Here is a 55,807-nt window from a genome sequence, read left to right on the forward strand (position 1 = left end):
CTCCAGTAGAAAAATACTTTTGGACAGTGGTTCTCTTGTCTACATAATAAATGGTTATCGCTGTTTGTGTTAAAGTTTGAGAACCTTCAGGTGAGGGTAATTTAAGGGTTGACTTCTCTTTGTTTTTATTACATTAGTTACACTACTAGGAAGATTAGCTCTTCTATTCTTGATTGGTTTTTATTTAAAAATTGGTCGTGAACTGGAGTGATAGTCCAGCAGTTGGGCGCTTGCCTTGAACGTGTCTGATCCGGGACCAACCTGAGTTCTATCCCCTGCATCCCATATTGTCCCCTGAGCCTGCCAGGAATGATTTCTGAGTGCAGAGCCAGGAGTGACCCCTGAAAGCCACCAGGTGTGGCCCAACAGACTAAAAAGAAAAAAAAAAAAAAAGAAGAACCAAACAAAACTTGATTCCTGAACAGCACAGGAATCTCTGCTTCACCCTCCTTCATGAGTCAGGAAAGTTTCCTGTGTGCTTATTGTATTGTCTTGCTTCTCACTGACGACTCAGCTCTGTGGAGCATAGAAACAGATGTAGTCACACCTCACAACACTGGCACATGGTAGATGAAAAACGAAGAATGGAACAAATTAAAGAATTTCTAACAATGTTTTGTAAAATGTGGGCGGTGAGCCCTTGGTGGATTGTGAAATAATTCTAATGGTTATATATTGAGTTTTCAATGGAGAAAGAATAGAATTTAATAAAGATTGTACAATTTTTTGTTTGTTTCTGGTTCATACCCCGTGGCGCTAAGAGGTTACTCCTGGTTTGCACTCATAAATCGATGCTGGCAGGCTCAGGGGACCATATGGGATGCCCAGGATTGAACCTGGGTCAGCCACATACAAAGCAAATGTCCTACCCATAATGCTGTTGCTCCAGCCCTTGATACAGTTAAATATGTGTAATAAGTTGCAGTAGAAGGAAAGCCACTGGCCTATATATAATAAACATGTTTTCCAATATGAGAAAAAGCAACTATATTTTGGAAGGGGAAAAATATGAACCCTTTCGTGAATGAAGAAAAATCCTGTCCTGACCAGTTTGTACATTTTCAGATTACAAAATCTTAAATTTAAGAAAACCTACTTTGGGGTCGGTGTAATAGCATAGTGGTAGGGCGTTTGCCTTTCATGTGGCTGACCCAGGACAGATCTGGGTTTGATCCCCAGCATCCCATATTGTCCCCCAAGCCAGGAGTGATTTCTGAGCACATAGCCAGGAGTAGCCCCTGAGCATTACCGGGAGTGGCCCCAAAACAAAAACACAAAAAAACTACTTAGAGAGGTTAATGTTTGGGGGGTAAGGGGGGGAGGCAAGTAAACTGATAAGTGCTGGTAACTGTGAAAACAGAGGTCATTCATTGCAGGATTCCCCCCATGCAAAGCATTCACTCCAACCCTTTGAGTCATCTCCCTGCCCTATATTTTCAGGTTTCTGTAAAGTAGTTTATAATTCATTCAGGTCTCAAGAAAGAGTACAGTGGTTAAGGCCTCTGCCTCAACCAATGTAGCTAATCCTAGTTTAGTCTCTAGCACTGTCTCTAGGTATGGTCCCCTGAGCACTGCCAGGAGTAATCCCTGAACAGAGCCCAGGGGAAGCCCTGAGTCAAACCACAGGATGTGGCCCAGAAACCAAAAGAATCCAAAACTCTCAATTACTACTAGAGGTGATTGCTTCTTAGTTCTGCTTCCCCTGCAAGTCTAGTTTATTTCTTCCTGTCTTGTAGAACTAATTAATCGGTTCTCTGAGCCAATAAGGTGCTGCCATTTCGTTTCCATGGTGATAAAAGAAACAAACCTTCACTGACCATTTCCCAAGACTTAAAGTTGATGTCCTAAGTCAAGAGAATCTGGATGGGAACGTGATTTGCTCTAGTCCGGCCTTCCATTTGCAGTATTCGAAGATTGAAATTGAATCATCTTCACCAGGGAAATCTGAGCTTATTCCAGTAGCCATTGTTGAAAGTCTGAACTGAATTCACAGAAAGTTTATCATGACAACAGCATATACTGTGAATTTATGCTTTGACATTTTAGGTACAGTTTTGATTTCCAGAACTTGAGAATCTGGTCTGATTTTGTGTTGATATTTTTCTCTAATATTGTAATTCTTTAAGGTATTTAAAGCAAGTTGAAGCAAACAACCAAGGAAAAACAAATATATGGGCAAGGTAAGTTTTATCATAACTCTTGAATTTTAATACAGATCCACAGCCTTTCTGAAGGCTCAAACTTGTTTTTTGTTTTGTTTTGTTTTGTTTTGTTTTTTTACTTTTTGGTTTTTGGGCCATATCTGGTGGTACTCGGGGGTTACTCATTCCTGGTTCTGCACTCAGAAATCGCTTCTGGCAGGCTCTGGGGACCATATGTGATACAAGGGATCTAACCTGGGTCTGTCCTAAGTTGGCCACATGCAAGGCAACCACCCTACCACTGTGCTATCACTTCAGCCCTCAACTTGTTTCCTGACACAATATCACCCATGGACACATTCAGTTTAGCAGCTCTTGGGTAAAATAGTCAAGAAAAAATATAGGGAAAGAGAAAAATAGAATCCTTAGAACAAGCTGGATGCAGTAATTTCCCAAGCTAGTATGAGGATATATCTATTAGCCATTTAGTTATATGAAAAGAGTGAGTGATGTCAGGTATGTCCTTGTCTTGTAAAAAAAAAAACCATTAAGGGTTAATATGCAGATAAAAATTTATAGACCAATCCAAAAAGTTAAAATGAGCAAACAATAGTCTTCCCACTTGGAAGGCAACAGGACTGACATTGGAGGCTGGTATTGAACTGGTACAAAGAGTGACTCAAGTATCGAAGCAAGGCTGGATTGACCAGAAAAGGGGCCCCTCTGCCACCCTTGATGCCCTGAACTACTCACCTGACACCCCCAAACATTCTCTTTGATTCAGTCCGAGTGGTGCCTGCTTAGTGAGGGTGAGGTCCTGTTCTCTATTCAGCCATGTAATTTTCATGGAACTGCATTGTTCAGTCGCTTTTTCATCATCATTGTCATTGTATTGGTGTTCTGTATCCTCCTTTGGAGTTTGGGATTAAGAGACCTTTCTTTATTTGGGTGTTGTGTTTGGGGGCAACACTACTTTGCTCAGAGCTTATTCCTGGCCTGCACTCAGATATCACTCCTAGGGGTTCAAGGAATAGAACTTAAGTTGGCCATATGAAAAACAAGTGCCCAATCTGCTGTAGTAATACTTTTACTTTTTTAAGTTTATTTAAAGAACATGTATAACATAGTTGATATAGTTGATTGTAAGACATTAGGCTGACCATTCTGTTTACTTCATTTCTTTCTGAACATTAGGTGGCTTCAGAACACATTGGCATCCAATTGGTGTGTTCTTATGGAATGACAGGATCCCTTTTACTTTTTTTTTTAATATAATTTTTATTTTGATCATAGTGGTTTACATATTGTTGACAATAATATTTTAGGTACATATTTACACAAAATCAGGGGGGATTCCCATCACCAAATTGTCCTCCCTACACCTCCGTTTTTGTCCTACCTCCCATTTCCTCTTCCCTCATCTCCAGGGTGGCTAGAATATTTGGTCCCCTCTGTATCTAATCTACTACTTAGTAGTCTTGCACCTGTTTGGTCTTGATGCCTCCCTTATTTCCCCCTCTATCTGGAGGCAGGACTAGCTAGTCCACGTTGCGTGGTTTTGCCTGAAAAAGTGAAAATAAATAAACTGGGGTAAGAGTCTAATGCCCCAAAAATGGGCGGAATCCTTCTAGAGGCTCTCATCCTCAATTTGGGAGATGAAGGAGAAAAAGAATGTGAAACTCTCCACCAGTACCAAAAGAAGTGTCAAATATCCAGTGAGGACTCTGGCTATATCATTAAGCACCACAAAAAACAAAGAACAAAACAAAACAAACAAAAAACAAACAAACAAACAAAAAACACGCCATCGTCCTGTAATAAGAAACATGGCATAGCACATAACGTAAGAAAAGAAAGGAAGAGAAAAAAAATAAGTATAATTGGGGACAACAATTTCAATAATCACACCCAAACAGAGAAATCGACCAAAATAGATAGGTAAATAAAAATAATAACAATAATAAATGAAGGTGAATTATATATATATATAAAATAACCAAGTTTTTGTGCTTTTTGTATTTTTGTTTTTTCCCTCCTGCCCTGGCACAGTAAATATTGGGGTCATTCGAAAAGGAATTCACTTGGCCTAAGAAATATGGGATTTCTCCATCCTTGGAGTCTACTGTCATGGGATCAATCCTAGACTTTGCTCAGGATCATTTACTCTCCCGGTGGTGTATTTGTGGTGTGTGGAAGACTTCTGATCTGTCCAGGGTGATACAATCAGAGCTCTGTGTTTAGAGGTCTCAGTATCTGCGCAGATCCTGAGGTGGGACTTTTGATGAAGTCAATCTTTGTGGTTCTAGAGGTTCTGTTACCTCAGTGTCATTTTAATTCATCTTCTGTGGTTGGTGATCTTGGTCTTTGCACTGAACCTAGGATGGCACCTAGGATAGTGTCTTTCTTTGTGCTTCCAGAAGCCCCATTCCGTTACAATTGTCTCTGCCGGGCCTTTGGGACTGGGGATCATGATTATTGTGCAGGTCATAGTTCAAACCCTAAACTAGGGCTTTTTTATTGGTCCCAAGATGTATGCAGTCTGGTCGTGGTTCTAACAGCCAGTCAACTGTAAATCTCGATCTTGGCTTTTGGGCTTACCAAAGGGTGCCAAGTCTTCTGGATTTGTCTTGTCTTTAGCTGGTAAGGTAGGCTAATCTGCTCTAAGGTCAAGTTGTTCGCATTTTCCTCGTTGTCAGGATATCATGTTAGAGCTGGCCTTTGTTGTTGATCCCGCAGTATTAAGGCTGTCTCGGATGGAATTTGTTTCCTGCAGCTGTTGTGAAGAGCTGTGCCGTTTCTGTGTCTGGGATCCAGGGTTCAAGGCTGGATGAATGGTATCTAATCACCTGAGGTCTAAGTTGATTCCACATGACATATTTTCAATGTAGGAGATATCCCTGTATTGTAAATAACTGTGAGTTCCTATCTCTAGTAGATAAGAGCTCTTTGTTTTTATATGTAAGATTTCCCCTTTATTTAGTGTGCCTTTGCAGGGGGAAATGGTGCTACATTATATTGTCGGTGTATTTGGGGGTGGACAGAGGGGATAACAAAAACAGGTCACATACCCAAAAACAATAGAAAAAAAAAAAAAGGAACTCAAAATGTATGTGCTCACAAATGTATATGTAGGACCGACATTTAAAAAAATGAATAAATAAATTAAAAAAGAAGGAGAAGAGAAAAGAAAAAAAAAGATATAAAATGAGTTAGCAAAGTTTAGAGGACCAAAGTGGTGCTAAAGACTACCTTACATTTGGGGGAGAGCAGGTAAAGAGGTGGTGTATTACAGGTCTTATGCCTATGTTGGAAGTACAGTTTTTCACATTGTCTTTTGGGTTTTTCTTGTGGTGTGTGGGTTCCCAGGTATCTTCCTATCACTCCCCCTGACCTTCTTCAGGTTGGTAAAAATTTGCGGCAGGGAGGTCTTGGAAGAGTTCTTGCATTGGGGATATTTTTGGCCCTAGGTCCAGTTTCAAGAAACAGTCCACGTTAGGGGGAGTTGGTAGGGGGGGCCTTGCAGCATGAGTCCGCAGGGGAGTTGGCTGTCTTGTCTTGCAGGAGACGAGGTGTGGGTTCGACTGGGTGTCCCCTTGCCTGGGTGCTGGGTACTGGTTCATTGGGTAGGAGGTCGATCTTGATGCCTAATAGATTAGGGACTGAGGGTGAAGAGTTTTAATATGGTGGGAGATCTGGATGGGATTGAGGGATGAAGGGATAGTTGGATTTCTGGAGGGGAGAAAGGGGAAGGAATATGGAAGGGGTGTGAAGGGAGAGAAAGGAGAAAATACCTTAGATAGGATGGGAGAAGAGAAAGGCTAGAGAACCCAGTAGAAATCGACAGATTCTTGGAAAAACACCCTCTTCCAAGATTGGAAAAGGAAGATCTAGAAAGCCTAAACAGACCAATCACCGCAGAGGAAATTGAAGATGTAATTAAAAAAACTTCCTAAAAACAAAAGCCCAGGCCCAGATGGATTTACAGGTGAATTCTATCAAACATTTCAAGAAGAGTTACTACCACTTTTCCATAGGCTCTTCCAAACCATAGAAAAAACAGGAATCCTCCCCAACTCCTTTTATGAGGCTAATATCACACTCATTCACAAAGAAGGCAAAGACACTACCAAAAAAGAAAACTACAGACCAATCTCACTAATGAACATAGATGCAAAGATACTCAATAAAATCTTAGCAAACCGAATCCAGCACTTTATCAAAAAGATCATACATCACGATCAAGTGGGATTCATACCAGGGATGCAAGGTTGGTTCAACATACGCAAATCAATCAACATTATACATCACATCAACAACATGAAAGACAAAAACCACATGATCATATCAATCGATGCAGAGAAGGCGTTTGACAAAATCCAACATCCTTTCATGTTAAAGACACTCAGCAAAATAGGGTTAGAAGGAACTTTCCTCAAGATAGTTACAGCTATTTATGAAAAGCCTACAGCCAACATTATACTTAATGGCGAGAAACTAGAAGCATTCCCATTAAGGTCAGGAACTAGGCAAGGCTGTCCACTCTCTCCACTCTTATTCAATATAACCTTAGAAGTCCTAGCAATAGCAATCCGACAAGAGAAGGGAATCAAAGGAATTCAAATTGGGAAAGAGGAACACAAGCTATCTCTATTTGCCGACGATATGATGATATACATCGAAAACCCTAAAGTGTCCACAGTAAAACTCCTAGAAACAATTACTTTTTAAGAGCAAAAGAAGATCACCAAGGCATTGTTTACAATAGGGAGAAAAGAAACAAAATAAATGTTCATTAATATAAATCTGGTTAAAAATAGTTCACATTCACAAAACAAAAATTTAGAGTCATTGTAGAGGAAAACATCTGACACTTGTTTTAAAGGGTTGCTTTAAGTATCTTTTCACATACAGATTTGCTCTAATATAAGCTAGATTGAGAAAGTAGCCTAAGTATATAGGAGTGAGATTAGCTGTTACTTGTAGTTGGGAACTAGGTCATTTCACTAGCCTCTTGATCTGTGTACTTTTGAAAGTTCTCCACAGTAAGTGGATATATATATATATGTGTATATATACATATGTATATACATATGTGTGTGTGTATTTTGACCACACCCTGCAGGGCTGGGGTTACTCCTGGCTTTGCACTCAGAAATCACTCTTGGCAGGCTTGGGACCATATGGGATACCTGGAGAAATCAATTCCAATTCTTTTCTGGACCGGAATTATAAGAATGATGAAATATCAATACCTTTGAGTAATAAAAGAAGTGTATGGGGGCCAGGAAGGTAGCGCTAGATATAAGGTGTCTGCCTTGCAAGCGCTAGCATAGGACAGACTGCGGTTTGATCCCCCATCGTCCCATATGGTCCCTCCAAGCCAGGGGCAATTTCTGAGCACATAGCCAGGATTAACCCCTGAGCATTAAACGGGTGTGCCCCCCCAAAAAAAGAAAATACTAAAAAAAAAAAAAGAAGTACCTTTTGGGCCCGGAGAGATAGCACAGCAGCCTTTGCCTTGCAAGCAGCCGATCCAGGACCAAAGGTGATTGGTTCGAATCCCAGTGTCCCATATGGTCCCCCGTGCCTGCCAGGAGCTATTTCTGAGCAGACAGCCAGGAGTAACCCCTGAGCATCGCCGGGTGTGACCCAAAAATAAAAAAAAATAAAAAAAAAAGTGTATGGTTTATTGTAGAAAAATACACACATGGACATTTTTCAATGCATAGAAAATTATACATATATATTTCTTTAGACTACAGAGAATTCTAGAGACATTACTAAAATATTTTCAATAATCATGTCCAAGCTTTAACTTTTGGGATAAGTTTTTACTTCCTGAGGCATTTTTTATGTATGTCGTGGTTTTCCTTACAAACATCCTATTTTAAATTCACACACACACACATACACACACACACACACACACACACACACAACTCCTGTGTTCCCCCAAATTGAGAAATAAGACCCCAAAACCAAAATAAGATAAAATAAAAAAGAAAGAAGTCGGGGCCGGGCGGTGGCGCTAGAGGTAAGGTGCCTGCCTTGCCTGCGCTAGCCTAGGACGGACCCCGGTTCGATCCCCCGGCGTCCCATATGGTCCCCCAAGCCAGGAGCAACTTCTGAGTGCATAGCCAGGAGTAACCCCTGAGCGTTACCAGGTGTGGCCCAAAAACCAAAAAACGAAATAAGTCTTCTATGTACAAAAAGCCCCTGTAGTGCTAGTAATATCTCTAAACTTAGTTCCCATTTTGGAAAGCTGTCACACATCAGGAAACATGCCAAAAGAACTCTTGGCCTTGTTTCACGCACTACAGTGAAGTATGAAATCTCATGTCCCTATTTTGCAGATTAAGAAACTGGGACTCAGAGAAGGAAAAGTTTCTCGAGTCCCAACCCTTATAAATAGAAAATCCTCTAGCAAGCCCAACCTCTAAAACACCAACATGCAAAGGAAAAAAAATAGTTAAAAGTGCTGTAGAAAAAGAAATTTATAACTCTGACATTCTGGCCTAATTTTCATTTTTGATACACTCTTGTGTAACTCTAGCCCATTTCAGTATGTGCTTTAATCTAATTATATCAAGCACACACTCATCCATTTTGAGCTTTGCTCACCACCACTTCTTCATTTCTCCACAGGCTTTAAAGAGGTCGCTTAAAACCTAAGGAGAATTTCGCTAGGTGTTTGTACCATAATTTGCACTTTTGGTTTTCGGTTATAACTTTGTTGGTAGGGGGCCTTGCACATAATGTTCAAAAGACCCCAGGACACCCCACTCCCAAAATTCTTGACCACATGTTCCTGTGAGGACCAAGAAAGTCAAGTTCCTCCCTCAGCCCTTTGAACTTTTGTGTTCTCATAAAGTTCTTTAACCCGGACATACCCACAATCCTCTTAGAAGGAAACTTATGATTTCCTCAGGCTACACAGAAATCCAGGCTGATTTCCACCTTCTGAAGATCCCCAGTTGAACCACAGTTCCTTTGGTTGGAGCAGGTAAGACAATTATCATTGTCAAATGACTGTATGTCATTTGTCAGGTGTCACGTCACATGACCATGGTTGGGAGAAGGAACACTTAGGCTATCACGCAATTCAACAGGTCCATCAAAGGCCCACTTGGATCATCAAATAAACTTCATGTTACAAGTCCCAAGTCTTTTGGAGTCACTGGTTTGGAAATTGGTTTGTTTGGTTCCTACCTTTTGCGATCACTGTTTTGTAGCTTCCTATGGTATAAATCAAAGAAGGATTTATTGTACCAGGCAAGTGTGACAGCATTTTAAAATATTGTCTTCTTTCTCATTATCTTTGTTCTTATAATTTAAATCACTTTTTTAATTCTAAATTCTTTTTTTTTATTTTTATTGTGGTTAAAGTGAATTACAGTTCTCTCACAGTAATATTTGAGGCACATAGTGACAATGAGTGAGGGGCATTCCCACCACCAGTGTTGACCTCCCTCCACCCCTGTTCCCAGCATGCATCTCAATCTTGAGTTAAGGGAGAAAAGGAGTTGTTTCTTCCAAAGACTCCTCTTTTTTACTCACATTGCTATTACACTCATCACACTTTTAGCACCAGTTGTGTAGAAGCCCCACCAAGCGATTTCTGAAAAGCACAGATAATAGGCCTTCAATTTAAGAAAATCATTACTATGTCCACTGTAATGCAGTATAGAATTAATTAAATTAATAAGAGTCCTGGATGGTTGTGGATGATGGTGGATGGATGGTGAGGCCTCTCTCGTCCAGCCAGGCTCCTGTACCCCTTCCAGATGGCGGGTTTGAGGGTTCAGGATAGCAGTGAAGAAATGATCCACAGCAGTCAGTAGAAGTCAGGAGTCATGGGCCCGGAGAGATAGCACAGAGGCGTTTGCCTTGCAAGCAGCCGATCCAGGACCAAAGGTGGTTGGTTCGAATCCCGGTGTCCCATATGGTCCCCCGTGCCTGCCAGGAGCTATTTCTGAGCAGACAGCCAGGAGTAACCCCTGAACACCGCTGGGTGTGACCCAAAAAAAAAAAAAAAAAAAGAAGTCAGGAGTCATGCAGCTTTATTAAAGGCCCTCACCACCATGTGTGGCTTCTAAGCTAAACAGCCTCTCTGCATCCAACCATCTTTCTTCTCCTCATCCTTCCTTTTCTTCCTGAGCCTCCTTCTCTCCATTCTCACGCTGAATCTCCCGCTGATCTCTCCTCACCCCTGAGGCAATTCTTTTATTAGCAACCACAGACCCCTCCCATCCAGGTGAGCTAGGAGGAAGTTGGGGAGGGGTAACATGTAATACCAAATACCATAGGTGAAGGTCATTCCACAAGATTCCCTTCATCCCACTTCAGGTGTCCATCCCTAGTCCAGACTTTCGCCTGGACTCCTGACCAATTTTGACAAGTCAAAAGATTCCATGATCTCCCGAGTTCAGGAAATTCACTTGAGTATCTCAAAGAAGTGAGGAAATCAGTCACATTTACCAGTATATTAAATAATACAACAAAGGGTACAGATGAACCACCAGGTGGAGACATAGAGCAACAAAATCTGAAGAGGTCCCAAGGACAGGAGTTTCCATGGTTCTTAGGTTAGGCTGTCATCTCTCCAGAAGGAACGTGTTCACCATCTTGGAAGGTCTCAGAGCCCCTCACTACTGTGATTTATGGAGGCCTTCGTGTGGGCATGATCAGTTATTGATTCATTTTTCCCCTCTCCCATTTCTGGAGAATGAAGAATCAGGCTGAAGATTCCAGGCATCTTATCACAGCTAGTTTTTCTAGTAACCAGGCCCCATCCAGCTGTTATTCAAGAGCCTCCCCAGAGTAGCTTGTTAGAATGAAGTGCTCCTATAGAGTTCTTAGCACCAAGAATTTCCAAGCATTTGAAGAGACAAAGATAATAATTTTCCCCTATGATCACTTATCTCACAATCCTGTACTCTTATTTTATTTATTTATTTTGGGGTTTTGGTCCACACCTAGTGGTGTTCAGGGTTACTCCTGGCTCTGTGCTCAGAAGTTGCTCTTGACAGGCTCAAGAGACCATATGGGATGCCAAGGATAAAACCTGGGTCTGTCCCAGGTCAGCGTGTGTAAGACAAATAGCCTACTGCAGTGCTATCACTCTGACCCTTGTACTCTATTTTTTTTTTCTTCTTTCCCTGGAAACAATTTCTACAGGTATCCATTCACTCCCACTTTTACTATCTATTCATGTTCTTTATTTTAGTTGTTTTATTCCCTCAATTTTTTTTAATTTTTTATTTATTTATTTATTTATTTATTTTGGTTTTTGGGTCACACCCAGCAGTTCTCAGGGGTTACTCCTGGCTGTCTGCTCAGAAATAGCTCCTGGCAGGCACGGGGGACCATAGGGGACACCGGGATTTGAACGAACCACCTTTGGTCCTGGATTGGCTGCTTGCAAGGCAAACACCACTGTGCTATCTCTCCGGGCCCTATTCCCTCAATTTTTTAAAATAATACATTTATTTAAGCACTATGATTATCTGTACTAAATAAATGGGTTCAATTTGCCATATTTATTTGATAGTTGTCTTTCATTAAGACCTGTTAATAGGGATTATTTTTTTTGGTTTTGTTTTTATGGAATCAAGAAAGAAGAGTTAGAACTTTATAATCCAGGTAATTGGCCAGGTATAAGAAACTGAAAGATTCACTTGCACTGTGGATTGAATAACAATTTCCAGAAGGTTCTTTGCAGTACCTAAAGCAGGGACTTCTCGGTTTCAGTAAAAGTATATGGTCTGATGAAAGAGCTAGGTCTTAAGGATCAAGTAAATGTATTTGTTCTCAATTCTGAAGTTTGCTGCCTCTATGAACTCCAAGGTCCAAAATGCTCATCTATAATTCGGAATAACAGTAACCAACCATTATACTTACTGTGTACTTAGTAGTGACTGCTCAAACATAGCAAGTTTTCAATGGAATTCGATCAAATTTACTGAATGGCAAAAGGTGAGGCATTAATCTACAGTCAAGAACAAGCAACAAATGAACCTCTTCAAGGACACCATCTGTGCTGTGTTCTTCTCTGTCTTTCCCTTTCATCAGGGACTTCCTAATGCAGAAGCCTCCAGTCTGCTGCCATGTATCCCAACCCGCTCATCTACTGTACCTGCTGTGACCCCTGGAATTTGGGACCTCGAAAACTAATCAAGACCACTCAACCACCAAGAAAAGTCTCCACAAAGAAATCCAGGTAAATGTAATCTGGGATGAAGTGGGGTGAGCTGGGGGTGGGGTTAGTTTTCAGTTTTTAGCCTTCTTTATCCCACGAGACTTCCAAAACAGTTAACTTGGCAGGACATTTCTCAAAGGGCTAGAAAGCTTAGGTGGGGACAGCTTCCCTGCTAGCCTGCTGGTCCCTTCTCTCCTGATCCTCTGCTAGGTGCTGAGTCATTATAGAGTGACTTTAGAGCCTAGAAACTTCAAGACATTGGACAGAGCCACAACTTTGGCCTGAACTTCCCCCAAACCACCCATATTTTAAATTCTAGTCATTACATTTTATATTCCAATTTGAGGGGGTCACCATAGTGAGTCTTAAGCTGGGAGTCTTAAAAGAGTTTCTGAATTTGCAACTGTCTCTTTTCTGTTCTTTTATTTTTCACTTTCAGGCTTGATCCTTTACCTCCACCATCCAAAGACAAAATTCATGTCCCATCAGTGGCCACATCTATTCCTACACAAAAGTAGGTATTTTGGTGGTGTTAGAGCAAGGAAAGTTAGAGATCTGCACGTCTTCTTCCTGGGCCTTTGAAGTCAGGCAAAGTCAGGCAAAAAAAAAAAATTATGAAAACTCATCGTTTTCATAAACCTCAGAAAATTTTAACCTTGCTCTGATTTCACCCAAGACTGAGAGGCATGATGCCTGTTGATGCTATGGCTACTCTTCTACCATGTCTCAAAGTCATGACATAGGAGCACTCAGCAGAGGAGCCCCCAAGGTCTATGCAACTCTCATGTGCCCAGCCCTTGCATCTTTGCAGAAACCTTGTAATCACTTGAAGGATTTGCCTGGAGAATATTTACTGATTACCTACTCTAGCTAGCAGTTTGCCACATTGGCTGCTTTTTCAGGTGCTGGGAAACAGCTACTACCTGAATCCCTGTTTTCCTTGAACTCACAGTACATATAGAGGGGTGGGAGATGGTTATAGAGGGTTTAAACATCCAAGCAAAGAAAGGGTAGGTCTGGTGAGGACTTGAGGGGATTCCTGATGGAAAGAGAGCAGGTGGGAACTTCACTTCTGATATCTGGGACAAGCACTCCTGGCAGAGAAAACAGCATTTTCAAGGTCAAAGCAATAGCACAGTGGGTAGGGAACTTTCCTTACTTGCAGCAAACCCAGGTTCAATCCCCAGCATCCCAAATGGTCCCCTGTAAAAGCATCACATATCATATTTCCATACCCCAGGTGAACTGGTCTGAAGCAGGGTCATCAAGCCAGGCATAAGGGAGAGAAGCATGCAATCAGATAGCTTCTTGTCTCGTGATCTCCCTTGGTTCCCACACTGAAACCTCTCTTTATTTCCCAGTTCAAATTCAACTGGGTGTGAAAGAGTCCAGTAAGTAGAGAGACACAAGTATATCAAACTAATCTAATCTAGGTGGATTTTTACATGTCAAAGATAAGGTGAAAAGGAAGGAGAAAGCTCAGGAATGCCTTCATTTTGGGAAAAATCAAGTAAATAAACAGATACAAGAAATCATATGATCTTTGTTTTGGGTAAAACAAGATGTAATCTAGCAGCCCCATCTCAACCCATGCACCACCAATAGTATTCCTAAACTCAGAACCAGGAATTATGCCTGAGCACCACCAGTTGTGGCCCAAATACCAAACAAACAAAACTAACACAAAAACACAATAAACAAAACAGCAGTTGAAAAATCCCTTAGAAGGAACTTGCTGAGCATTTGGGTCTTTCGCAGGACAGTAAAGAGGAAGTTTGAGGAGGAGGGGTGAGGGCTGAGCAGGAGAGAAGTAGGGAGATACATGTGGGTGCCCCATAGAGCCAGCCCCAGACTTGAGAATCCCTGTCCTCACCTTAGAGATGAGGAATATGTTATTTGTCCAAAGAAGCCTTCAGAGAAATCAAATATCTGGGGTTATTTGGGTGGATCTAGAGGACTCAGAAAGGCATGATATAGAGGTAAGGGTCAAAGTGGGGGTGGGGGGTATCAGAAGTGGGAGTTGGTATCAGAAGCCAAGGTTAAAATAAAGTAGCTGTTGGCTTTGAAAGGTGCTAGTGGAGACCCAGGCAGTTTCTAGAAATGGGAAAGGCAATAACTTCCTCAGGCCTCCAAGAAGAAATTGCTGTGCCCTCTGAAAGCCATTCTGGGTTTCCATATCTCTGACTGTGAGTAAGAACTAATATTTAAATTATAATGTAAATAAAATTAACATTTAAATTAAAAGTAAAACAATATTTAAATTAAATGTAAATTAAATCTCAACTATAGATGAGACACACCTTAGCTGGAATGGTCTCTGCTCGCTGGTGGTTTCTGAGCCTTCTTTTGTCTTGCAGAAAGAAACTTGGCTTTCTGAAAGAAGAGAGCTCCAATTTGCCTTGTGTGGTTGAAAATGGGAAGAACGAGGTAGGATCCCTGTATTGAGGCCCTGATACTGTAAGTGTAGACCTTGCTATACTCATTAGCCCTCCTGGACTCTGCAGTAACCCTGTGAGGAGACGCTGGGCTTACTGCTTCTAATGCTTGCTTGGAACGTGGCAATACCAAGTCTTCGATTCTGCTCACCCACAGCCTCTGAGAGCATCTAACTGTTATTCTCCACCTTGAGAAAGCAGGCAGAGGGGGCCAGAGCAATAGTACAGCAGTACTATTCATGCCGTGCATAAGACTGGCCTGGGACAGACCCTGTTCGATTTCTGTCATCCCATATGGTCCCGAGTCTGCCAGGAGCAATTTCTGAGTGGAGAGCTAGGAGTAACATCTGAGCATTGACAGTGGCCCAAAAATCAAAGAGGAAAGGAAGGAAGAAAGAGAAAGAAAGGCAAGCAAGCAAGCAGTGATCCTCAGTTCAGGCCAGGGAACAGCTCCCATCCTGATGGAAAATCTCTCCAGCAACACCTGGGGACCGTTAACTTTGGAGGGAGGGTCCATCAAGGCACCAAAGAGGCAAGTGGTGGGAATAAGCTAAAGATATGGGGTGAGAGGATGCAGAGAACTGAAAGTGGGCTAAGACAGACAGAGACAGGAGGCAGAGTGGTGAGAGGAGGCGGAAAACTTTTGGTCTCTGGAAGGAACTGCTTAAAGCAATGATTGATTGCTGTGGTTTCCCCTCAGGACTCAGCATTTGCCATACCATGTTGCTCTGTTTTACTATGATCTTTGAGGAGAAATGACCCTACTCTCCTAAGGATGAAGGTTCAGAGATGTTTGGTGACATTGTCAAGGGCCAAACTCAAACTCCAAGCCCTGAGTGTGGTCCAAAAAGGTGGTTGAAAGGTGGCGGAATAGAAGAGGCAGAAGCAGAGATATATTTTACCAACAGGAGTCTTTATTGTGGGGAGACATCTGCTGAGGTTGCCAGAGTTGCCCTCCACCAGCAGAACTGCAGCAGGATTACCTAGCTCACATCTGGCAGGCAAAAGTGCAGGAAGAGCTATATGCTGACACATTCTTAGTCAGCTGAAAGGTTCCCATCCCCTTTCCGATCAGGCCAGGTGGGTTTCTGTGCCCATCAGTCTTTATCAAGATGGTCTGGCTGACATCTGATGTTTTTTGTTTTGTTTTATTTTAGGGCCATACCCAATAATGCTCAGGTTCTGCTCTCAGAAATCACACCTGAGAGCTTCAGGGACCATATAGGATGCTAGATATTGAACACAGGTTGGCCCAGTGCAAGGAAATGCCCTACCCTCAGTGCCCCAACATCACTCAGGTGCCCCAATATCCTTTTTTCCCATGGAGTAGGTGCTTGTGACTTATGGTGGTGCTGACATCCTATGTCTTTCGGTCTAAGCAACCCTACTATGGGGTTAGAGATTGACTTATTTCCCCCAGCAAACCTCTCAGGGTTCCTGGGAAGGGTTTGTACATGCATATCTGGACATATCCACAAGATCATACTGGACCATAGGGGAGGGGGCCACAGGACAACTTGGCCCTGGAATCCCACATCAGCTTGGGTTCTAATTTAATTTTTGTGGGAATGATGGGCTTTGGGTGTGTGTGAAGGTGGGGAGATTTTTCCAGGCAGTGCCAAGGGCTCTCCAGGACATACTCAGTGATTCCTTGCCTGAAACTGAGGGTGTGATAGATACTCTAGTGCTGGGGAGTACCTGAGCCACCCTGGTGGAGCTTCAGGCCCTCCACCACAGTATCTGGAGGTGCTAGCTGGGGAGTTAGCCAGGCAAGGCTTGGCCCTTAGCATGTAGCTTGTCTCCCAGCCTTTAGTGCTTTTGTTTTTTGGGCTTGAGTAGATCAGCCAAGCTGACAGCATTACCTTGTCTTCCACCTGATACCCAGGAAATGATCTACGTGTCACCGGGCTACCGCCTCTTTCGGAACAGGGAGCAGATTTCCGTCACTTTAGGAGAAGAGCTGTTTGCTAGAAGGTTGCCATCAGACATCGTGTCGGGCCACAAGGCCAAATCGGAGCCCCCTGATAAGGCCAAGACTGAATCCAAAGTTTTAAACCTGATAAAAAAGACCAGGTAGCATCTTTTATGATGAGTGTATGAGGGGGAGGGACCTCTCAGTGGTGCTCAGGGATTACTCCTGGCTCAGCACTCAAAAACTTACTCCTGGCCAGCTCATGGAGTCATATGGGATGTTGGGAATCAAACCTGGGTCAGCTATGTGCAAGGGGAAAAGCCCTCCCTCACTGCCTCGATCCAGGTAACATCTTAAAACAAGTTTTCTGCTGTCCCCAGCTGTCTTTGATTGCTTTGAGGGTCACAAGGACAAGTCCCTGACTGCCACTCCCAGTCCACAGGCTTTAACTTTTTGTAAAAATGATAGTTTCTAAGTCAGGAATCTAAAATGCCCTCACAACATTTTCACCTGCTCACCTCACTATTCGGAAGTGCATTGGATGAAACACTCACATTTCAGCAGCTGTGAATTCCAGGGTTTGGAGGGTTTGGTTTGCTGTTTACTTTATTTTTTTTCCTCTTCTTGACCGCCTTCTACAGGAAGAGGGTGATTTGTACTCACAGACAGCACTCAACAGTTTCCACTTATCTTCCTAGGGAAAAATAAACACCCATGTGTCTAATAAAACAGCATACTCAGGGCCTATCTAATGCCCTGGTAATGTTGTAAGCATACCTCTTAATTCTTAAGACATTAATTTTAATTTTAATCTTTTAATTTTTAAGATAATATTAAAAAGAATATCTCTTAGATTGGTCACACTGTCCAAAAAAGATGAGTGTGTCCAACTGTTGAGCATTCTTTCCTTTTTCTCCTAAGGCCCAGATATCTCCTTTAGACCTTCCATCCCTCACTGTGGTACTGGAAAGCTCCTGTCTCAGGCTCCCCACTATACTCCACGCAATGAGAGCCAAATGCTTTTTCCTTCCTCCTGGGGCCCTTAGCCACAGCACAGGAACTATGATCTAGGCTGAAAGTCACCGTCTTCAGTTCCTTCTTCAGCCCTGATTGGATCCATTCCTTGTTCACAATTACTGTTGTCTTTGGCCCTGTTCTCCCACCTTCTCATTTCCTAATCCTCTGGATTTCTGCCTTCACTGTTGCAACTGTCATTACTGAATCAAGGCCAGACCCAATTAGAAGTTCAACAAATTCTGCTTTCTTGTCTGGTCAGCAGTTTTCAACCAGAGGGAGATAGATATTCTAAGGGGAGGCTAGGAGAAAATCACAGAATTGGGTATAATTATCACAAAATGAGGCAGATGAGTAGGACAGAGGGGTTACTTGAAGGAAAGAGGACCAGGAAAGGCTTATGGGCACAAATGGTGGAGGAATTACATTGAGGTCCTAAGCCAGGTCTCATTTCCTTCTGGCTTATTTATCTCCAATGGCCATGTCTAAGCCTCCACCATCCTATCCTCAATTTCCTTCTCGTACGATCCCCTTCTGCTCCTCCATCCCTCACCTATGATAAAGGTGCATGAACATGACCAGAACATGACTCAACTGTCAACAGGTGGGAACAAGTGTCGCTGCAGCCTAGCCTTGCTTGACGATCTCTGTGCATGACCTCAAGTCCTTTGTCCTTGTAGATCTGGCATCTCTGCCGACCTTCAAGAACAGATCTCAGAGCTGATGGCTTTAATAGAGCAGATGAACAGGGACCATCAAGCTGCTCAGAACTTGGTGAGTTGCGTCTGGGATTAGCCGATCTTTTCGGTTCACCTGCCAGGTAAGGGCCAAACAAGATGCTGAGCCCTTTTCTTAGTGGGAGTGATCTTATCTGAGCCACAACCCTGAAGATCTTCAGGCCAGCCCTGAAGATAGGACTGCTAGGTGACTCCCTAGCACTGTTTATTAATGCAAAAGATTTCCCTGACTCTCCCTTCTCTTGCAAAATCTCAACTCTCTGTCTTGGCCTAATTCAATTTCTCCAAGTTCTCTCTGTCTATGCATTCACCACCAAGGTCTTCACACCAGGGGGCGCCATCTTTATTAGGCTTTCAGAGGTTCAGAGGTTCCTGAGGTTCAAGGATCCTGTGGATTCAGTGCTTCTGTGGTCCTCAGGAGCTAGGAGAGTCTACCCCACCTTCAACAAGTGTGCTTGGGAGCCCGGACAGCAGTGACAAACTCAGAAACCCCCGCTCCCACTTATCCATTGTTCCAGATATTCACTCACATGACCAATACGCCAGCAGGCCTGTCCAAAGTCTTCTTTATTTCCGCTTCTGACTGGGGCAGAACCCTCCCATTTCCTGGTCCATGGTCTTACTTGGGAGGCTCAACAATTTGCATACCACCACTTAACTCTGTGGTGGCTTCTTGAACAAGCCTATTTTCACTCACAGAAGTCCAGCGATAGAGAGATGAGTCACGAAAGTATCTTGAATAGTGGTCTCCATACTGCTAACCTCTGGAAAAGCAAGGAGTGCTGGCTACCACTGTGGTGTTTGGTGGACAAGGACAAGCCCTAATACCTTGCCTGACATGCCCAAGATTTAGACGTTCTAGACTTTTCTATTACTTTTGAGATGTTGGCTGGAGGAAGTAGAACACTAAATTCATCCATTCTGCCAACGGAGCTTTATGAACTCAAGTCTCTCAGTGGGGGGCTCATGCTAGACCCTTTGGGCCTTTTCATGCCAAGTCCTTTACTCTGTAAATGATAGTGCAAGGAAATGATGTACCCAAGAGCCCAGGGGTTACAGACTTACAAAGAGAGTCACACCTAGGAGACTGGAGTCATTCTCCAAAATTTCCTTTAGTTTTGTTTTGGGGCCACACCTGAAGGTGCTCAGGGCTTACTCCTGCTCTGTGCTTCTGGATCACTCTGGGCGATGCTTGATTCCCCCCAAATCTACCAGTGAAAGTTGCCTTGGGAACTGAAGGTCACCCTATGAACCTGGCCAAGATTAGTTCCAGTATTCCTCAGGAGCGCAGCACAGGTGGAGATAGGGAGAGCTATGCATGGTGAGTAGGAAGCTCGGAAGCTTCAGGTTAGAGCAAGGGGAGTGGTGGGAGAGGAAGAGGATCTCTGTTTGGGTACTTAATGCCATTCTGTTTGCAGCTGCGCAAAGAAGCAGAGCTCCGCTGTGCCGAAATGGAGAAGAACTTTGAGAACATGAGCAGGTATGTTAAGGAGCACACGCCCTACACAAAGGAGAGCACCAGACTCTTGCATCCCTGTAGGATTTCTGCTCCACACGAGGTTCCTGGGATTTCAGGACCATCTGAAGCTGGCTGCAGGGGAGCTGGGAGTTGATTGATTATTTGTTCAATTTTCTTTTTGTTTTTGGGTCACACTCCACAGCGCTCAGGGGTTATTTCTGACTCTATGCTCAGAAATCGCCCCTGCCAGGATTCGAATCACTGTCTTTCTGCATGAAAGGCAGAAGCCTTACCTCCAGGCTATCTCTCTGGCCCCAGTTCAATTTTCAATCTTTCTCATCCTATAGTTGTGTTTCAGTTACAATCTCCCTTTCGGCTACTTTTTGACAATAGTCCTGTTTGATTGCCTTTGGGATATCTGGTGGCAGACAATTGTTCTCAGAATGGTGGGTGTAGTGAGAGATCCAGATGAGGAGCAAGAGGCTGACTGAAGAACAGAGATCCTTATCTTCACTCACTTCCTCTTTTTAGCCCCCACCAAAAAAGAAAAAAAAAAAACCCTGAGGAAAACAGGAAGGGCGGAGCCTGACAAAGACAAAACAAGGGGAAGTGATAGAGGGAGCTGTGCTGTTTGTGTGAGGAAATTGTAGGTTCCCTTCTGTGCCTCCTGCTAAGCACCCAGCACTAAAGTGGTGGGATCAAAAAAGCTCTTCATGGCCTCATAGTGTGGCTTTTGTTATAGGGATCATAGTCAGTGGCAGTCAGTACTGGAGGCAGTAATGGCAGCATATGGTGCAGGAAAGAAACCCAAGGCCTTGACCTTACAGGATGTGATCTACCACATCCTTAACCTCCAGAGACACTTTCTTAAAAATGACTTTGTAAAATGTTTTGGCTTTTTAATTTACTGATTGCCATATATATATATATATATATATATATATATATATATATATATATATATATATATATATATATTGTTTTTTGGGTCACACCTGGCAGGGCTCAGGGGTTACTTCTGGCTCTATGCTCAGAAATCGCTCCCGGCAGGCTCTGGGGACCATATTGGATGCCAGGATTCGAATCACTGCCCTTCTGCATGCAAGACAAACTAATTACCTCCATGCTAACTCTCCGGCCACTCATATAGGCTATTTTAAGAGAAGTTTGGGCTCTCAAGTAAAATGGTGTATATACATTTGATGACTGAAACACAGCTATGAACATTTTTTTTATAACCACAGTGTTTAAATAAAAAAATTACTGAAAAAGAAAAGCATAAAATAAAGCAAATTCATCACCTACTTGAACACACACACCCTACTAGTGCCGCTCTGGCCATTTACCCACCAAGATACATGTATTATGGTTGGTGACACATTAGCATCACCCCAAGTCTACCATGTTCCCAGTGTTTACTCCTGCTGTTTGTTGTACACTTTGAGGTGTAACACTCTATAATGAAATGTTGCATCCCTATGAAAGTATCGGAGAAGATGATCCTGAAAGTCCTCTGGCCTCTCGGTCTACTCATCTTCCTCCCCTTTGGTATTGATGAGAATCATTATTAAGCTGGTTTAGATTGGCTTTGCTTGCATTTCAGCCTTCCCTGTCTCTTTTCAGAGTTTGAAAGATTTATGATTTAATATTGGACTAAAAGGGCCAGAGTGATAACATAGTGGTAGGGCATTTGCCTTATATGCAGACTCAGGATAGACCCGGGTTTGATTCCCGGCATCCCATATGGTCCCCTTAGCCTGCCAGGAGTAACCCTGAGTGCTGCGTGGTGTGACACCGAAACCAAAATAAACAAATAATATTGAACTAAAGATTTCAGGGTCTTTGGACTTTAAGATTATTCTGGGCACAAATGCAGCTCATCATTTCCCAAGGGATTTTTGGCCATGACCATGCTGGTAGGACCCAGTCTATGGTCCCCATATTGGTTTTGGTGAAAATATACTCTTGTTGCCAGGAGACGGTAGTAGGAAGAGATGGCCCATTGCCTGCCCAGAAGTTTCTTTTGTGTAGAAAAGAAGGGGAATCATGAGTGGGAAGAGGCCAGCCCCTGACATCCACACTCATGACTGTGTGGCTTTCTCCCTGGGTCCTGCAGGCAGCTCCAAGAGACCCATGAGCAACAGCTTAGGGAGCTGGAGGACAATTACAAAGCAGCTTTGAGAGAGGAGAAATTGTCATCCCAAGAAAAAATAGGTAAGGACAAACCTGGAGCACCACCCTGGGCCATCAACTATGGGGAGGACAGTGGATGAGCTGTGACTAGGCTGTCAATGGAGCCAAAGCTCAGGGAGAGAAAGTGAGAAAGTAAGAGATGTAGGGAACCATAGAGCCAGACAGGGCTCAGGAGATTTGGTGTTGTGCACACAAAGGTCTGAGTTTGAACCCTAGCATCCAGAACTTCACATCCCAGCACTGCCCCATACATCCTGCAAGTGCCTCTCTTCCCACCTGCCAACCCTGGTGATACCTGTCATTTTGAAGTCTGAGCTGCTTGTGATGTCAGACCCTAGAAATGAACTTCCTGCCTGGTATGGTTGGAAATAGCCTTAGACTTCATGAGGTCTATTCAAGAGTCGACCACCACCACCGCCAAAAAGAATGGAATTGAGAAAGAGTTGCCATGTCTTCTGATATACTATCTATTCCTGGCAGATGGAAATGCCTGAATGAAATTATTAACATTGAGCATTTATCTCATTTTTATGCCAACCTTGAGAAAAGCAGGGGAAGTAGCGTCAGAGTTGAAGTGTGTGGCCCAGTCTCCACATGGAGAAGGAAGAAGTCTAGAACTTTTTTTGTTTTGCCTTATATTTTTATGGGAAAACTGAATAGTCACATGTCAAAACAAAAACAATGAAACTAGATCCACATCTCACACCATACACAAAATTAAGTCAATATGTATTCAAGATCTCAAGGTAAGATCAGAATCTATAAAATACATTGAGGAAAGCCCTCCAGGAATCAAACTTTCATGTCTTGAGGTGTCTTTAATTATTTGACTCCAATGGTTAAGGTAACAACAACAAAAAAAAAAAAAAAAAAAAAAAGCAAAAAAAAGGGGAGTGGGAGGGAAAAATAAACAGCAAAGAAAAAGTGAGGTAAAGTAAAAAAAAAATACAGGATGGGAGAAATAGGACAATGGGTAGGCCATTTACCTTGCATGTAGCTCACCCAGGTTCCATCTCACCAGAAGATTTTGTTCCCTGAGTCTACCAGAAGTGATCACTGAGCACAAAACCAGGAGTTAGCCCTGAGCACCACTAGGTGTGGCCCAGAAGCAAAAGAAGATGCCCAACTGAATGAGAGGAAACAGTCATATTTTTTGTTTGTTTTTGGGTCACACTCAGCAGTGCTCAGCTGTTACTCTTGGCTCTACACTCAGAAATCGCTCCTGGCAGGCTCGGGAAATCATGTGATGCTGGGATTCTAACCAATCTTCTGCATGCAAGGCAAACATCTTACCTCCATGCTAGCTCTCTGGCTCCCAGGAAACACTCATTTAATATATCAGCTATAGGCCTAATATTCAAGATATATTTTATAAAATACCCACAAATCTCAACAACAAAAAGACCAAACCAGAGCCGGAGAGATAGCATGGAGGCAAAGTGTTTGCCTTGCATGCAGAAGGACAGTGGTTCAAATCCCGGCATCCCATATGGTCCCCCGAGCCTGCCAGGAGTGATTTCTGAGTGTAGAGCCAGGAGTAACCCCTGAGCACCGCTGGGTTTGACCCAAAAACAAACAAACAAACAAAAAAAAACTAAACCCCCTTCAATCATGGGGAATGAAGATTAATAGATAGTTCCCTAAGGAGGATAAACAGTCGGCTGGTAAGTTTATAATAAGTGTCATCATCACTTATGATCAGGGAAAATGAAAATCAGAATGGCAATGAGATATCAATTACAACAATGAAAATAGTAGATATCCAAAGACTGGGATCAACCAGTGTTGGCAAAAAAAGGGTTTTAAAAAAAAATCCCTCATTCATTGTTGGAGAGAATGTCTGGTTCTATGGAAACTATATGAATATTCTTCTAAAGTAAAAATATGAAAAATGGTGTGGAGATATCAATAAGAATAGAGCTTCCATGGGATCCAGTATCTCCACTTCTTGATATCAATAGAAATAATAATTCAAAATGATATGTGCACACCTCTTCCCATGAAGTGCCTAGTACAATGTCCAGGATAAAGCATTCCTAGCATCTAATGACAGATGAATGAAAAAAGAGATTGCATTTTATATATAAAATAGGACAATATGCAGCTATATAAAATGGCTATACCCTGCATTTCACTGCTATGGGATGGAAGTGGTGGGTAACCATGTTAAGAAAAGCAAGTCCAGGAGAAGGACTGATACCAGATGGTTTTATTCATCGAGAATATATAGAGAAGCAAAGCAAGAGAATAGACAGCATAGAACAAAGACAAACTCTTGGCATTGCTTTGAAAAACTCAGATAATCAAGCATTTAGGGGGAAGACTGGATGTGGTGAAGAGGTAGATTCTAGGTGACACAGGAACACAGCGATAGAGGGCCTTAATGGAGCCATACTCTATTGCTTGTGTTACTCCTATGCTCAGGCATGACGCTTGGAGGAGATTGGGGAGAATGTTTGTGGTGCCAGGATTTGAACTAGGGTCAGTCACATGCAAGACTAGCAAATATCATAATTTATGAACTATCTCTCTGGTCCAAATCTTGGGCAATTTTGTGGTGGAGAAGGCACTGTAACTTTGAACATAAAACCATAAAGGTTGACACCTTTATAAACATATTAACTAAATTATAATAAATTAAGAAAGAGAGAGAGTGTTAGAGCAGTGTTTTTCAACCTTTTTGTGCAAAGGCACACTTTTTCATAAAAAAAAAATCATGAGGCACACCACCATTAGAAAATGTTAAAAAAACAAAGGGGGGGGGGGAGCCGGAGAGAGATAGCATGAAGGTAAGGCATTTGCCTTGCATGCAGAAGGACAGTGGTTTGAATCCTGGCATCCCATATGGTCCCCCGAGCCTGCCAGGAGCGATTTCTGAGCATAGAGCCAGGAGTAACCCCTGAGTGCTGCCAGATGTAACCCAAAAACAAAAATTAAAAGAAAAAAAAAAAAGAAGGAAAATGTTAAAAAAATTTAACTCTGTGCCTATATTCACTATATTTTTTTTTTGTTTTTTTTTTGTTTTTTTTTTTTGGTTTTTGGGTCACACCCGGTGACGCTCAGGGGTTATTCCTGGCTATACGATCATAAGTCGCTCCTGGCTTGGGAGGACCATATGGGACGCCGGGGGATCGAACTGCGGCCCATCCAAGGCTAGCGCAGGCAAGGCAGGCACCTTACCCCTAGCGCCACCGCCCAGCCCCTATATTCACTATATTTAAAGTAATTCTCTTGAATAGGAATAAAAAAACACAAAGAAATTATTTTATAATTACTTTATTATGAAATAATCTAATGATTGGTCTATTTGTGAGCCAAAGCCACATGTTATGGATGAAATTGGAGTTTTTCCTATGGCACACCAGACACTATCTCAAGGCACACTAGTGGTTGAAAAACGCTGTGTTAGAGTCTGTATGCTGTGTGATTTTTCTCTTCCTCCCTTTCCCAGGTTACCTTTTTAATTTGGGTGTGCATGAGAATTATCTCTCTGAAACATATAGCAACAGATTTGAGTACCCCAACTCCCTTGTCTAGTAGCAGAGGGGCAGGCAGGGGCAGTGGGGGCTGTGGTAGAACTGCAGAGTTTTGAATTCAAAGCTGCATTTTAGAAGAATTGCTCTGATTCTGTTCTTTGCCCTTTTGTCCAGGGGAGATTGCAAAGGAATATAAGTATTTGAAGAACGTTTTTCATGTGTACCAGGTGAGATTCAGAACCGTTGGTATATTTGGAGAGCGAGAGAAACAAGGCTCGACCCATTGTTGCTGCGGACTTGGGGGGGCATTGAAAAATCCTGTCCAGAAAATGCCTTGAAATGCCTAAGCTTATAGCTGTTCACGGCCAGCTGAACCACCAGCAGCAGACTACCCTCCTGCTCCTTCTAGAAGCCCATGAACAGCTATGTTTGTGATTACGAAAGTTTATCTGCTCCTTGATATTTTGCCTTTTGTTTTGTTTCCTTTTGAGGCCACACCTGGCGGTGCTCAGGGTTCTCTGCACTCAGAAATCACTCCTGGCAGGCACGGGGAACCATAAGGGATACTGGGAATTGAAACCAGTTCCATCTTGGGTCAGCCACATGCAAGGCAAATGCCCTACCACTGTGCTATCTCTCCAGCCCTGCCTTTTTTTTTAATTTGTTTAAATTGATTTATTAAAGCACTGTGGTTACAAAATTGTTCCTTGTTGGGTTTCAGTCATACAGTGTACACCATCCTTCATCAGTGTACCTTTCTCATCACTGATGTCTTCCATTTCCCTCCCTCTTCCCTCCTTCCACACTCCTCTTGCTCTACGGCAGGCAAATACAATATTCAAAAATTGCAAACTGGGCTGGAGGGATAGCAACAGCACAGAAGGCATTTGCCTTGCATGCAGCCAACCTAGGTTCAATCCCTGGCACCCCTGAACCTGTCAGTAGTGATTTCTGAGCACAAAGCCAGGAATAACTTCTGCGCACTGCCTGATGTGGCCCAAAAACAAACAAAAAAATTGGAAATTAAAAATAAAAACATTTCTAAGAAATATCACCAAAGACAACTTCTGTTAAGATTTGACTTAATGCCATCTTTGATATTCGTAGAATGCTGGATCGAAGGAAAAAATATTTAAAGCCTCTGATACAATTGACCACATATGTGGTCTTCCAAATCATCTTTATCCCTCTGCAGGGAGGTGGGTTTGAGCCCCTCAGAGCAAACCCAATCTTGTTGGTTTAGCCAGGGTGGAGGCTCGGGCCACAGGGCACAGCTTCTACCGAAGAAAAAGTTGGAGCAGAAAGTGGATGTGGCCAAGGGCAGGCTGTCCCAGCAAGGGACAAACTGGTCCCAGTACATCAGAGGCATCCAGGTTCAAGTCTGACCCAGCTCCTCCCTGAACAATCACCGACAGTTTATGGTCCGCTCACAGGAGAAGCCTGAAATTCAATTTACTGGAATGGTTACTGTTGGGTACTTGGATTCAAAATGGTTACTTTTTGTTGTTTGTTTGTTTGTTTGTTTGACACAGCCAGGGTTTATGCGGGTTCTTAGGCAGGTTGGGCTGAAATCTTCCATGGAGGGGCCCCTCAGTTAGGGAGCAGAACAGGGTCTGGAACATTGGGCAGGGAGATGCTATCCGGGGTTGAGTCAATGGCTCTCACCACAATTTTTCTAGAACCTTCCCTTTACAGGCCTGTGTCTCTACAGGACAGTGTTCAGGAAGAAATGGAAGAAAAGTGGGCAAATAAGAAGATGGAATTGGAGCAGGATGAGAAACTAGAGCGTGAGAAGATCCTGCTGCAGCAGAGTAAGTGCAAGGAGGTCTGAGTCTTCTCTAATGGGTGCATCCAAGTCCTTCCACGAAGCTATGAGGAACATGACTGAATTCAGGGGAAGAGAAGGAAGGGGTCACAGGGCTCCTATAGGGACTCACCTTCCATTCTAGATTCCTATATGGAAGATATTTGTAGTTCTCAAAAAAAAAAAAAAAAAAAAAAAGACCAAAAGCTGGACCACCTCAGACTTAGGCTAAATCTAAATATATTCTAAAACTCACTGGTTCCAGATTTGGAAATACTGAGATGGAGCAAGCTTTAGGACCACAACAGGAGCATAATTGTTATAATAAGACATTCTGGGGCCGGGCGGTGGCGCTCGAGGTAAGGTGCCTGCCTTACCTGTGCTAGCCTAGGAGACGGACCGCGGTTCGATCCCCCGGCGTCCCATATGGTCCCCCAAGCCAGGAGGGACTTCTGAGCGCATAGCCAGGAGTAACCCCTGAGCGTCACCGGGTGTGCCCAAAAACCAAAAAAAAAAAAAAAAAAAAAAAAAAAAAAAAAAAAAAAAAGACATTCTTCTCCGATTTCTTGACATAAGTTTCCCGTGAGTGCCTTCTCTCTCTCTCTCTCTCTCTCTCTCTCTCTCTCTCTCTCTCTCTCTCTCTCTCTCCTCTCTCTCTGTCTGTCTCTCTCTCTCTCGCTCCCAAGAAAGCCATGTTAGATGCATGTCTATATATATATATTTTTTTGGTTTTTGGGCCACACCCATTTGACGCTCAGGGGTTACTCCTGGCTATGCGCTCAGAAATCACCCCTGGCTTGGGGGAACCATATGGGACACCGGGACAATCGAACCGCGGTCCTTCCGCTTGCAAGGCAGTCAGCTTACCTCTAGCGCCACCTTCCCGGCCCCGCATGTCTATATTTTAAGTATCTATCATTGGCATACAACACTATGAACATTTAAAGATAGATGCAAATTTGATTAATGTGCTGTTAAATCATTTACATATTGGGTTAATATTTCCAACACTTAGCACAGAATTTGGATCAAAGTATACAATAAGCTAAGCCTCCTATTTCTACAGTTTCTTTAAAAAGAGCAAAGATAATAGAAATTTATGGACACTGTGCACCCTAACTGAGCTCAGGGTCTTTTTAAACTTTTCCCACATAGAACTATCCCCCCCTTTACCCAAGAAATGGATTAAAGTAAGCACTGCCAGATATACCTTGAATTCATTATGCTCATAAATTGGAATTCACTTTTGCTTGTTGTGTATGTAGAAACATTTTGCTGTTGCTAATTTCTCATGACAACATGCTAATTTCTCATGTGTTGTTTAAACCCACTGCTTAGAAACCTTGGGGAGTAGGAGTGATATTTCTGTGAACCTTTTTCAAACCTTATTCCAACCTAAATCAGATCAAATTGAGTCGTTATCAGTGGCTCTGCCCTCTGAATATATTTCTGACAGCACTTAGGGATCATATGGGACCCCAGGTATTGAACCCTGTCCAGGCATATGCAAAACAAGTGCCTTACCAGTTGTGCTATCAACAGCTCAGTAGTTGTTATTCTTTAAAGCCTTTATGGAATTTTGGTATCCATAATCTGAGAGGTCATCTCTTAGATTTCTACTTACACAGATTATAAAAAGCTGTTGAGGAGCCGGAGAGATAGCATAGAGGTAAGGCATTTGCCTTTCATGCGGAAGGACAGTACTTCGAATTCTGGCATCCCATATGGTCCCCCGGGCCAGCCAGGAGCAATTTTTGAGCATAGAGCCAGGAGTAACCGCTGAGCGCCGCCGGGTGTGACCCAAAAAACAAACAAAAAAAGCTGTTGAGGTTTACAACCACATGCATGTGAGTTCTTCTCTTCACAGAACATGCAATGGCAAAAAAGTTTGCATTAGAGTCAGAAGAAGAAAAGAAGAGACTAAATGAATCCTATTGTGTTATCATCGAGAATTTCAATAGAGAGAAGGAGGTAAGTCAGCCTCAAATACATCAGTAGTTGAAAGTGTCCTCTGGTGAGATTCTAGATGTGCCTCTGTAATTAGACCAATTTGGAAACTTTAGAGACTTAATTGTTCTCATTTCTCTTTTCCCAGCTTCAGCTGTAACTGACTTAAGGACATTGTCATCTTACCATAGGGATTTTTTTGGGGGGGTCACACCCGGCAGTGCTCAGGGGTTACTCCTGGCTCTATGCTCAGAAATCACCCCTGGCAGGCACAGGGGACGATATGGGATGCCGGGATTTGAACCACCATCCTTCTGCATGAAAGGCAAACGCCTTACCTCCATGCTATCTCTCCAGCCCCACCATAAGGATTTTGAAAAGAAAATCGAAAGTAATGAGACATGATTGAATGATAAACCTATAGAGAACATGTCAGTTTCTTTAATTTTAAACAGAATCTCAGTCCCTGAATGTACCCTTCATTATTGATGGTAGCTGAAGATCAAAGACATTATTTCAAATAAAACAAAGTCAGTTTGGTCATATATGACTTCTAGTGAATACAAGAATAGCTACTTGAAAGACAGCAAGAGCAGAGAGTTGGCCAGTTTGCTCCCCCACAACCTGGATACTGGACCTCTGAGGCTGATTCTATCAAACATACTAATGTTCACTAGACAAGCAGCATTAGCAATCAGGTCCCAGTCAGCTGCACAGTACATGTCTACAAGGTTTTAGGTGCCTGAGATATTCAGCAAAGACCTCTCAAGGGAAGCCAATGGGGCAGGAGTTCTGGAACCAAGATAGGCAGCATCTGGCAATGAGAGCTTTCTCGTAAGCAAGACACAGACAGTATCACTTAGGAATCAATTCTTAGATAAACTTTATTAGGAGTTTGTGCCCTTTTTTTTCCCTTTTTTAAAAACTTTATTGATTGATTGATTCTGGGCCACATTCAGTGACGCTCAGGGGTTATTCCTGGCTCTGCACTCAGAAATTGCCCCTGGCAGGCTGGAGATCCACATGGGATGCCAGGAATTGAACCCAAGTCAGCTGCATGCAAGGCAAACACCCCACCACTGTGCTATCTCTCTGGCCTGCTTGTGCCCTTTTCATGCAAAGAGGAGAGTGCTCTAAAGTATTTTAATAAGTTTCATTTTTAAAGGTCAACTTCCTTTAAACTCCTTTTATTTACCTATAAAAGTCAATTTCTGTCATTTGCTATCTTACCGGAGATAAGAGATAGGATCTACTGTGCTTGGTGTCTGCAGATCACTTCTAGGGCTGGACTTTTGAATAAAAAAGTAGTGGTTCCTCTACTAAGAAGAGAGCAAATTTGCTTCTCTGCATGCATTCCTTCCTCCATCCCACTTTTGTTCTTTAATGATTCTGGTTATAAATCTGTAAGTAGGTTTTCTCTCCATTTCTCCCACATATTAGAGTATAATTTATCCATCATATTATAAGTGTACATATGACAAATTTGACAAATGTATGTGAGCATGTGACCAACATCTAAACTGATCTTTTATCCCCATATTATACCCAGTTGTTCTATCATGCCTTGCTGACAGTTTACTTTTCTCCTTTGAATTATCTTGGTATTTTTATTGGTTTTAGAGGAAATAGGGATTTGGCCTTTCCAATAGTTCCAACTACCGTATTTGCCGGCGTATAAGACGACCCTTAATTTTGTAGTTAAAACATAGGTTTAGGCCTATATTCGCTGTCTCAGACAGAACGTTCCTGTGCTGCATGTGTTCCTGTGCTCATGTACCACTGTTGATTCAACATACCACAGTGAGCCAATCACAGCAAGCAAAGGTTCAAAGGTTATACTGTAATAGACTTCCTCTCTGACTCTGGCCAATCTGAGCAGGCTTTTGACAATGTAGATTCGGGTGCAGAACATTGTCTAATTTGCATGCATAAAAAGCCTGCTTGGATTGGCTGAGTTAGAGAGGCGGTCCGAGCAGCCTTGCAGTAATTGGTGCAGGATCGAGTTGGAAAATTTGTTTTGTGGCAATATTCAGACAATTTTCGTTTAGCGGCATATTGAAACATTTTTCGAGATATACTCGGTGTATAAGATGACCCCCGATTTTTGGTTGACTTTTTTTTGTTCAAAAGTCGTCTTATATGCCAGAAAATATGGTATTTGTAGTGAGACACTTCTTTCAGAGAATAAACACTTAAAAACTCCACAATGAATACATTGCCTCATTTTTGTATTTGTTAATGGGGTCATATTTTTAATATTTAAATTCAACATCCTGTTTGTATCTCTATACAAATGTTTAAACTCTGGGAGAATAATATATTCCAAAGCCTTATTATTTAATTCCTTGAAATAAGTGCCAAAGAGCTCAATACGTAATTTTTCTTAATAAAATTATTTTAGGAGCTACTGAAACAACATGAAATGGACACCATCCAAATAAAGGAGCTGAAACAGTCCAAAAAGGTAAATTTTAATTTTTCCTGTGGAATTAATATAAGTACAGTAGTGAATTTATATACTACAAAAATGGAATCTTTAATTTTTCTCAAAGTAATAAAAAAAACTTAAGGATGAATTCCCTACATTTAACAGGTCAAAAAGAATTTTAGAGCTGTAAAATTAAAGCATTTGCAAAATGAATCCACTGGAGTCTTTTCAAAGCCTGATTTGAACAACTATATCAGCAATATCATATCAAATATTTTCCATTCTAACTCTAAAAAAGTATAATGTACCCCTCTGGGATCTTGGATTCACATAGCCTTGTCTCATTATTTTGATTTCTCTATATTTTGCACTTCTATTTCCATTTTAAAATGAACTTGTTAGAAAGTCTGCTGTTTTTTGACTGAGGTTATATGAACAACCTCATAATTGTTAGTGGTCTTCACTGAAAGCCCAAAGAACTATCCTCTGGCACAAATGCTGCATGTTCACTGAGGGGGGCCTGAGAGAAGAGTTGGAGCAAACCTACAAACTTTCTGTATTTCTTTATTTCCTTAAAATTTAATTTGGATAAAGACAGGCATATTTGAGAAAAGATCAGCCATTCTGAAAGCCTGACTAATAACTCAGAGCACAGGCATAGCTGAGCAGATTAAATGCTGTAAAGGAAGGATTTGGGAGTGCATATAAACACTGCTTTAATGGTTTCATCTACTAACTCAATAAATTCTATTAGTTCCGTCTCTAAATATATTTTCCTTATGTAGGTATAGTCATATTTTATTGTTTTTTTGAATGCCCAGCAATTTATTTTTATAGGGTGTCAATCATTGTAAAGTTTACCTTGAGTGCTGAAGATGTTATTCTCTCCTTAAGTATTGTTAAGCTGTGTTCAGAGATAAAGTTAAGTTTTTTTGCAAGCAATTTGATCTTTTAAGGACAGGCCTTTAAGCTTTATTGGGTAGAATTAAAGCTGTCTTTAGTCTAAGGCAAATTACTGTCTTCTAGATAGTCTACTCTAGGTTGAGTTTTATGTATTCTTTTTATAAATACTCTTTATTTTAGCACCATGGATACATAATTGTTTATGATTGAGTTTCAGGTATAGAATGTACATCATTATCATTCACCAGTGTACATTTCCCATCACCAATGTCTCCCCCTATTTCCCTCTCTGCCTCCCATCCCGTTCCCCTCTTGTCTCTGAGGCAGGCATTTTACTTCTCTCCCCTTCCCCCATTTTTGACATGGTGGTTTGCCCTATTGTTAATGAAGGAGTGACATGAATATCACTTTATTCTTTTTCAGCACTCAATTCTTGTCCAGAATAATCAATTCCAACTATCATTGTCATAGTGGTCCTTATTCTACCCTAATTGCACTCATTGCTCTTGATGGCAAGCTTGCTATCATGAATTGGTCCTCCTGGCCATCATATCTATTGTCTCTAAATATTACCATACTATCTTTAATTTTATTATATCCCACAAATGAGTGAAATTATTCTACACATATCCCTTTCTGACTCATTTCACTCAGTGTAATACTCTCCCTATCCATCTATATATAAGCACATTTCATGACTTTATTTTCCCCAACAGCTGCATAGTATTCCATTGTGTAGATGCACCACAATTTCTTTAGCCACTCATCTATTCTTGGGTACTTGGGTTGTTCCAGATTCTGGCTATTATAAATAGTGTGCTGCAATGAACATAGGAATGCAGAGGGCTTTTCTGCATGTTTTTATTTTTTTTGTGTTTCTAAGGTGTATACATATATATACATATATATATATTGTGTGTACATATATGTGTGTATATATATAAGATATCTGGATCCCTAGGAGGTGGTATTGCTGGATCATATAGAAATTTAATTTATAGTTTTTTGAGGAATATCCATATTGTTTTTCAAAAAGTCTGGACTAGTCTACATTCCCTGGGTTGAGTTTTAGAAGAGAATTTTTTCACTGTTAGTAAAACCATGAACTATTGTTATTCCTGTATTGTCCTAGATTCTGTCTCACCTGCAACAGGCAAATGGTTCTTTACTCCAACCTCCCCTCCTCTGCTTCTTCTCCTCCATCGTGCCACTTCTGCAGTATTAGATACCTTATTGTTTATGTAATATGTCAGGCTACTTCACTTTTGACTCTTTTTACCTGATAGTCTCTCTTCCTCGAAGACTCTTTTCAGATATCCACATGGTCAATTTCATCAACCTCTTTCCAGTTTACTTTATATGCCACTCAATTTAAAGGAGCAACAAATTGCCCTGGGGGCCAGAGGGATAGCATGTGACTGACCCAGGTTTGATCCCCACATCCCATATGGTCCCCGGAGCACCAACAGGTGTAATTCCTGAGTACAGCACCAGGATTAATCTCTCTGCATTGCCAGATGTGGTCCCAACACAAAAACAAACAGCAAAAAAAGAATTTACCACTATCAACTTTGTATATCTGTACCAGATACTTTATCACTAATATAACCATGTAATAATAATTACACAAAGAAACTGCCTTGACTCTTCCTCGTTTTTTTTTTTTTTTTTCTTTTCTCTATAGAGTTATAATCACTGAGCTAGATAAACTCAGTGAAGGCAAGGTTTTTTTTTTCTGGTTGATTTTTTGTTTTGTCTTGTTTTGCTAATCCCCACTTTCTGGAAATCTGTCTTATACATATCATAAGCATTCAGTAAAGGACAATTGATTTTTCTGAATGACTAAATAGAAATTGATCTGTTGGGGGCTGCTTGAACCCTGAGCATAACCGGAACCTCTGAAACTTCAGGCTCTACATACAATCAGAGGCACCCATGCCCTGAGGACAAAGGAAATAGCTAAACTCTAAAGTATATTCAAAGCAGCCATCCACCCAGCCAGAGAGAAGTTACCCATATAGAACAACTTGCCATTGTGTTAGCAAAAGATTAATGTGTTTACAGCTGATGTTTTATTTATGCTTGCTGAGTAAAATTTATAAGATCCTGTTTGGTAACGTTTTACATGACTTGTGCTTTCAGTACAAACAAGATGTTTTTCATGTGCTCAGGTCTACCTCTTTATCCCTCCCTATTTCCTGCCCTCAGCTTATGCTGATAAGTGCTTGCAAGCTGCAATTGGTGGAAAATTGAGTGACATACTTGTAACACCCCCCCATGATGTATTTTGCCTTTAAATGCCAGTCTCCCCGAGCAATAAATCCTTTTGAACAGCGAGAGTTGTCTTAAGCCCTCTTTTTACTAACCTCTCAAGTTTACTTCACAGATTGGCTCTGCTCGGGAGAACCCACAAATTACTAGCGACCTCCATTCCCACACCCCCGCGGGTCAGGGGTCCCCCACCGGGGAATCGCATTGATCTGTTACCATATTTTGTATGTTTCAGCAAGTAATGATGATTATCTAGTTTATATATCTTGGAAGGAAGCAAGGTACATGGGCAAATTTCTGAAGACATGGGAGTTAAATGAGGTTCACACCTATAAGCAGAGAACCATCTGCTTTTTATTTTTATGTCCACTTCAGTATCTATGTTGATTCTACATGTATCTCTCCTTGGACATTGGTTTTTCTCTGTATACTTTGTTTCCCATATATTTTCTATGCAAAGATCCTCAACAAAATCCTGGCAAATAGTATCCAATGCCTCATCAAGAAGGTAGGTTTCATCCCAGGAATGCAAAGATGCAAAGATTTACATCTGTAAATCTATCAACATAATACACAACATCAACAACAAGAAAAATAAAAACCATATGATCATATCAATAGATGTAGAGAAAGCATTTGATAAGGTACAACACCCATTCTTAAAAAAATTCTCAGCAAGATGGAAATGAAAGGAACCTTTCTCAGTATAGTTAAGGCCATCTACCACAAACCAACAGCAAATATTATCCTCAATGGAGAAAAACTAAAAGCCTTTCCTCTAAATTCTGGTACAAGACAAGGCTCTCCTCTCCCACCACTCCTATTCTACATAGTACTGGAAGTACTTGCTATAGCGATTAGGCAAGAAAAATGTATTAAGGACATCCACATAGGAAAGGAAGAAGTGAAGCTTTCACTGTTTGCAGATGACATGATATATATTTAGAAAAACCTAAAGACAAAAAAAAATGAAAAGAAAAGTAAAGAAAACCCTAAAGACTACCAAAACGCTTCTAGAAACAGTAGATTCATATAATAATGTGGCAGGCTACAAAATTAACACACAAAAATCAATGGCCTTTTTATACATCAATAATGATAGGGAAGAAATGGACGTTAAGAAAATAACCCAAAGAGGCTGGGAAGGTGGCGCTAGAGGTAAGGTGATTGCCTTGCAAGTGCTAGCATAGAACGGACTGCGGTTCGACCCCCCAGCATCCCATATGGTCCCCCCAAGCCAGGAGCAATTTCTGAGTGCATAGCCAGGAGTAACCCTTGAGCATCAAATGGGTGTGGCCCAAAAACCAAAAAGAAAGAAAGAAAAAGAAAGAAAGAAGAAAGAAAGAAAGAAAGAAAGAAAGAAAGAAAGAAGGAAGGAAGGAAGGAAGGAAGGAAGGAAGGAAGGAAGGAAGAAAGAAAAGAAGAAAGAAAGATAGGAAGGAAGAAAGAAAAAAAAGAAGAAAGAAAGAAAGGAAGAAAGGAAGAAAGAAAGAAAACAACCCATGGGCCAGAGAGATAGCATGGAGGTAGGGCATTTGCCTTGCACGCAGAAGGATGGTGATTCAAATCCTGGCATTTCATATGGTCCCCTGAGCCTGCCAGGAGCGATTTCTGAGCGTAGAGCCAGGAGTAACCCTGAGCACTGCCAGGTGTGACCCAAAAGAAAAAAAAGAAAAAAAAAGAAAAAGAAAAAGAAAAAGAAATCAACCACATTCACATTAGTGTCACACAAACCCAAATATCTTGGAGTCAATTTGACTAAAGACGTGAATGACCTATACAAAGAAAACTATAAAACCCTGCTTCAAGAAATAAGAGAGGACACATGGAAATGGAAACACATACCCTGCTCATAGACTGGCAGGATTAACATAATTAAAATGACAACACTCCCCAAAACATTATATAGATTTAATGCGAGCCCTCTAAAGATACCCATGGCATCCAGGGTTCAAGGCTGGATGAATGGTATCTAATCACCTGAGGTCTAAGTTGATTCCACATGACATATTTCCAGGTAGGAGATATCCCTGTATTATTAACAACTGTGAGTTCCTATCTCTATTAGATAAGAGCTCTTTTCTATATGTAAGATTTCCCCTTTATTTAGTGTGCCTTTGCAGGGAGAAATGGTGCTACATTATATTGTCAGTGTATTTGGGGGTGGACAGAGGGGATAACAGAAACAGGTCACATACCCAAAAATGATAAAAAATAAAAAAAATAAAATAAAATATAAATAAATAAATAAATAAAAGAAAGGGAATGAAAATGTATATGCTCACAAATGTATATGTAGGACAGGCATTTGAAAAAATAAATTAAAAAAGAAATAAATAATAGAAAAAAGAAACAAAATGAGTTAGCGAAGCTTTTAAAGGACCAAAGTGGTGCAAAAAACTACCTTACATTTGGGGGAGAGCCGGTAAAGATGTGGTGTATTACAGGTCTTATGCCTATGTTGGAAGTACAGTTTTTCCCATTGCCTTTTGGGTTTTTCTTGTGGTGTGTGGGTTCCCAGGCATCTTTCTATCACACCCCCTGGCCTTCTTCAGTTTGGTAAAAATTTGTGGTAGGGAGGTCTTAGAAGAGTTCTTGTATTGGGGATACTTTTGGACCTAGGCCCGGTTTCAAGAAACAGTCCACGTTAGGGGGAGTTGGTAGGGAGGGCCACGCAGCATGAGTCCGCAGGGGAGTTGGCTGTCTTTTCTTGCAGGAGACTAGGTGTGGGTTTGACTGGGTGTCCCCTCGCCTGGGTGCTGGGTACTGGTTCGTTGGGTAGGAGGTCGATCTTGATGCCTAATAGATTAAGGACTGAGGGTGAAGAGTTTTAATACAGTGGGAGATCTGGATGGGATCCCAGACATAGAAACGGCACAGCTTTTCACAAACAGCTGCAGGAAACAAATCCCATCTTCACAACAGCTGCAGGAAACAAATCCCATCCGGACAGCCTTAATACTGCGGGGTCAACAACAAGGGCCAGCTCTAACATGATATCCCGACAACGAGGAAAATGTGAACAACTTGACCTTAGAGCAGATTAGCCTACCTTACCAGCTAAAGACAAGACAAATCCAGAAGACTTGGCACCCTTTGGTAAGCCCAAAAGCCAAGATCGCGATTTACAGTTGACTGGCTGTTAGAACCACGACCAGACTGCATACATCTTGGGACCAATAAAAAAGCCCTAGTTTAGGGTTTGAACTATGACCTGCACAATAATCATGATCCCCAGTCCCAAAGGCCCGGCAGAGACAATTGTAACGGAATGGGGCTTCTGGAAGCACAAAGAAAGACGCTATCCTAGGTGCCATCCTAGGTTCAGTGCAAAGACCAAGATCACCAACCACAGAAGATGGATTAAAATGACACTGAGGTAACAGAACCTCTAGAACCACAAAGATTGACTTCATCAAAAGTCCCACCTCAGGATCTGCACAGATACTGAGACCTCTAAACACAGAGCTCTGATTGTATCACCCTGGACAGATCAGAAGTCTTCCACACACCACAAATACACCACCGGGAGAGTAAATGATTCTGAACAAAGTCTAGGATTGATCCCATGACAGTAGACTCCAAGGATGGAGAAATCCCATATTTCTTAGGCCAAGTGAATTCCTTTCGAATGACCCCAATATTTACTGTGCCAGGGCAGGAGGGAAAAAACAAAAATACAAAAAGCACAAAACCTTGGTTATTTATATATATATATATTTTTTTACCTTCATTTATTATTATTATTATTTTTATTTACCTTTTTATTTTGGTCGATTTCTCTCTTTGGGTGTGATTATTGAAATTGTTGTCCCCAGTTATACTTATTTTTTCTCTTCCTCTCTTTTCTTTCGTTATGTGCTATGCCATGTTTCTTATTTCAAGACCATGGTGTGTTTTTTGTTTGTGTGCTTGTTTTTGTTGTTTTTTTGTTTGTTTTGTTTTGTTTTTTGTTTGTTTTTTGTGGTGCTTATTGATATAGCTGGAGTCCTCAATAGATATTTGACACCTCTTTTGGTACTGGTGGAGTGTTTCACCTTCTCTTTCTCCTTCACCTCCCAAATCAATGATGAGAGCCACTTGAAGGATTCCGCCCATTTTCGGGGTATAAGACTCTTACCCCAATTTATTACTTTTTTCTTTTTCAGGCAAAACCACGTAACTTGAAATAGCTGGTCTTGCCTCCAGTTAGAGGGGGAAATAAGGGAGGCCTCAAGACCAAACAGGTGCAAGACTACTAAGTAATAGGTTAGATACAGAGGGGACCACATATTCTAGCCGCCCTGGGGGTGAGGGAAGAAGAAATGGGAGGGAAGACAAAAACGGATGGGTAGGGAGAACAATTCGGTGATGGATGGGAATCCCTCCTGATTTTATGTAAATATGTACCTAAAATATTATTGTCAACAATATGTAAGCCACTATGATCAAATAAAATTATATTATAATAAAAAAAAATGAAAAGAAAAACCAACAACAACAAAAAAAGATACCCATGGCATTCTTCAAAAAAGTGGATCAAACATTTCTGAAATTCATTTGGAACAATAAACACCCTCGAATAGTTAAAGCAATTCTTGGGCAAAGGAATATGGGAGGCATTACTTTCCCCAACTTTAAACTGTATTACAAAGCAATAGTTATCAAAACAGCATGGTATTGGAATAAAGACAGACCCTCAGATCAGTGAAATAGGCTTGAGTACTCAGAGAATGTTCCCCAGACATACAGTCACCTAATTTTTGATAAAGGAGCAAGAAATCCTAAATGGAGCAAGGAAAGCCTCTTCAATAAGTGGTGTTGGCACAACTGGTTAGCCACTTGCAAAAAAGTGAACTCAGACCCCCAGCTAACACCATGTACGAAAGTAAAATCCAAATGGATTAAAGACCTTGATATCAGACCTGAAACCATAAGGTATACAGAGCAACACATAAATCAAAACACCCCATGACATTGAGACTAAAGGCATCTTTAAAGAGGAAACAGCACTCTCCAAACAAGTGGAAGCAGAGATAAACAGATGGGAATATATTAAGCTGAGAAGCTTCTGCACCTCAAAGGAAATAGTGCTCAGGATAAAAGAGCTACCCACTTGCCACAGCATGCAGCATAGATGTCTCCATCTTAGGGAAAGCACACACCAGATGTGTCCATTGGCTTTCCTGGTGCAGTGACAAATTTCCCTAAGAAATATTCATCCAGGAGGCCCGTTGGAGAAAGTTTATCATAAACCCTACGTGGATCACTGGCTATCTTTTTGTTTTATATATAAAAGAGATGTAATGTCACCTCATGTCATATATATATATATATATATATATATATATATATATATATATATATATATATATATATATATATGACATGAGGTGAATTTATATCTCTTTTCTTATCATTTGGCTTAGTCTCCCTTGCAAAACTACAGACAAAAATTCAGCCTCAGTTAATGTGTAGTCAAAGAAATTTCAGCACCAAAGTCTGCCAAAGTTCCCCGCTGGCTAAGTATATTTGCAACTCAAAGATTGTGTCTAGCCAGCTCCCAGAAACCTGCTTTTCTGTTCTCTGCTTTTAGGTAGTAAACTAACAGCTCCTATCTTTCTTGCATTTTACTATTCCAGCAGGTTGCAAAATTGTAGCCAAATCAGCTTCTCTTTCTTTGTTATAAGAAGTTCCTTTCTAAACTAGAAACACCCTTATCACTACCTTACCCTTTATTTGGGGATTCTTCTAACCTGTATTGGCTAGTTCTTTGATATGTATATTTGGGCCTGCTATCATTGTCTCCCTTCTGCTAAGATTCCCTGCTTTTTGTTTTCTCAGAAATACTTTGCATACCAGAGACTTGTATATATTTTCCAACTTGGAGAGTAAAGTTTGTCTCACGTCTGTCTCACTTTTATTGCAGACATGGGTCACCGTACAATGTATTTTGTGTGGTCTCATTATTTCATATTTCATATTTGTCAGTTTCGTGTACCCGCTTTTTTCCCGTGAAGGATTTTCGTCCCCACTAGAAGATGCTGAGATGCAAGACGCCTGCAGCACCCATGAATTGGAGAAAGTAGTCACCCAATACCCATCAGATAAGGGTTAATATCCAAAATATACAAGTCACTGACAGAACTTTACAAGAAAAAAACATCTAATCCCTTCAAAAAATGGGCAGATGACAGACATTTTGCTAAAGAAAAAATACAAATGGCTAAAAGACACATGGAAAAATGCTCCGCATCACTAATCATCAGGGAGATGCAAATCAAAACAACTATGAGGTACCATCTCATGCCACAGAGATTGGCACACATCACAAAGAATGAGAACAAGCAGTGCTGGCAGGGATGTGAAGAGAAAGAACTCTTATTCACTGCTGATGGGAAGGCCATCTAGTCGAACCTTTATTGAAAGCGATATGGAGATTCCTCCAAAAACTGGAAATTGAGCTCCCATATGATCCAGCTATACCACCCCTAGGGATATACCCTAGGAACACAAGAATGCAATTTAAAAAATCCCCTACTCACACCTGTATTCATTGCAGCACTATTTACAATAGCCAGACCCTGGAAACAACCAAGATGTCCTTCAACAGATGAATGGCTAAAGAAACTTTGGTACATATACACAATGAAATATTATGCAGCAGTCAGGAGAAATGAAGTCATGAACTTTTCCTAGACATGGATGTACATGGAATCTATTATGCTGAGTGAAATAAGTCAGAGGGAGAGAGATAGATACAGAATAGTCTCACCCATCTATGGGTTTTAAGAAAAATAAAAGACATTTTTGCAATAATTCTTGGAGACAAAAGAGATGAAGGCTGGAAGGTCTAGCTCACGACATGAAACTCACCACAAAGAATGGTGAGTGCAGTTAGAGAAATAACTATACTGACAACTATCATAACAATGTGAATGAATTAGGGAACTAGAAAATCTGTCTCAAATACAAGCGGTAGAGTGGGGAGGAGGGAGATTTGGGACATTGGTGATAGGAATGTTGCACTGGTGAAGATGGGTGTTCTTTATATGACTGAAACCCAACTACAATCATATTTGTAATAAAGATGTTTCAATAAAGATATTAAAAAATAAAAAATGTAAAAAAATTCTCCCATATAAACAAAAATTTTATCTGTGGGAAAGCAGCAATGCCAAAGCCAACTACAACAGAATCGATACCCAATCTACAACATGCTAGACACAGAAGGGATCACTTATACTAGCAGTCTGGGAGGGGGGCAAAGGAGGGGCGATATGGGATGCGTGCTGGGAATAGGGGTGGAGGGAGGACAACATTGGTGGTGGGAATGCTCCTGATTCAATGTCACTATGTACTTGAAATACTACTGTGAATGATTTGTAATCCACTTTGGTCAAAATAAAAATTAGTAATAAAAAAGAAGAATCTTTTAATTAACGATTCCTATCATTAAATGTTGTAGAATAGTTAAATAAAATATATGATTAGATACTAAAAAAAAGAAAGCATATAGAATAAATTCTAATGTCTATTCATTAATACCTGGACTTTTATAACAGTATCTTGGCATTTACAAATAAATCTACATATAATGAATATCAAAAAATATCTTTATGTTTTACTTATAGATTATAACCCCATAAGTGTTATAATTATAACTGTCTTGCTCATCACAATATTCCCAGTACCTAAGTTGGTAGTCTTTTCTAACAAACAAATTTTTTTAGAGTAGTATTAATTTTTGTTTTATTTTTATTTAGGGAGGGGCATACTTGGCAGTGCTCAGGGGGTATTTCTGGCTCTATGCCAGAAATTACTCTCAGAAATTACTCCTGGCAGGTTCCGGAGACCATATGGGATACAAAGATTGAACGGAGGTTGACCAAGTGCAAGGCAAATGGCCTACCTGCTGTGCTCTGGCCCCTAGTAGTATTAGTTCTGCTTTGTTTGTTTGATTTTTGTTTTTGTTTTTGTTTTGTTTTGTTTTTTTGGACACACCCAGCAGTGCTCAGGGCTGATCCTGGCTCTGCACGCAAGGATTACTCCTGTAATATTTGGGGGATCATATGTACTACTGGGGGCCAGTCCCAGATCAGCCACATTGAAGACAAGCAGTTTGTTTACTATACAGTCTCTCTGGTTCTCATATTAGGGTTATAGAAAAATTTAGCAGAAAGACATTTCCCATACATTTTCCAGCCTCTGCTTCCACCCCTTCATCCTGTTAGACAATTTGTACTATATATAAGCAACTTGTACCTGTTAGTATTTTATGGGACATTAGTATGGGACTGATGAAGAAATATTCATGCATTTTAAACTAAATTCTATAGTATACATTGGGTTTTACACTTAGTGTTTTACATCCTATGAATTGCTATGTCATATGCTATGTATTCACCATTTTAAGCAATTGTCTCATGCATTGAACTTTGATTTCCCCTAAAAATACTGTCCTGCTCATTCATGGCAGCCAATTTTACTGTTTCTAGAGACTTTTCCCAGAATGCTATAGAATTATAATCTGTAGTAGATATTAAAATGCTTATTAAATGAATGAGTTATTGGTGGTCATTTTGATTATCCATATGAACTCTGATGAGGGTTGACTCAGGCACTATCAGGAAGGGTATAGTTTGATAAGACAAAGGAAATAGAATTAACAAGGTGTAGTGACTATTGCACAGGAAGGAGGAGAAACTAAAATGTATCCTTATATTCTAGTCCAGTTTTTCTGGAGAAGAGAATAAATAAGCAAATGTGGTATACTGAAAAAAATCTTTTTTATACAGACCATAGAGAAACAGTTGCAGACACAAGCTCTTATCCTAGAATCGCTCGATCATACCCTCTTCCAAACTCAAATGGAACTTAAGAAAGAGGTGAGCATTGGTTAGTGTATGGATGGGAATTGGGAGGCAAGAAACCACAGTGTACTGAAAAATGCCTTATTCTAGATTCTTTAATGTGGAGAAAAAGTGGTTGCCAAAATAAATGCATGTGATGTCTTTCAGAAAGCTGTGGTAGTAAACCTGGAAAAAACTCTGCAGAACAAATTCTATGAAGCTGAAGAAAACTATAAACACACTATACAGACTCTGACCGAAGAAAACACTTTTCTCAGGTACAATGGTCATATTCAAAAACATATGGCCGCCATAGTTTGAGTGTTTAAAACATAATGAAGATAAAACCTAAATTTTATCTAATGAGAAGTCATAATGAGAAAATTTAGTGAGAAGTCATAACCCATGTACTTCTAGAAGCTTTTTGGTCTGACTGGCCACAGGGGGGAAAAAAACATTAATCGCTGTAGATCTTCAACTGCCATTCCTTGGGCCAATAGTAGTCCACAGGTGTGCAGGTTTGGAAACCACTGTTCTGCCAGGTTGGTTCAAACTTCCAGTCTGTGAACCCATATGCAATTATGTGCAGTCCATAGGGGTGTAACATAGCTGGAGAACATTACCCCATATTCTTCTTTACCTATATCTAAATTTTTATACAAAATGACATGATATTTACTCAAGAGTCTCTTATGTTTACTCTGCTGTGTGACTGAGGTTTATTATTTTTATTACTGGTTTTAGTGTCACATCCTGCTGTGCTCAGGGCTTACTTTTGGCTCTGAGTTCAGGAGTCACTCCCAGCAGAACTCCGAGGATTATATGAGGTGTTGGGGATCATCAAACCCTGGTCACCTGCATGTAAGGCAATTGCCCTACCCACTGTACTATCCGTTGTTCTTCCTACTTTGGATTACTTTTAATTGCTCTCCCCAGAGAAATGTCAGTGATTTATGCTTCACTTACCTTTGGTTTATGTAGAAATCCACTTCTGGTCAGAAATGTTAGTGTTTGAGAACTTTCATAACAGTGTGAATGAATGAGGGAAGTGGAAAGCCTGTCTGGAGTGCAGGTGGGGGTGGGGTGCGAAGGATGGAGATTTGGGACATTGGTGATGGAAGTGTTGCAGTGGTGAAGGGGGTGTTCTTTGCATGGATGAAACCCAACTACAATCATGTTTGTGGTGAAGGTGTTTAAATAAAGATATATATATATGTATATATAAGAAATTTTAGTGTTACATGAAGATGCTTCTTAAATCATTAAAAATACTTTGCTGATTATTTAATAATGGGAAGTTATATCATTGCTTTACTGTATAATTATTCATTTGTTCAGTCAAATATCATCTCATGAAATGCAGAACAACCTCATTGTAGTACCAGTGAAGGAATAGAACCACATTTCTCTTCCTGATTTTCTATATTCTTTTGATCCTTTGAATTTCTACTGACACCCCTTTCCTTTGTTTTTAATAGGCAAAAGATAATCACCATGAATGAAGAAATTTTTGAAGAACGAGCTAGGAGACTGAACTCTATTCCTTTATATGAGACTAATTATGACTCTCTTGATGAGAAAAATAAAAAAGGAGAAAGTTTGTCCGAAGATTAGCTGCTCTCCTCACAGGAGATGACAGGAAGACTGTGTGGAGCTTCAGAGATCTCTTGTGAGATTTTCTTAAGCAATGCGTGGTTTGGGTTTACTTCGAGTGCTGTCTTAATCTACTTCTATCTTTTCTAATTTACAAGTTTTTTTTTTTTATAGAGTGGTTGGGAAAACCTGAATTCTCATCTCGATTACATCAGCTTTTCAGGACCTTCTGCTAGGAAGGGAGAATCCATATCTGGACCAGAGCTCAGCCTATGCTGTGTACCATATTCTCTTCTACCTTTGCCGATATCATTATGAACACACTGATCAGAAGAACTTTCTCTTGAACATTTACTGTATTTTAGGATGTACCTTTTTGTCCTCCTGGAACAATTAACTAGCAAGATAGATATTTTGTTGATTTGATTCTAAAACCCTTTGTTCTCTTTGTATACATTCCCATTATTTATTTATTTATTTGTATCTTAGATATATTCCCTAATTTATGAGTTAGGAAGAGTTTCTGGCAATTCTTGCTACCCCATCTAAAACATTGATAGAGTTCAAAGATTCACAGGGCAAACAACTTATGTATAGGAAGTAGGCTGCTCATGGGCAGAAACAATGCCTTCAGTACAAAATAAAAATGGTTTTCAGTAGTAGTCAATGGAGTGGGCCTTTGAAATTCTATGGAGGGAAAATTGGGTAACCCATTTCTTTGTTGCCAAGCAGAAATAATGAGGTCATATAACATACTACAGTTAGACCGTTTTTTCATCCAAAGGTAAATTATGGTTTTTATGTGTCATCTCCCAATTTTTAAAAATTCGTAATCAGCCCTGCGGGCCGGCTGGGGAGGCCTGAGTAAGTTTCTAACCTTTGGCTCGGCGTTTGGGCATGCCCCTCCCCCCAGAGACCCCTACGGGCCGGCTGGGGAGGCCTGAGTGAGTTTCTGTCCTTTGGCTCGGCGTTTGGGCGTGCCCCTCCCCCCAGAGACCCCGGTGGGCCGGCTGGGGAGGCCTGAGTGAATTTCTGTCCTGTTGCTTGGCATTTGGGCCAGCCCCTCCCCCCAGGGTGGCGCCTAGAAAGGCAAGTTGAGTGACCCGAATAGACGGGGGAGATAGGGAGATAGGGAGATAGGGCCAGCCATCTGGACTTGCAGGTGACCTAGAGCAGTCCACCCCCCTAGACCCTGGAGTGGACCAGGGACTCCTCAAGGGCGTGGACAGAGCCTGCAGGGTCGAACTGAGGAACTCATTCAAGGGAGGCTTGGAGGGGGCGGAGCTCCATTGAATCCCAGAGAAAGGAGGGTGGATTGAGAACTAGGCTCAATAGCGCCAGTAGACATTGTGGACAGGAGTGGAACTGTACCGCTGACAGAAATAAGGAGCAGAAAAGGGACAAGACCAACTGCAGGAAGGCTGAACTCTAGGTAGCAAAGGGGAGGAGAAAGGGCTAGGTTCAACAAACTCACCCAACAGCCCCTCTAGAAACACCTTCAGGAAGGAGACCAAAGCAGGCCGAAACTAGAAGCCACAGCACTCCAAAACACACCATTAAATACAAAGAATTATACGTAAATCAAGGAGATCTCTTATAACTGAAGACACCATGACAAGCCCTATCAAGTTTCCAAGTCCACCAAAACGCACAGATCCAGGGGAAGAAGACCTAAAAGCGGTCATGAGGAAGGAAATGCAAGAATTACTAAAACAAATGAAAGAAACCCTAGCAACCGAGTATAAGAAATCCATGGATGAATGAATCGGCCAAATTAAAGAAGAAATGTCAAAGAACATGAGAGATTCCATAAAAAAAAGAAGTGAAGGATTTAAAAGACAAAGTAGCAAGCCTTACGAGTAGAAACACAGAGTTGGAGAAGCACATCGAAGAACTCGAAGGAAAACTGCAATCAAAAAATAATAAAGAAACCAACAAAGAAATAAAAGGCAAAGCACTGGAAGGAAAAATCCAATATCTAATGAACAAGGACAAAAGAAACAATCTAAGAATTGTGGGTATACCAGAAGGGGAGGAAATAGGGAAGGGGGAAGAACAGGTGGTCAGGGAGATAATAACAGAGAACTTTCCCACCCTCTGGAAAGATAATTCAGGACAAATCCAAGAAGTCAAGAGAGTCCCTAATAAAATAGACCCTAATAAACCCACACCAAGACATATAATAATCCAAATGGCAAAAAACAAAGATAAAGAGGAACTCCTGAAAGCAATAAGGGAGAAAAAAACCCTCAAGTACAAAGGAAAGGACATAAGAATCAAACCAGATCTCCCATTTGAAATAATTCAAGCAAGAAGACAGTGGAATGACATATTTAAACGACTGAATGAAAGAAATTTCCAACCCAGGGTCCAATACCCAGCAAAACTATCATTCATATGGGAGGGCAGACTAAAAACATTCTCAAACATGAACGAACTTCAACTATTTGTGCAAACTAAGCCGATCCTAAGCGACTTACTCAGAGACGAATTACACAATCCAAACCCCCGATTGTAACAACAACCACTCCACACAATACAACTGCACAACAGTCCTCTCTATCAATAATTTCCCTAAATGTTAACGGACTAAACTCTCCAATTAAAAGACACATAGTAGAGAACTGGGTTAGGAAAAATAAACCGGACTTCTGCTGTCTGCAAGAAACACACCTACAGTTACAGGATAAGCACAGGCTTAGAATAAAAGGATGGAAAGTAATTATTCAGGCCAATGGAAAACAAAAAAGAGCAGGGACAGCCATTCTTATATCAGACCAAATTGTATTCAACCTCAAGAAAGTGATCAGAGACAAAGAGGGTCACTACTTACTGATCAGGGGAACATTAGATCAAGATACACTAACCCTGGTCAATATCTATGCACCTAATGTAGAGTCACCAAAATATGTGAGGCAACTACTGGCAAACCTCGAGAAACACATGAAGGGAATTGTGATAATAGTAGGGGACCTCAATACTCCATTACCACCACTGGACAGATCCTCCAAACAGAAAAATAGCAAAGAAATAAGAGCTCTAAATGAAAAATTAGAAGATTTAGGGTTAATAGACTTATATAGAGCTCTCCATCCCCAGAAAGTAGAATATACATTTTTCTCAAACCCACATGGAACCTTTTCCAGAATAGACCATGTCTTAGGATACAAAGCCAACTTATATAAGACCACAAAAGTAAGGATCATTAGAAGTACCCTTTCAGATCACTATGCAACAGAGCTTATAATTGATGTCAAGAAGAAGCAATGGAGGAAAACTAATACCTGGAGATTAAACAACATGCTGCTTAACAACAGCTGGATCAAAGAACAACTCAAGGAAGAAATAAAAAGATTCCTTGAGACGAATGACAATGAAGAAACAACATGTCAAAATTTATGGGACACAGCAAAAGCAGTAATTAGGGGGAAACTCATAGCAATACAGGCTTATGTCAAGAAACAGGAAAATAACAAAACCAACAGTTTAAAAGATCACCTCAAAGAATTGGAACAACAGCAACAGAGAAATCCAACCACAACCAGAAGGCAAGAAATAATAAAAACCAGAGCAGAAATAAACAACATAGAAACTAAGAAAACAATACAAAAAATCAATGAGACCAGGAGTTGGTTTTTCGAAAAAATAAACAAGATAGATAAACCATTGGCAAAACTCACCAAAACAAAGAGGGAAAATACCCAAATCACTAGGATCACGAATGAAAGGGGAGAGATTACAACAGAACCCCAAGAAATACAACATATCATGAGATCATATTATGAACAACTTTATTCAACTAGGCTAGAGAACCCACTAGAAATCGATAGATTCTTGGACAAACACCCTCTTCCAAGACTAGAAAAGGAAGATCTAGAAAGTTTAAACAGTCCAGTCACTTCAGAGGAAATTGAAGATGTAATTAAAAAACTTCCTAAGAACAAATGTCCAGGTCCAGATGGATTTACAGGTGAATTCTATCAAACATTTCAAGAAGACTTATTACCACTGTTCCATAGGCTTTTCCAAACCATAGAAAAAACAGGAATCCTACCCAACTCCTTTTATGAGGCTAATATCACACTCATTCCCAAAGAAGGCAAAGACACCACCAAAAAAGAAAACTACAGACCAATCTCACTAATGAACATTGATGCAAAGATACTCAACAAAATCTTAGCAAACCAAATCCAACACTTCATCAAAAAGATCATACATCACGATCAAGTGGGATTCATACCAGGAATGCAAGGTTGGTTCAACATACGCAAATCAATAAACATGATACATCACATCAACAACATGAAAGACAAAAACCACATGATCATATCAATCGATGCCAAGAAGGCGTTTGACAAAATCCAACATCCTTTCATGTTAAAGACACTCAGCAAAATAGGGTTAGAAGGCACCTTCCTTAAAATAGTTACAGCTATTTATGAAAAGCCTACAGCCAACATTATACTTAATGGCGAGAAACTAGAAGCATTCCCACTAAGGTCAGGAACTAGACAAGGCTGTCCACTCTCTCCACTCTTATTCAATATAACCTTAGAAGTCCTAGCAATAGCAATCCGACAAGAGAAGGGAATCAAAGAAATTCAAGTAGGGAAAGAGGAACACAAGCTAGCTCTATTTGCTGACGATATGATGATATACATCAAAAACCCTAAAGAGTCCACAGAAAAACTCCTAGAAACAATCAACCAATACAGCAAAGTGGCTGGATACAAAGTCAATACACAAAAGACAGTAGCGTTTTTATATACAAACAGTGAAGTTGAGGAGAGAGAGATTAAAAATACAATCCCATTTAAGATAGTATCAAAAAATATCAAATATCTAGGAATCAACCTTACAAGAGAAGTGAAAGACCTATACCAGGGAAACTTCAAAACACTTCAGAAAGAAATTGAAGACGATCTAAAGAAATGGAAGAACATCCCATGCTCATGGATAGGTACAATTAACATAGACAAAATGACTATCTTACCCAAACTGCTATATAGATTTAATGCAATCCCTATCCAAATCCAGGCACAATTCTTTAAAGAAATAGAACAATCAATTACAAAATTCATCTGGAACCACAAAAGACCCAGGATAGCCAAACACATACTGAAAAATGAGAAGTTGGGAGGCATCTCCTTACCTAACTTGAAACTATACTATAATGCCATAGTAATTAAAACAGCATGGTACTGGAACAGAGACAGGACCTCAGACCAGTGGATCAGAACAGAATTCCCAGACATAAACCCTCAGATATACAGCCAACTAATATTTGATAAAAGAGGCAAGAATATGAAATGGAACAAAGAAAGCCTATTTAACAAATGGTGTTGGTACAATTGGAAACTCACATGTACGAAAGTGAAAATCGACCCATATCTCACTCCTTATACAAAAGTCAACTCAAAATGGATCAAAGACCTGGAAATTAGACCTGAATCTATAAAGTTTATCGAGAATAAAATAAGCAGAACACTCGAAGACCTTTATATCAAAAGGGTCTTTGAGAATGGAGCACCAATGGCAAGAACGTTAGCATCAAATATAAACAAATGGGACTACATCAAACTAAAAAGCTTCTGCATGGCAAAAGAAACCCTACTTAACGCAAGAAGACAGCTAACAGAAAGGGAAAAAATCTTTTCACTTGATATATCAGATAAAGGGCTTATATCTAGAACATACAAAGCGCTCAGAAAGCTGAGCCCCTCAAAACCAAATAAAGCCATAAAAAAATGGGGAGATGAAATGAATAGACACTTCTTTGAGGAAGACAGAAGGATGGCCAACAAACACATGAAAACATGCTCACCTTCACTCATCATCAGGGAGATCCAAATCAAGACAACAATGAGATACCACCTCACACCAGTGAGGTTGGCTCACATCAAAAATAATGGAAACAACTTTTGTTGGTGAGGATGTGCTATGAAAGGAACTCTCATCCACTGCTGGTGGGAATGCCCCCTAGTCCAACATCTATGGAGAAAAGTCTGGAGAGTGCTCAAAGAACTCAGAATTGAGCTGCCATTTGACCCAGCAATTGCTCTCCTAGGCATATACCCCCAAGATGGAAGGACATTCATTCCAAAATACGTATGCACCCCACTATTTATTGCAGCAATCAGTATAATAGCCAAATCTTGGAACCAACCTCGATGTCCAACAACAGATGAATGGATCATTAAGATGTGGTATATATATACAATGGAATATTACATGGCAGTTAGAAATGATACAATCACAGACTTTGCAGCAACGTGGATGGACCTAGATCATGTTATGTTAAACGAAGTAAGTCAGAAGACAAAAGAAAAATACAGAATGGTAGCACTATTCTGAAACACCTAGAACACATTTTATACACAACTAATACTTAACAATCAAATAACAGGGTTTAACATGGTAGAAACTCCGAACACTGTAATAGTCAACATATACGTGGGAGCAGTGTCCAAAATACATGAAAAAGGAATAATGCAAAATTTTGATTACAGAATATGCCATAAAGAAAACAATAACAACAGAAACGGCAGCATAGAGAGAACAGGTAGGTAATCAGACTTCTACAACAAAGGCCCACAATAATCCCTTGGAGTTCGTATACAGGAACACAAGTATAGAACACCAAGGGAAAACACGGACTGCAATGGCAACATACCATAACACTACCTTTTAATGCCTTTATCTTACTATATTTTAAATAACCTCTCAGCTTTTCTGTCCACAGGCGCCCTTGGATACAAAGGGCGGACAAACTAAGGTGGCAATTCGGGATATCACACGGGATACCACACCTTGCATGCACTACGAGATGGCCACGGGTAAACTCTTTAACATACACTTTATCTCTAGGTAATACCTCCATTTAGGAATTGAAGCACGTGATCATTCAGATCATCGAAGCGGTACCTGAGATGTACAGACTTAAACCACAGGCTCGATTCTTCGAACACTTTTAATTAAACCAGCATTCCCTTGCTAGTCTCTCCTCTCTTCTTACTACTTTTCTTTTCTTTTTTTTTTCTCTCTATTCTGCTTATTACTTTTTTTCCCTTTCTCTTCCCCTTTTCTCTCTAAGGTATTTTCTTTTTTCTCTTCCTTCATACCCTTCCCATATACCTTCCCCTTTCTCCCCTCCGGAAATCCATCTATCCCTTTACCCCTCAATCCCATCCAGATTTTCCACCATATTAAAATTTTTCACCCTCAGTCCTTATTCTATTAGGCATCAAGATCGACCTCCTACTCAACGAACCAGTACTCTGCACCCAGGCGAGGGGACACCCAGATAAACCCACACCTTGTCTCCTGAAAGAAAAGACAGCCAACTCCCCTGTGGACTCATGCTGCGAGGCCCTCCCTACTAACTCTCCCTAACGCGGACTGTTCCTTGAAACTGGGCCTAGCTCCAAAAGTATCCCCATTGCAAGAACTCTTCCAAGACCTCCCTGCCGCAAATTTTAATAATCTGAAAAAATTGTAATCAAATTCTTGTTGTTGATTTTTTCCTTTCAGTTCATGATTGCCCCCAATTTAACGTTTTTTTGCCTGTTTCACTAGTTTATCTCCCCCATTGTTTTACATTTGTTTCTTTAGTCCTAGTACCACTGTGTTTTGGTTGTTTTAATGCCTAAATTGACTGTTAGATCAAAAATTGCCTTATTACCTCTTAAATGTAATCTTGTGTCTCTCCCCGCTGCAGTACAAAAATCAAACACTGCCATCACCCTAGCCTTATTAAAAGGCCTAGGTGTTATTCGTGTAAGCACAAATATTTGTTCATTGGTTCATACTCTAGAATCTGCTAATGCCTTATAACTGTGGCTAAAAATGTTTACAAACTTAAAGAAGTTTACACTACTGTTGATTTCCTAGCAAAGAATGCAGAATAACCGCCGTGGTTCAAAATGAACATTTTTTTTGAGGGAGGGGGGAATTTGTGTCATCCTTAGAGTAAAATGTTGCTTTTTAAAATAAATTCGGCTTAGCTAGAGATAGCATTCAACACATAGAGGATAATTTAGTATATAGACAAAAAGATATAGAGCAGAGTGAGAGCTGGTACAAAAATTGGTTTTCTACCACTCCATGGATAACAACAGTGCTCCCAGCCTTTTTGGGGCCCTTCATTGGCTTTATGTTGCTAGTTTCCTTTGGTCCTTGGGCTTTTCGCAAACTCACCACCTTCGTAAAGAATCAAGTGGATGAAGCAACCAGAAAGGACTCAAAGGTTCTGTACCAACAACTATGCACCTCAGAAGACCAGCTGACACCTGACATCTCCCCTCCTGCCAACTCTCTGCCACTTAAGTTTGAAGGTATCGAGGAGCTGGCGCATAGACCTCAATCTGTGCCTTGCCAAGCTTTGGAAACGACTGAATCAAGGGTAGCAGATGCGGTGACTGGAAGCCCCACATCTCTTCACCCAGTGTGGCCAGTCCACCGAGGCACGTCTGTCCCTTCTATATTGTATACTAAACAGGGGGAGATGTGGGAGATCGAGCACCCCACATATCAAAGGAACTCTGAATGAATTTTCCACCACCAGTCTGATTCAAGCCACAAAAGTTTGCATAGCCCCGAACCAACAGAAAACTCTGCAAATAAATTTAGCTCAGCACAAAGAATCTGGCTTAACCAGATGCCTTAACCTTTCCATGGAACCTGGTTTTGTAACTGCTCTCAAGTATGTAGTTATTGATATGTTTTTGTAAAGTTTAAATTATGATCCTTATTGCTTGCACAAAAGATAGATCTAAATGGAAAATAGGCTAAACAAATAATTGTATTTGCGTAAATATCATTTAGCTATTTGTTTAAGAATTTGCTTCCCCTTCCCCCATCATGCCAGGTTCCTCTTTATCCTTCCCGCCATCAAAATGTGTTTATGCTCCCATTGGTTAAAATTGTTGTACTTGTACAAATCTGATTGGTTTATGTTTCAATCCTATGTTACTAAAATAGGCCCTGGATTGAGCTATTATGAAAGGGGCCCTTGGGCTACTGTGAAGGTTAGAAGCGCTCAGGCCATGGGGGTACTGTTGGAAAGTTGTGTGCAGAAATAATGTTAACCGTATATTAACTTCTGATCTTCAATAAAAATAAGCTATGATAAAAAAAAAGGAAAAGAAAAAAAATATATGTACATACACATATATGTGTATATATACTTATACAGAGAGAAAAGAAAATATCTCACTCAGATGCAGCAGGGCAGGAGGAAATTAGGGAAAGTGGTGGCAGAAAACATACACTGGTGAATGGTGTTGTGCATTGTATAACTGAAATTCAATCATGCATACTTTGCAACTGTAAAAAAATACTCCTGACTGTATTGTGAACAACCTGTATTATGGTCTTTAAATAAAGCAATTTAAAATGTCAAAAAAAAAAAGAAAAAAAAATTCGTAATCAATTCTAATAAAACAAGGAACATGGATATATTCAAGTAAACATGCCCATGATCCCAGCATTTCCACTTATAAGATAAAAACAATAAAAATAGAAACAAAGTAAATTAAACAATCTCCAAGGACTAGGAAGACAAATTTTTGTTTTGTTCTCTGAAAATTTCTTAAAAAATTTAGCTTAGAAGAAACCAAAGCTATAAAGTGTAAATGAAAATACTTGAAAGAAGCACATTGTCAGCATTTATAATTATTGACATGTATGGAAGCATGTATATATAGATCATAAAAGTAAAAAGACCCTAAAAAAGAGTGGAGACAGATTTTTAAAAAAAAGTTGTCAAACATCTTTTTTTTAAAAGTGTTTATTCTAAAAAGTTAGACTTTCTAATTTTTTCCTTTAATAAGTTGTCAATTATTGTCAAGAATGACTTGAAAGAACCTCCCACCCCCACAAAAAAGGGTCAAATTTTAAATACTGTTCTTTCAAAAGTGGCAGGTTGTACTTATAAATAATTTAAAATATAAAAATAAAATCAGTCTATGGTTTTGTAAAATCTTAGTCTCAACAGTCTTGGTGCCCTTTCCACTTAGAAGAGAAGAAATTGTTTCTGGGATTATATGTAACAAGCGAAATATACTTTACCATACTAAGATTTTGTTAGAGTCATAACCATCGTTGATGTTGAAGCTAAAAACCAAAAGCACAGACTCAGCACTGAGTCTTTTGTTTGTTTGTTTGTTTGTTTTTTTGGGCCACACCAGTGACTCTCAGGAGTCACTCCTGGCTTTCCGCTCAGAAAGTGCTCCTAGCTGGGGGACCTTATGGGATGCTGGGGATGGAACTGAAGTCTGTCCTGGGTCAGCCACGTGCAAGGCAAACGCTGTACGATGCACTATTGCTCCGGCCCCTGAAAACATGAGTTCTAAGTTGCAACCACCAAACCTTATAATGTGTCTGTCAAGGTGGCAGACAAGAGGTGGGGCTGAGGGTGGGATGGTGGATATGGCAGCACCGGTGATGTGCATTGATGTTGCTGGTG

The 55,807-nt window shown here is 40.7% G+C and overlaps 1 protein-coding gene across 1 annotated transcript; it reads left to right on the forward strand.

Annotated features, from left to right (window-relative positions):
* The first annotated feature begins 12,247 nt into the window (after window positions 1-12,247).
* Window positions 12,248-45,363, forward strand: FLACC1 (flagellum associated containing coiled-coil domains 1). The gene is made up of 13 exons (XM_049772912.1): window positions 12,248-12,360; window positions 12,779-12,853; window positions 16,614-16,771; window positions 18,365-18,474; window positions 19,856-19,917; window positions 22,013-22,110; window positions 25,740-25,792; window positions 27,277-27,376; window positions 29,237-29,340; window positions 31,718-31,780; window positions 43,696-43,785; window positions 43,918-44,027; window positions 45,228-45,363. Exons 1-13 carry the CDS (start codon window positions 12,248-12,250, stop codon window positions 45,361-45,363), a joined length of 1,272 nt encoding a protein of 423 aa, XP_049628869.1.
* The last annotated feature ends 10,444 nt before the right edge of the window (window positions 45,364-55,807 follow it).

The sequence above is a fragment of the Suncus etruscus genome, chromosome 5 (genome assembly GCF_024139225.1).
Source record: "Suncus etruscus isolate mSunEtr1 chromosome 5, mSunEtr1.pri.cur, whole genome shotgun sequence".
Taxonomy (NCBI): domain Eukaryota; kingdom Metazoa; phylum Chordata; class Mammalia; order Eulipotyphla; family Soricidae; genus Suncus; species Suncus etruscus.

What these genes read in the sequence shown, in the direction of transcription:
- FLACC1 (XM_049772912.1), top strand. Translation starts at nt 12,248, where the DNA reads ATGTATCCCAACCCGCTCATCTACTGTACCTGCTGTGACCCCTGGAAT. An exon ending in ACATCTATTCCTACACAAAA is followed by an intron (nt 12,854 to 16,613) that starts GTAGGTATTTTG and finishes GGGCTTGAGTAG; the next exon opens with ATCAGCCAAGCTGACAGCAT. An exon ending in GTCATCCCAAGAAAAAATAG is followed by an intron (nt 22,111 to 25,739) that starts GTAAGGACAAAC and finishes CCTTTTGTCCAG; the next exon opens with GGGAGATTGCAAAGGAATAT.